The 72,089-nt window shown below is 44.2% G+C and overlaps 1 protein-coding gene across 1 annotated transcript; it reads left to right on the top strand.

Moving 5' to 3' along the window:
• Window positions 1-20,829: 20,829 nt before the first annotated feature.
• RBP2 (retinol binding protein 2) lies at window positions 20,830-44,670 on the top strand. Its single transcript, XM_060240879.1, has 4 exons — window positions 20,830-20,957; window positions 25,404-25,582; window positions 37,912-38,013; window positions 44,555-44,670. The coding sequence occupies exons 1-4, from the start codon at window positions 20,885-20,887 to the stop codon at window positions 44,606-44,608; spliced, it is 408 nt and encodes a 135-aa protein (XP_060096862.1). The 5' UTR covers window positions 20,830-20,884; the 3' UTR covers window positions 44,609-44,670.
• The last annotated feature ends 27,419 nt before the right edge of the window (window positions 44,671-72,089 follow it).

The following is a 72,089-nucleotide window of genomic DNA, read 5'->3' as shown; positions in this document are numbered from 1 at the left end:
GTCTATCCATAACACATTGTCATTAATGGGACTAATTGCATGGATACATCTGTGTACTGGCTCAGGAGGACATGAGGAACAGACTAAAGAAATAAAGGGCTTCAGATGGCTAATCACATGATGCCTATGTTTTTAAAATACAGCTTGGAAATATAGAATGTGGTGACTTCACCTTAAATCACTGCACGGGATAGCCTTCTTTTATGGTATTCTATACTAGTCCTTCTGTCTATGAGAGCTGAGACTTGGTGAAAAGCTGTCACAGAAGACTGAAATAATAGCAGAGCATCTGAAACTTAAGAAATGTCTAAATTGCCACGTAGTAACTTAACCTTTACTCACAAGGCATGGCAAAGGTGAGGCTGGGTTCCAAAGAAGATAGCGCTTTAATCCTACAAAGGCACAGAACACTTTCCAATCTGATTACAGATATAAAAGGCACCCAGGATCATTCAGAGCATTTCTTTGCTGGCCTCTGCACATTTTGCACCTTGATACTGTGAACATTGATTGCAGTATTTATGATGATATTCAAGGTGAAGCCAATGGCCACTTGTGTTGCAGTTTTGACCTTCATTCCAATAAAGCAACTGCATGATGTTCTTTTCAACAGCATGTCCAAAACACTACCTGTGTGTCAGCAGCAGCAGCAAGAGAATAGCATCTCCCTCCAACATTTCACAGGTGAAATGAGATCCTGCTTGTAATAACCCGATTTGCAAAGGATCCTTGTGAGCCTCACCCTCCACAATTACACATTACTAAAATCTGTACTCCCTTCATCAAATGTTGCATTTAGGTATGCTGAAATAGCCTGTCCTGTGCTTGTTTAAAAAGCTGAGGAAGAGTTTGTTCTTTAAGTTAAATATATTCTGGGGGGAAAGACACAATCTCTTACAACATATTATCAATACTGGATAGCTAGCTGCTGCTGCTGGCAGTGTGCCAGATGGGCCTCATGGGTGTGTGCAGAAGGCTTCCTGAGCAGAGATTGAGCTTTCAGAGTCCTTAGAAGGAGAGAAGTGAAGACTGACAAAATGTTCAAAAAAGGCAAAAATTGGGGTAAGATAGAGACAGTAATTTAGCAGGATCAGGAACCAGGAAATAGGGATTGTCCTTGGTAGATCAGGGCAATTATATTGTATGGAATTGTAGAACAAGAGAGAGAGGTTGACAGGCATTTCAGGACTTGGTGATAGGGAGCTAAATTGTGGCAGCTAGTCTGTGCTGAAAGCAGATCCTGGGTACAGATAAGAGAGGACAATGACCAGGAAAGCCAAGCAAATAAATAGAACTGATAAAGAATTCAAGAGAGGTGGCAGGCTCAAGGAAAAGATTCATGTGGAGGGCAGGCCAAGCAAAAATAAAACCAATAAAACTCCAGGCAGGGAGCTGATGATAGAGGGTTCTGTATCATGCAGTCAACATATCTTGGCCAAAATTATTGCCTGAGTTATGGCTAGCAATGAGCTCCTTGCTGTTCTTTTTTCAGGGGCTTCTTGGAATCAACAAAATCAGTCCTAACTGTGCCTTTCTAGGAAAAAGTCAGCCTTATGAATTAACTCCCAATCCAAATGATTGGGCTGCCTGTGCCAACCATCACCTGTAATCTCTAGCATCCTTTTCATTCATGTCTTAATATGAGCTATGAAGTTGGAAAGTCCTTGTGATGGATCTCTTCTCAGCTGGTGTATGAAATTAAGTGTACTCTCTGTGCTATGACAGATTGCCCCTCAGTTTAGTTATATTGAAAAACCCACACATTTTAGCAATCAGAATCAACACGAATTCAGTATGTTTAAATTATTGTCTGCATATAGAAGCTGCCATTGTCGCTCATGATAGCTTCCCACTCAGTTGTCCAGGTGAGCAAACAGCAGCCACTAAAAGAGGCAGCTGCCATTTGTTTCCCTGCTCTTTTCCTGGTGGATAGCAGCAGCTAGCAACTGTCACAGTTAAAGACAGTTAACAGTGAGCAGAGTTATGCAGCTGTTCTTGTCCTCTAACTACATGGCAAAAGAGGAGAGGAAGAGGATGAGACATTGTCATCACATATGGTAACAAAAAAAAAAGGTAAAGGTAGTCCCCTGTGCAAGCACCAGTTGTTTCCGACTCTGGGGTGATGTTGATTTCACAAAGTTTTCTTCATGGCAGACTTTTTACGGGGTGGTTTGCCATTGCCTTCCCCACACCTATGGTAAAGGCCTGCATGTAAGGGATGGGCAGGTCCAATTATTCCAAAGGGGCACTGCCATAAATGTCATGATTGAAAGAGAGCGAGGGAGTGCTGGACCCACAATTTCCACTTGTGTCAGGGCTCTTGCCCAAGGAGAAGCACAAGGAAAAAGCCAAAGTTATTACTTGCACTTTGTCATATTCATCGGATTGCCAGGTCCCTCCTGGGCACCAGTAGAGAGTGAGGGTTGCCAGATCCAGGCTGGGAAGCTCCAGGAGGATGGAGCCTGGGGAGGACAGGGACCTCAGTGGGGTACATAGAGTCCACCCTCCAAAACATCCATTTCCTCCAAGGGAACTGTAGTCTGGAGATGAGCTGTAATTCCAGGGGATCCTCAGGTGTCAAGTACGGCAAGTTCTTCACCAATCAACACACCCTTATTTCCATTAAAGGCATTTATTGAATAAGCAAAGACATGGCAGGTGAGCAGGTCTTGCAGAAACTGAAGTCAATGGCTCCTGCTCACATAGATATACCAAGGGTCCATCTGTTACATAGTTCAAAAGCCAAAGCACCAAAATTTACCAATCACCTCCCCCCACACACACACAATAAGTAATGCAAGCCCCCCTAACCTAGCCGAAACAAAACTTGTGAGAGTCTCTGTGAACCAGATAATGTCTGTGGCCTTGGAGGCGTTTCAAGGCTAGTTCTCAGGATGGAGAGGTACATAATACAGTAAATTGCAGACAAACAGATTACCAGTATGTGAAAGTAAAGAGACAGCAGCTAAATGGCATCCCAAAGGTTAATACAGTTTACATGAAAGCATAACTCTTGTCTCCACAGCTCATGGCAAGAGGCACTGTTGACATCAGGTCCCACTTGGAGGCTGGCATCCCTACATATGCATTTCCACTTCCACAAGATGTTGTGCAACCAATCCCAAATTTCAGAAACTGAACCTAACAGTTTCTTAATTCTCAGAATGGCTCCTCAAGGTGTAATATGGAAGAGGGAAGAGATTGTTGTACAATATCTTGCAAGCACGTGTCATTGGGTATATGAGCAAATCAGGATCTGCCGGCCGCGTTTGATACGGTCGACCACCTGCTACTGACCCGCCGCCTCGCCGATGTCGGGGTTGGGGGGTTGGCCTTACAATGGCTTTCCTCCTTCTTCGAGGATCGGGGACAAAGGGTGGCAATCAAGGGAGAGCTCTCCCAGAGACGCACACTACATTGTGGTGTGCCTCAGGGAGCAGTTCTATCGCCGATGCTATTTAATATCTATATGCGCCCCCTTGCCCAGATTGCCAGAAGGGATGGGCTTGGGTGTCACCAATATGCAGATGACACCCAGCTCTATTTGCTGATGGATGGCCAGCCTGGATGCGTCCCAGAGAATTTGGACCTGGCACTGCAGGCTGTGGCAACTTGGTTAAGACTGAGTGGACTGAAACTGAATCCAGCGAAGACAGAGGTCCTTTGCTTGGGTCGGGGCGCTCTGGGGGGAGAAATATCTCTCCCGGTTTTTGACGGGTCAAGAGCCTGGGAGTTCTACTGGAGCCTTCATTATCAATGGAGGCCCAGATAGCAGCCACTGCCAAGTCAGCCTTTTTTCACCTGAGGCGGGCGAGGCAGCTGGCTCCCTTCCTAGAGCGTCGGGATCTGGCAACAGTGATGCAACGGTCACCTCGAGACTAGATTACTGTAATGCCCTCTACATGGGGCTGCCTCTGTGCCGAACCCGGAAGCTGCAGCTAGTGCAGAACGCGGCTGCTAGATTACTGCTGGGGCTCCCAAAGTGGGAACACATACAGCCGGGACTGCGTGAACTGCACTGGCTACCAGTTACTTACCGGATTCGTTACAAAGTGCTGGTCATTACCTTTAAAGCCCTATATGGCCGAGGACCTGCCTACCTTAGGGACCGTCTCTCCCCATATGAACCCCAGAGAGCACTTTGGTCAGCAGGGAAGAACCTGCTGACTATCCCCGGGCCAAAAGAGATAAAACTTCAGAGTACCCGTACCCGGGCTTTCTCTGTTATGGCCCCACAGTTATGGAACCAACTTCCAGAAGAAATGCAGGCCCTGCGGGACTTTGAGCAATTCCGCAGGGCCTGCAAGACCATCTTGTTCAAAATGGCCTTCACAGACTAGAACTGCTAAGTAAGTTCGCCATCCAGGTAATAGCACAAATGTTAATTTCACTGTTTTAGAATTTTAATAGCTTTTAATTAATTGTGGTTTTAAAACGTTGTTCTGTACTATGTATATTGAATTCTGTTGTTAGCCACCCTGAGCCTGCTTCGGCGGGGAGGGCGGGATATAAATAAAAGGTATTATTATTATTATTATTATTATTATTATTATTATTATTATTATTATTATTATTATTATTATTATTATTATTATTATTATTGGAATGAGAGATGCTACACAAGATCTTACACAGTCCTGCATGCAAGCAGAACTATGATAAGTAGATTTCTATTTTTCATCGGTGTATTGCTGGATCCAGCCCTGCAAGATCAAGCTGTGATCTGCACTGTTGCACAATGTTGTACCCCTCAAGGCCATGGGGGTCTGGGCAGCTTCCCAAGGATGCCACACCATCAAAATAATTTAAACTACCAAGGAGATTGTGGTAAGACACTAAGTTGATAAACTACTTCTAGTAGCACAAAAGCAATTATTGTAAGAAATCTATAATATTTGCAGGGCTGGCCCTGCCACTAGACAAACTAGGTGACTGCCTAGGGTGACAGCCTTCTGGGGGTACCAAACTGGGTGCCCCACATGTGACTGGTGAGGTCACACCACTACCTAGTGATCACCTCTCTGAGTTCCCCCCATGCTGGCATCTTGGAGTCTCTGAGAGGCATGGGAGGTGGGGCTTTCTCCCTGCTTTTGCACCCCTGGGGTGCAGAAGCAAGGAAAGGATCTCCCCCACCCCCCATGCCTCTTGGGAGATGCTGAGAGGTACAGGCAGTGGGGCTTTCTCCCTGCTTTTGTACCCCTGGGGTTCAAAAGCAGGGAAAGGATTTCCCCCCTCCCCCGCACCTCTCAGGAGATTCCAAGAGACAATGGGGCTTCCTTCCTGCTTTTGCATGCCTGAAGTGCAAAATCAGTGAAAGGATCTCCCTACACACACATATACCTCTCAGAGACTCCAAGAGGCACAGGTGGCACAGCAACCCCTTCTCTGAAGTCCCTGAGGCCCAATTCCTCCTTTCTGTCCTATGGGCCCATAGGTTAGAATGGAGGGTTCAGAACTCTGCTGCAGTTTGTCCTATGGGTTTAAAGTTTAAACACCTTCTGTAGCATTGTGCCACAGCAGTGGCCTGATCCCTCTATTCTATCATGTGGACCCATAGGATAGAACGGAGGGTTCAGAACTCTGCTGCAGTGCGATGCTATAGAACGGGTTTAAACTTTAAACCCCTTCTCAGGGGTTGCACCACAGCAGTGGCCGGATCTCTCCATTCTATTCTACGGCTCCATATGATAGAATGGAGAGATCTGGCCACAGCAGCCTCAGGGAGCAGGGAGTTGCAAGTAGTTAATCTTGCCAAGGGTGCCAATGGGTCTAGGGCTGGCCCTGAATATTTGAGTATAAAATACCTACAAATTCCCAAAGTATTACTATACTTTTACAATAATTTCCCAGTGAGATTTTTTTAAAGCCACTTTTCTGTTAAATGTTCAGCAAAATCCTTTCACTAAAAGGTTCTTAGAACAAATGAGAACTGGTAATAAATGACATTATGGCCTTTCTATTGGTCAGGCATGAGAAAGCTTAACAGCATACATCTCCTTTTAGTTAAATTATGCTTGTCATAGGAGTACCATGAGGAGGGAAAAAACCCATATTGCCTTTTACGGAATCTTTCCACTCAAAAGCCATTCCTCAGTCCTGCAGTTCAATTTCTGAATAATGTAACCTTTAGCTGATGAAGACAGAAACTGGCAGCAGCAATTAGGAAACTTTGCTACCGAATAAATACAATTAAAACCATAGATTATAGATACAAAGCCCTGATTTATATAAAGAGCATCAGCAATACTTCAAAACTTGATTAATTTATTTGGGCTTCTAAATGGTGGTACCAGATATTAATCTGGGGGCAGACTAATCAAGGAATTAGAGTAGGAACCTTGAATCTATAGTCTTTTAAAGTTGTACATCACTTTGGAAACTGATTCTGAAAACTAGCAAAGGAATAAATAGAAATAAGAATGAAGGTTTTGCAGTGAGCTCCTTGATCATTTTACTCTACAATATGTAGTTTCAAGGCAACTCACATCATGCCATTAATGCTTTGTTTCCTCCCTCTTATATGTATTTAAAAATCCTAAACTACGGTTCAATAAAGTGATATTTGAAGGAGTCCATGAAAATGCATGATGTATCTTACCTAGGCTCATAAGTAACAACCAGGAAATACCTGTCAGCACCAATGTTTCCATAATGGCAGTAAGGAGAACCAGGCCTCTAGGGATATACATGTGACCTGGCCAAAAAGAAAAGACTTGCAGAAAACCTTAGCACTCAATTAACTCATTTAAGTCAAGTATGGTGTTGTGTCTTGCATTTCAGTCCCAAAATTACAACACAGCGGACGTTACGGAGGTGACCAGTGGAAGTCCACTGGTCCCCAGATGTAGCTCTGCAAATACGTTCCACCAATCAAGATCTGTGGCAGGAAGTTTAACTGGCCAGGATTGGACCTGGCCAGACTGAGGGTTGTTCTGGGGTATGTATATAATCGGGACCTGGCCCGCGTTGCCTTGCCTTGTGATGTACTCACTAATAAATCATGTTGCCTTCAACACGTCTCATCAGTCAGTACATTACAGTGGCAACAAAGGTGGGATTCTAGCCAGGTAACTCCCCAAACGGGACTTCATTGACCTGGCCAGAGACGAGGAAGGCACGCATTCGAGGGAGACGGAAGAGCCCGCCGTCGCCATGGCTAACCCAAGTGGGACGACGGGCCACCTTGCAGAGTTCGACCCCGCCAACCCCGATAGATGGGAGACCTACACGGAGTGGGTCAACTGCTACCTACGAGCGAACATGATTACAGACGACAGCCATAAGAGAGACGTGCTCCTGAGTGTCTGCGGGGAGGCCACATTCGAGATCGCAAAGGGTCTCTCAGCCCTTGCGAAGATCACGGAGAAAACGTACGAGGAGATAGTCAGACTCCTGACCGGGCACTTCTTGCCCCAGCCTTCCATCATCGCCTGCCCGGGATCAAGGGGCAGGAGAAACAGCTGCCGTCTACCTGGCCGCCCTCCGTCAAATTGCAGGGAACTGCAGCTTCGACAAGCTAGATGAAGCCCTGAGGGATCGCTTCCTCTGGGGCCTCCTAGATGAAAGACTGCAGCAAAAGCTCTTTGCAAAGGAAGAGCTCACCCTCCAACTTGCTTTCAACCAAGCCACCATGTTCGAGAGAGCAACCAAAGCTTATAAAACCCGCGAGCGGAAGCCATCCACCAGGAGGAGTTGGCACCGGGCAACCCAGAGGAGGAGGCAAACCAGCTACGTCGCCAACCAAGAATGGGGCCGAAAGCACCCATGCGGCAATGAGTGACAGAGAGACCAGCCAACACCAAGTGCACTAGCTGTGGGGATCCACACGAGCACTGGGACTGCCCCTACCACAATGTGGACTGCAGGAACTGCGAAAGAGTGGGCCACAGCGCGGGCTTGCCGGCCAAGGCCACCCACAGATGCCAGTCCACCAACCACGACTCAACCGATGCCTACTCAACCGCATCAACTAGCCTGCAGGTAATGAACTTGCCCCTCACCACCCCAGATAAGGTCAGGGTGTCGGTCCTAATCAAGGGCGCTCCATGCCTAATAGAGCTGGGCTCAGGCTCCTCCATCTCCATAATTTCGGAGGAGTCTCTAAGAAAACTTTGTCCCCGTGGCTGGCCCCGGCTGTTACTGGCAGACTTCATACTGCGGGACTTCCAAAAAAACCCTGTACAGATTTTGGGTTGGGCCACTGTAAGGGTAGAGTTTAAGAACTTTAAGAGCAAGCTGGACATTCTCGTGGTCAAACGCCAGCTCACCACATTACTGGGGCTGGCCTGGTTTTGACCACTGGGTATTCAAATAGTGGGGTTGCAGCAGATGCGAACGCAAAATTTTGAGCACGAGTGCCGGGAATTCCTGGAAGTGTTTGATGGGTCCCTGGGGTGCTACAAGGGGCCTCCCATCACCTTACCCCTCGATCCCCACGTGAGACCAATAAGGCTGAAGGCCAGGCAAGTTCCATTCGCTCTTAAACCAAAAATAGAAGCGGAGCTGGACTGCCTCACGGCCCAGGGAGTTCTAGAACCGGTATCCTATGCTGCATGGGAAACACCCATAGTCACTCCAGTGAAGCCAAATGAAGATGTGCACATATGCGCTGATTACAAGTGCACAATAAATAAGGCACTTCAGGACAACCCATACCCCGTTCCGGTGGTCAGCCACGTACTGTCAGCCTTCCTATTTGATAACAGAATCACCCCCAACCCCGTCATCGGGTTAAGCCCTGCCAAGTTACTAAAGGGTAGGAAGTTGACCACGAGGCTAGACAGGTTGCATCCTGACTGGGCTACAGACCTCCACCATTCCCCTGAAACCAGGGAAGCCGCTAGGGGATTCTTTCCAGGGGATCCAGTATACGCAAAGAACTTTGCAAGCGGGCTGGAGTGGTTAGCCACCCGAGTGCTGCGGGTCACCAGGTCCCACTCCTACGAGGTCTCGTCGGAGGGGGGCCAGATCCTAAGGAGGCATATTGACCAGCTGCGCCGTCGCACATTGCCGGAAGAACCGACAGCGATCAGGGGAGCGGGAAGCGGGGGAGTAGTAACAGCAACACCTCCGGAAGCTGCCCAGCCTATGCCGGCCTCACCGACTATGCGGGCAGAAGAGCACCACAGCGGAGGGAGCACCCCCCTGGAGAGGAGATTCCAGAACAGCAACAGGCGACGGACAGCCCTTTTCCAGCATCACCCCACCACGAGGAACCAGCCGCCCCACCAGCCATGGCGGCCGCTCCAACTCCCCAAATAACCCCGAGTAGGTCAACCTGGGAATGCAGGGCACCAGCCTACTTGAAAGACTTCGTGTCTTGAACTAGAGGGGGGAGGAGTGTTGTGTCTTGCATTTCAGTCCCGAAATTACAACACAGCGGATGCTACGGAGGTGACCAGTGGAAGTCCACTGGTCCCCGGATGTAGCTCCGCAAATACGCTCCGCCAATCAAGATCTGTGACGGGAAGTTTAACTGGCCAGGATTGGACCTGGCCAGACTGAGGGTTGTTCCGGGGTATGTATATAATCGGGACCCAGCCCACGTTGCCTTGCCAGAACAGCTTCTGGAGAACAAGGTTCAAATCTCCACTCTGCCATGGAAGCTTGCTGGGTGATCTTGGGATAGACACATACTCTCAACATAGCCTCCCTGTTTTGAAGATAAAATGGAGGACAGGAGACCAATGTAAGCCATGGAGAAAAGCTATGTAAGCCACTTTGGGTCCCCATTGTGGGAAAAGGTGGATCATAAATGAAGCAACCAATCTAACATAAAAAAGGGGGGAATTCAAAGTTCTGCTAGGAATGCCTGACAGAATAGAAATCTCCAATTCATATCAATGATCTAGAAATGAGGTGAGCAAAGATTCTTTGGGCTGTGACAGAGTGGAATCAAACTTCTCAACTTCATCTAAGAACAAGCTGGAGTTTCATGGGAGTGATGCCATTTGCCCTGCTGCTCGCCAAACTGAATGGCCATACAGACATGTGATACTGCCAGGCCCATCCTCTTCCTATAACCAAACTTGACTGACAAATCTCATTTTCTGCTTCTCCCTGCCAGCTATCCCTAGAAGCTGCATTCCAATTACTCTTCCTGCTCTCAAATGATGTACCATTTCATTTGAGTTTTGTGTCTGCTTCATCCTAGAAGTAATACATGACAATTATGTTTGAAGTCAGCAAGAGAGGGATTAATGGCAATGGGGAAAAGATGGCAAGAAATTGACTGGAGACATGGAGCCATTGATCAGATGAGTTAGCAACCTCTGGTGGCAGGAAGCCAGTCGTTTTATTTTGAAAAGATTGATTTCAAAATGGATTTTTATGGTTTTTCTCTTAAAGGGAGCTCAAGTGCTCAGGAAAATATGCCAGTCCGGCAGAACTTAAAGCTGAGGTCTGCCCAGGGAGCAGTCACCTTCTTTGTATACTTGGTTTTATCAGCTGGCAGGGTTAGCATTATTTGTTTTCTGCCAGTGTTTTTTCCACAGGTTACCAGGTTCCTTGGAGCCAGTTTACGCATTGTTCCAGCAGGAAAGAACTACCAGGAAAGGTTCCCTGTGGTGATGGAGCATCACTGGGTTGTCACACAGAAAAATAATAGATCGTTCCTTTGAATCACAGAGCATCTCCACACAAGTGCCACTTCTCCTTAAAGTTAATCAGCTGTTGTTATGGAGAGGCATTTGGGAAAAGGTGCTATTTTGAAGACATCACCATGAACAAACACTTTGCAGCTGCTTCTGCACATCTTGGAGTTACACATACACTTGGGTTCAGCATTAATTACCTCCAGCTTCAATTTACAATCCCACATATCCTTTTCTTCCCTGTGAAAAGGTTCAAATTATTAGTGGAATTTCTCCTTGCTTGATCTATTCAAGGTGTTCTTTTAGATCTCTTACAGTACAGCCCTATGCAGAACCAAGGCAATACCCTTAGTCTGGAGTAGCTCTGCATGGGATTTGGCTGTTTGTTATTCAAGTATGATGGCTATTGTGTCATTCTCCAACTTAGGGTTGCCAACCTGCAGGTGGGACCTGGAGATCTCCTGGAATTACAACTTTCTCCAGATGAGATATGTGTCCTCCTGGAGAAAATCATTGCTTTGGAGATGGACTCTATGACATTATATTTGGCTGAGACCCCTTCCCACGCAAACCCTGCACACCCCAAACTCCACCACAAAATTCCAGGTATTTCTCAGTCTGGAGGTGGGACTCCCCCCACTTCCTGTTTGATTCATCACTAGGTAGCTATGTTGGCATTTTCCATGTGCAGGGTCAGGACCCAGCACCGGGCCACAGAAGCCTCTGTGCTGGGTCACGGGGGCCTCCCATTGAGATCCCGCTGCTGGGCAGAGCTTAGCTGGACCTACCACATCCACGCAGTGGCCCTAGGCTTCCCCGATGCCGGGCGGAGCTGAGCGGGGTCTGTCGCTTCTGCACGGTGGCCCCAGGCCTCCCCAACATCAGGCGGAGCTGAGCAGGGCCTGCTGCTACCGCACAGTGGCCCCAGGCCTCCCTGACATCAGGCGAAGCTCAGCGAGGCCTTTCGCTTCTGTCTTTCTCTCTCTCTCTCTCTCTCTTTTTCTGTCAGTCTTTTCCCCTGTCTCCTTCCTTGCTTGCCATTGCTAATTTGAGTAGGGGGGGGGGGGAGAAGCTTAAAATGCCCAGCCATTTCATGTTTTCCCAGGCTGCCATTTCATGTTTTCACAGGCTGAGAGCATTTTGTATTTTTAGTTTTCTGCTGTGTGATCCTTGTGCTTTTTCTTGATGTTTTAGTTAACACACAAATTCAAAACCTTTAATGGCATAAGCATGGGTGTGGCCACACTCACCATTAAATCCATCTGCAACGCGCCTGTATTATAATCCGCACAACCAATTTTCCGATCAGACAACAGCCAGGCTCCCGTTCTATCCCATGTGGGTCCCGTCGCTGGTCGATCAGATTGCTCTACCAGACCTCGTTTCATGAGACATCAATCTGCATTAGCGCAGGTGCAGCGATGCCCGCTATCTGCAGCGCGTCGCTTTTAAATGGGTCAGATCACTAAAGTTTTGCTAGTCCGTTGGCACTACTTTTCCAGCATGAGCACTACGTATGCAGAAAAGAACCCAGGAATTCAAATCAGTTCACATCTGCTTTCAAAAGTGATTTTTGTTTCCGGACATAAGGGCAGGTAAATGATTTATCGAGCCAACATTCGCTCGCTCAATCACTGGCACAGTGATATCACTTGCAGCGGCTTTGGGAGGGAAGTGGTGGTGCGCTTCCGACGAGTCGCCAATGATGGAGCATTCAAACAGAGAAACTCCGCTCAGGAACCGTCAGAAGGATTTTGTTCCTGATTTAAAGCAGTATCAAATTAGTCCGCGCCCCAGTCGTCTCAACGTGGGACTCGAACGAGCTAACCACCATTTGCAGATGCTGACGTTTGGACAACCACTTAAAATCCGACATGCTTCCGGACTCCACTCATGCTCGTAGCGGGATTTTATGAATGTCTGACCTCACCCCATGTTTATTTTTTAAATTGCATTGCAAAATCCCACTATTCTCCTACCTTTCCTAAACAAAACATTGCAAGAGTTTTAAGCATGTTTGTACATCATTTCCTGTCTCCTGGCTCCACCCCCAAATTTTAGTGGGCCACGAAGGAGAAGTGTAAAAATAACCGGGCCACGGAGGGGGAAAGTTTGGGAAACCCTGAGCTATGTTTGCTTCCATTCTATCATTGTCTTCATTTTGTGAGGTTTGGTGTAGTGGTGCATAGACTCTTATCTGGGAGAACTGGGGTTGATTCCCCACTGCTCCACTTGCAGCTGCTGGAATGGCCTTGGGTTAGCCATAGCTCTCGTAGGAGTTGTCCTTGAAAGGACAGCTTCTGTGAAAGCTCTCTCAGTCCCACCTACTTCACAGGGGGGGCTGTTGTGGGGGAAGAAGATAAAGGAGATTGCAAGCTGCTCTGATTCAGAGAGAAGGATCTAGGGATCTTAGTGGGCCATACACTGAACATGAATCAGCAGTGTGATGCTGAGGCTAAAAAGATATATTCAATTTTGGGCTGTATTAACAGAAGTATAGTGTCCAGATCATGCAAAGTGATGGTATTACTTTACTCTGTTAAGGTTAGACCTCACCTATAATATTATGTTCAGTTTTGGGCACCACAATTTGAGAAGAATATAGACAAACTGGAATGTGTCCAGAGGAGGGCAATGAAGATAGTAAGAAGTCTGGAGACCAAGTTCTTTAAGGAAAGGCTGAAGGAGCTGGGTATGTTTAACCTGGAGATGAGAGGTGATATAATCACCATCGTCAAGTACTTGAAGGGCTGTCATATAGAGGATAATGCAGAGTTGTTTTCTGTTGCCCCAGAAGGTTGGACAAGAACTAATAGGTTGAAATCAAAAGAATTTTTTGCTAAACATTAGGAAGAGCTTCCTGACAGTCAGAACAGTTCCTCAGTGGAACAGGCTTCCTCAGGAGGTGGTGGTGTACCTAGACATACCTCATTCTTTGGAGGTTTTTAAGCAGAGGCTAGATGGCCATCTGACATCATTGCTGATTCTTTGAACTTAGGCAGATCATGAAAAGGAGGGCAGGGGGAGATGTGATTTTCCTGCATTGTGCAGGGGGTTGGGCTAGATGACCTTGGAGGTCCCTCTCCAACTCTATGATTTTATGCTGCAAACCTGATTGCCAAGATAAAATTAAAAGAAAAAGAGAACATACATGGCATAAAAAGATTAAAAACAAAAAACTAGTTGTAAAAGATGTATAAAAACAGATTTACTATCTTGCTAGTGTTTTAGTCCAGGCGGTGTACCTAGAAATAGAAATGAGTTTCAGAGAGCCCAGCATTCTCTGAGAACAAAGACCACTACCCCCCTAAGCTTTTGATCTACTTTTAGCAGGCAATCCATGCAGAGTTGAGATCCCACTGGAAAAATACCTTTGAATCCCTTTGAGTGAAGTAAATAGACTCTTTACTCACTACCATAATGAATTAAAGGCTGCACAACTATCCAATTAGATAAGGTATGCAAAGAGTGTTCTGAAACATCTGAATGTAACATTGAACCAAGCACTTGGGAAGTAATGAATCATTGTAGGCTTCTTCATATCCTCTATGGCAGTGATGTACAACATAGTCCCCATGGGTACCATGACACCTGCTGATATGTTTCCTGGTGCCCATTTCCTTCTTCCTTGAAGAAAAATACCAGTCCTTGCTTTCCTCCACCTAATTGGAATAGAAGGTACTTCAGAAGAGCCTAGGAATCATCACTTCTGTGTCCACAGTGAGCCCCTACTCAGAAACAGTTTTTTCTCTAAAGGAGGGGGCCAGGGCAGTCATTTCATGGATGGGCACACTGTCGCTGTAGTCAGTTCACAATGATAGCCATAATGTGACCTCAAAATTCCAAAACTGCTCACAGGTTCAAAAAGGTTAGAATCTCTTGCTCCACGGAATGGCCTTGCGGAGAAAGACATTCCTGTAGGTCATTTCTAGTACTCATATTTAGCATCTTATAGGCTTCCACTGATTTCATATTTAGATGTCAGCAAACAAAGAACTTTAGAATCAGGCCTAGAAATATGAAGTGTTTCCAAAAGGGGACCAGTATTAGAGCATGCATGCACAAGCATTCACATACATATAAGTTCCAGGAACTGGTTTCAGAGAAACCTTTTAGCTTCTGTGCCTCCAGGAAAGAAGAAGAAGGAAACAGATACTTAATCAGATAACAACTAGATTCAAGTCCAGTAGCACCTTAGAGACTAACAAAATTTTGGGAATATAAGCTTTTGAGAGTCAAAGCTTGTCCTGCAAATGAGATGTCATTTTGTGTCTGTGATGGAAGAAGGTCTAGAGATGAAAGCCAATTCAAAACGTAGAGCCTGAGAAGCTGGTTTCCTCTGACTATTTCCAGATGAGGTGCAACAACTGCCAGATGACTGATGCCATTGGCCCAGATCTCTTGTGAGTGCTTGGGATAACTGATGGAAATTATTTTTTACAATCTTCAAACTGTTTTCAGCATATCATTTTAGTTATCAATTCATTGATCTAGTGGACCACCATGACTCCATTGACTGATGACCTGCAAAATAAAATATTTTTAATATTGTTCTAACAGGAGTTTCACTGACAAAGTCTGTGGAGGTAACAGGATCTATACAATTCTGGTGCATTATTGCCCATCCTATTACTGGCCACTAAGCTTGAGTATTTCTTTGCAGAGCTTGACATGCACTATAATCAAATGTAGTAGCTTCCTTAGCTGTCTGTTAAAGTCAATACACTATTTTTGTTGTTGTTGTATATAATTGGAGGAACATGCTGAAATTACACCATTCCTAATTATACCTATGCTTGAGGAGGTACAAAAGAGCCAATGTTAGTAGCTGAGCCAATACACATACAGGGAATTTCTGAAACTGAGCTGGGGGTGGGGGGGGGAACCCTCACCTCCAAGCAAACTAGCTACAAAACTAGCAATTAAGCAAAATTGCATATTTGGTATGAATGAAGAAAATCCCTGCTTGAAGATATGTACTGTACTTTTGAGAGAAATAATCAGAAACACAAAGCAGGAAAAGGACTCTAGGGGAGTGTCTGAGTCCAAACCTTTGTACTAAAAAAGAATGCACCATCCCTAAAGCATCCTTGCCAGAAATTTTTGAACTTCATCCAAACTATTAAAAATTTCTCCATTTCCACTGGAAGCATCCCATTTCCCAGCTGATTGTAACAGTCAGGACACACACACACACACACACACACTAAATAACATGAAATACAATTCCTTGCCTGTTCATACAAAAGTAAATAGCTATGTACCGTATTAATCTTCTTTCCATTAAGTGTATTTGTTTCTTCTATCTTTTTCTTAACATTACTCTTTTAGTGAAGCAAGCTAATATGTACCAAGCAGAAGGGCATTATAACTTTCCATATCCTGATAATGCCACATTTGACAATGCAGTCTCCAATAGTCCCCTGTGCTTGGTTGGGAGCAGAAGGATTTGGGTCCCCTCAGCCACATTCTCCTTTTGATGCTACAATTAGACCTTACATCCTCAAGGTCTTCATCGCTGCCTTTGGCTCCAATACCAGAACTGAAATGAGATAGGAAAAATGTGCCTGAGGTGATAAGTCATGGGAAGGTAAGGAGGGGAAGCCATCCAGCTTTTTGATCTTTACATTATATCTGACGACCTACTTATCTGTTTTATACATTAATATGGCACAGATGTGAGCAAACAAACATGGGTTCCAACATCACTTCTAGCTTAGATCTCAGGCACAAAGTGTTTCTGTGAGGTCAAAGGGCAAGTCTCAACTTTATATTTCCTCTGTACTCAGCAATAATTTTTTTAAAGAATGGCCAAGCTTTTCCCTCAAATTTTGACTGGTGTAAGTAACTGCAATCCAACTTTATGTTGAAGGAGTCATTCTAATATCTCACTTAGTGTAAATGAAGTCGAAAGTTAGCTGGAGGCTTAATAAGTTTTTCTGCCTCTCACCTTATTTCAAAATTCCCTGAATGAAGATACCTATTTTGCTTTTAGTATTTTACAGTTTTTTTCCAGAGACCTTCTGATAAGTGTCTACATCTTATGATAAAGCTTTTTTTTTCCTTCAGTATGTTTTCAGCTGCAGGTGGGAAGAAAATAACATTACATTTGGAGACCTGTGACAGCAAGACATCACTTCTCTAACACAATCAGAAGCTGACCTCAGTATTATCTCTTTCTTCAAGGAAGCAATAAGCCATCGTTACTCACAAGGTAGACCCTTCTAAAATCGTGCTGGACTATAGTAATAAGAAAGTCTGTGTGGCTAGGAAGCACCTGAACATACAATATCATGTCATTTGTCCTGATGCCCTGTGTGAAGAAATGCATTTCTCCTGGGAGGTCTGAGATAAACAAAACCTCCCCTTTGTGTTCTCTCCCCCCACAGTTAGAGAACAGGCTAGGGAAGGGGGGAAGTCTGTGCAATTGTTTTTCAAACAAATCTCAGCTCACTTTAATTTGACTGCTAATAGATTTAACAGGAAAGATAATGGGTAGGTCAAGATCTCCCCCTTTGTCCTAACAGGGAACAGAGATTTGGAGGGATAAAATCCTAGATAGTCTTCATGAAGGAGATTCCTGTAGATTTCCATGAAAAGCCTCTTTGACCTGGTCTGTGGGTGGAGAAACAGATGTGATTTTAAAAAAACCCTCCTTGCAACAGGAAACAGCTCTCTTTTCCTGGGATGCTGAGTCCATGAGAGAATGCAGACCTCTACTCTGGGAACAAAACAATAAAGCAACTGTGTAGCCAAAACAAATCACTTAGTATCTTAAACAAGTTTATTTGAAACACTTCCTATATAAAAGTATCCTATGCAGTCCAAAGTGCCAAAAGGCACCACATAAATAATCTTGAAATCCAAAAACTTAAGAACATAAGAGAAGTCATGTTGGATCAGGCCAATGGCCCATCCAGTCCAACACTCAGTGTCACACAGTGGCCAAAAAAAAAATTATATATATATACACATACACACACACACACACACACTGTGGCTAATAGCCACTGATGGACCTCTGCTCCATATTTTTATCTAAACCCCTCTTGAAGGTGGCCATGCTTGTGGCCGCCACCAACTCCTGTGGCAGTGAATTCCACATGTTAATCACCCTTTGGGTGAAGAAGTACTTCCTTTTATCCATTTTAACCTGTCTGCTCAGCAATTTCATCGAATGCCCATGAGTTCTTGTATTGTGAGAAAGGGAGAAAACTACCTCTTTCTCTACTTTCTCCATCCCATGCATTATCTTGTAAACCTCTATCATGTCACCCCGCAGTCGACGTTTCTCCAAGCTAAAGAGTCCCAAGCGTTTCAACCTTTCTTCATAGGGAAAGTGTTCCAGCCCTTTAATCATTCTAGTTGCCCTTTTCTGGACTTTCTCCAATGCTATAATAAAAAAACACTAAGGTGTGGTCAAACCAAGGCTGTTTCAAACATGAATGGAATGGTGGAAACATATTCAGAGGATGCCTGTGACATTGCGAACCGCAGCACTCCTTCTCCCTCCTCTCCACCTTCTGAAGCACGAAGATAAATGTGTAGAAGCTCTCAACACATTCGTCGACTTGGCTTGCTGCGCGTTTCGAACAACCGCCAGAAGGCAGTTCCAGCTTTTTCAAGAGCCTGAATAAACATAATTTACATCAGCCTCCAATGTTACTGTATTTAAAAAATGCAAAAGAATAATTCCACTACTTACAAATCAATGAAAACATCCTTCTCTGTACTGCATTTAGGAAAACATTTCTACAGTAGCTCACGCTCAAGGCAAATGCTCAAGCAATCCTAGCCAGTGTCAGCAATTTACAGCACCTGCTTGGTGAATCACACCCGATCTTAAAGAAATATTAACACCACATCAAAGCCTATGTCTCAAATTCTTACAAAAGCAAGATAAATCATCTGAGGGTCTGAATCACTTCAGAATGTGTAAACATGACCCAGAGTCTATTAGATTTTTTGTTCTACAGAAGATTGAATTCAGACCCTCTGGTGGGGACATTCACAAAGTTCTCTTACAGAAGGAGGCAGAATGGATTCATAAATTACGGACTCTAGAACCTAATGGTTTAAATGTACAAAATGATTTATCTTGCTTTTTGTAAGAATTTGAGACGTAGGCTTTGATGTGGTGTTAATATTTCTTTAAGCTAGAACTGCCTTCAGGTGGTTGTTCGAAACGCGCAGCAAGCCAAGTCAATGAACATGTTGAGAGCTTCTACACATTTATCTTCGTGCTTCAGAAGGTGAAGAGGAGGGAGAAGGAGTGCTGCGGTACGCTGTGTCACAGACATCTTCTGAATACGTTTCCACCATTCCATTCATGTTTGAAACAGCCTTGGTTTGACCACACCTTGGTGGTTTTTTTACAAGTTTTTGGACTTCAAGACTATTTATGTGGTGCCTTTTGGCACTTCAGACTGCATAGGATACTTTTATATAGAAAGTTTTTCAAGTAACTCAATGCACAGCAGCCAAGAAAGTCTGAGCGCCTGCTCCGGCTGCAACGCCACTGAGGATGTTCTCTGCAGCTGAGAACGAAACGTCTGGAAGGAAAACTTTCTCCAGTAGAACACGGCACTTGATCCCGAAAGATTCTACAAACCCTAATGATGTTACCAGCCGTGAAAACCTGAAATCTTTTTCAAGTAAACTTGTTTAAGATACTAAGTGATTTGTTTTGGCTATGCAGTTGCTTTATTGTTTTGTTTGGAATCTTCTACTATGTTCTGTTTTATTTGTGTCTCTCCTCTGGGAAGGCAGCCATTTTTGACCATGTGCTGGCTTAAATAGCTGGAGGGAGTCTCAAAATAATGGTCACTTTGTAGTTAAAGCAGCCTGTCCTATTTTAACATCTGACAGGGCATGTATAGAGAAAGGAACAGAAGATTTGTGTTTTCCCTATTTATTTTGGTATCTCTTGCCCAGCTTGGTGCTGTGCTAAGTGTATACTTGCAAACATTTCCTTTTTAATAAATACTTTAAAACTTTGGATGCCAGGAGTGGTTCTCTGTACCACAGAGGCCTCTACCATCTCAGACATGTTCGTTTAAAAGGAGCACCAGGGGGAAGGTAGGCAGTTGGCAAGCAGCCATTCTTCCAGGGGCACACAAGGCAGTAAAACTGCCCCTGTGGTAACCAGATACTGGGCACCAGGAGACACAGAAGTAAGGCCTCAGAACTTGGAAGGAAACCTGAGAGTCCTGACGCTCCCAGTGGGCAATTCCTTACAGAGTTCAGGTGGTGGTGGCAAGCTTCATGAGAGCTGAAGAAAAGCCCAACCAGGTGTAGAGAAACACCTAGGAGGGCAGGGTGGAATAAGGCTTGCAAACTTTGGGGGCATCATTATAAGCTGTCTAGCACGCCAATGTCATGTAATGATCCAAACTTTGACCTTAGTCTTTTGCCTGGTTGTGCTCTACAGGTGGACAAGCCCCTCATGACAAAGAAAGTCCACTGCCACCAGCTACTGCACAACTGCAAAGCCGCTTGACAGATGGTAGAGAGGTGAGCCTATAAGAGGTTTAACTCATGGTGACTGTGGCTGTTAAACATGTAATGTTTGCTTGTTGAACTTGTTCACTGAAAGTTCACAGCATTCCTAATCAGAACCTGAAGCATGTTCAAGGTCATGAGCAGAAAAGAAAGCCATTTGCACCAATTGCAGTATCAGAAGCATTGCTCAGAACACCCCCGGCATAAAAGATTTACTCTGATAGTGTGAGTTGATGCCTGAAATAGTCGGACAACGCTTTACCTGCTTCTTCATCATTAAATGTGCAGGACACTTTGCCTCTGAATATCTAATGGTCTGTTTGGGGGACCACATGTAACATACATTAGAAATGGAAAATAAATGTTTCATTCTTCCTGCACTCAGAACTTTCATGGGATTCAAATGGGAGTTTTGCTAATTGAAAGGAATTCTGATTTTAAGCTTTAGGTTTAACTTGTCCTTATGTAGTGCATGTTTCAGAGGTACACTCATTAAACCTTACAAACAGGATACAGGATGATTTTGTTACAAAGGCCACTGCAAAATCACTTTTTTCCTGACTCCTAGCCTCAGAAATCTATTTGCTGTCTGTATTTTCCTCTTGAACCTTGACAATGAATATAAAGTCCTGTTTAGGTTATCTCACTGCTCCTTAGACTTTATTATCTTGGGAGCTATAAACTCTACTCAAAGAAATATAAAAAGGACAGAATTACAACACATTTTTTCTTCAGATCTTCCTTCCAGGCTCCATATCTGATCCGTCCTTGGATTTGGACTCTTAGCTGCAATGCCGGCTGATTACAATGGAACATGGGAAATGGAAAAAAATGAAAACTTTGAAGGCTACATGATTGCATTAGGTAAATATAAATGTGGATTTAATTCAGTAAGTTATGCCTTTAAACTGCTCCAGACTTGTAGTCCAATTTCAAGCAGGTTTCTTCAGAGTTTAGTCCAGCAATGTGACATACTTCCTAAGTTTGTTTTGAATTGCAGGTAGTTTGTTGGCTTCCTCTTTGTTTTTGTATTTGTTGTGTAAGAATTTGTTTATTTTTGCTAAATTATATATTATATCTGCAAAGACTTGAAAATTATTGAACAAGTAAGCAGGCATTCCTCAGCAGGAAGGCAAAGGTGAGTAATATTGGTAGAAACCACAAATGGGTCAGAAAAGCTGACTGAACCTTGCAGATCAAAGTCTGTGAGCCATTCCCTATGCTCTCAGGTTTGTTAGCACTGAGGCATGCAACTGGAAACATTGGAAACAAGCTCTCTTGGAACTGTAGATCTTTCTGCATCATTCTTATTATAATTGCTTCTGCATTGACAGCAGCAAGTTAGCCCTAAGTACTTTAGACAGCTCATATTCCACCATTGCCCTTGCATATTCCATGAGTACATTTGAACCTCCAGATAAGCAATGAGGTGATACACAAGTTATTAAAATATGTTTGTAACAGTGTGATTGAGCAGACACACTTCCGGCATATGTTATTGAAAAGAAAGACTTTCCTGAATAAATGACCCACCTACACACACACATACATACCCAGTCCTAACATATAACTCATGCCAAAATGGCTCAAGCAACATGTTGGCTATAGAATTTTACACATTTATGCTGCTTCCTGCAGTTTTGTCATACTGTCCATGCAACACACCATAAGAGAGCACACCTAGGCTCATTTAGCAAGCTGAAATCAGCAGTCCTAGACAACACATGAGGGTGAAAATCTGTGGCCAGATACCCAATGTGTAAATCCTCTTCTTTCTCTTCTTCTTCTTCTCCTCCTCCTCCTCCTCCTCCTCTTCCTTTAAAAAACCCAGCCCCAGTTAGAGAATGATATCCATTAGATCAACAATACTGGGACAGATTTTTTTTAAAATGTGTGTGTGTGTGTGTGTGTGTGTGTGAATATCTTTAAATGTCAATATGTTTTGAGGTTCATACATGCAGGAATATTTTCTTATTGTATACAATGAATTATATATAACACATTTTTTCTTTGTTGACAAATAACTGCATAAATGCTTAAACCACTTTGGTGGTTTGTTTGCATAAATTTAAAACATTATTATCAGTAGCCAATAGTCATTTTGAATAACAATTTAGGATAGCCATTATTTAGTTAGATTCAGGTGGGTAGCTGTGTTGGTCTGAAGCAACTGAACAACATTTGAGTCCAGTGGCATCTTTAAGACTAACAAAGCTTAATTTTGGGTATAAACATTCATGTGTATGCACTTCTAAGAAGTATACCTGCATACAAAGACTTATGCCCAGAATTAAACTTTGTTGGTCTTAAAAGGTGACACTGGACTCAAACTTTGCTCCGTTATTTGGTTAGTTCATTTTTGTCCCCTTCCTCCAAGGAGCTCAGGGTGTTATATAGTAGTCTCTCCTCCTCCATTTTACCCTCATAAGGTAGATTAGGCTGAAAGAGAGCAACGGCCTAAAGTCACCCATCAAGCTTCATGACACAGTGAAATCTGATCCTTGCCTCATGCTTTAATCAGTACACCAAGCTGTATTTCATTTATTGAAAGAAAATGGGTTCCATTTCACTATGGTTAACTCAAATGATAATCAGGATATATTTATATGGGAAAAGGTAAAAAATGCCTAACAAAGCCAACTATGTTTAGTCTATTGAAGGAATATGTTAGGTATTTCATCAGCATCTAATAGGTTTCTTTGCCATCTGAGCAGAAATGTTAATTGCACTTCATAATATGGCAGTCATGACTGTGTTGTATGTTTCTCACAGGCTGTTTGAATAACACATGTGCTTCTTTTGATATCATCTTTTAGAGCAGTTGGTGATATTTATGTATTTGCATCATGAACAGAATAAAAAAAATTGAGATTTATGGCATGCAAAATTACAAAGGGAGATCATTTTGGTCTGGTTTCCATCAGATTTCATTAGAAGGTATTAGATTTTGTCTAGACAAATTCATCAACAGTTACAGATATTAGACATGATTCTCATGAACATACTGTCAAATTTATGACATCTTAAAATGTCTGTAAACCAGAAACTTGAGAAAGGAGTGCTATATAATATCCAAAAGCCACACAGTCCAGCCCACTTCCTTTCTGGCAGTTGATACTTATCTTGTCTGGGGTCTAGATGCAAAACTAAAGCATGACTTGGGAAAGCTTTCATTGTATGATTTTAAAACACTGACATGTCCTCCAGCAAGGCCCATTCACACATGTCACCTGCTGTGATCTGATGATATCACATCTGAATATTAGGCCTTTGCAATTATATAGAACTTTCCCATTCAGTCACAGTCCTCCCTCCGACTCACCAATGCAACAATCAAGCATATGCTACAACTGTATGAGATCTCAGAAGCTCCCACATCACTGATAATATCTGCAAATGGGGCCGGTGGTCTGGTTCATATTGTGTCAATCAACCATTTTGTATTCACTGTGTTGGTAAGATCAGGTTCTAGTTGCTAGGAAAAATTGAGCACAGGAGACAAACAGGTGTCCAGTTTGTAGCATAGGCAAAGAGCCAAAGCCAAGTTCATAGTCTGTGAGCAAGAGCCCTCCTATTTTTATATGGACATTGTAATCACCAGTTTGGTTGCCAGAGTGCCTGGAGTTTCAACTCACACGCATCTGCTCTAAGAAATGGACTTTGCCCACTATTTTCTGAGAGACTTATATGGATAGTAAAAGCCTCAGCTTTACAGCAACAATCTACACCTCTGGATGTGTGTTAGCCACAAGTACAGATGAGCTTCCAGCCGCTCCGTGTGTGCACAGCCTCGGTCGTTGCAATGGAAGAAGCCGCACCACAATGAGCTGTCCAGTAAAGCACCTTCCAACATGTTTCTGTGAACCAAAGGCTAACACCACCAGGAACCATCTTGTTTTCTGGACTCCATTACAGTAAAGCAAGAGGCACACATACTCAACAGATGTCTCTAGCATAAGGTAATCAAGCTTATCTTAGGTGTGGATCCTGCCAGACTGCCCAAGCTTTTGTCAAACGGAACTCTAGACAAAGAACGGTGCCAGCAGAAGAGGAAGAACAGCTTCAGCCAGAGCTAGAGCTATTGTGTAGATTGGGTGTCACCTTAGGCAGCAATTTGACTCTCTATTGTCACTTTCACATAAGTTTGTATAGCTTGTTTTAATCCCCTCTGCCCATGCACCCACCCACGCCTTGCCCAAACTGTCACTTTGGAGCCTCCCATTTCTCTGAGGTAATGTACCACATGGTACAGCATCATGTACCATCTGACCACTTGTCATAAGCCCCTGGACCTCCTACCCTCTAAGGGTTCACGGTAGTCCTTATAACCTCTGACCCAAGGTCTCCCAGGTGTGCATCTGGCAGTACCCCTATCCTGCTGTTTAGATACACCCCCGATACCTGATCAGTTGAGGGTCCTTCCCCCATCTCCCTCATTCGTCGCCATTGGAGCCTTCCTCAAAGACTACGATCGGTAATTATCACCCTGTTTGTCCATCCTTGTGTTACCTATATATCTATTTCTCTCAGTTTTCTTAGGTCTGTATGTGTGTTGTATGTATCTATTACCTTCTATGTGTGTTCTATAGTTTTCTGTAATAAAAACATAATTATTGTACTTATTTCGTGTCCTTGGTCAATTTTGTAAGACTTTCTGGCAGTAGAATCCTGTATACATAGATTCTAGATCCCTTTTAGCCATAGTTGCCCACCTATTAATTTCCCAACCTCTTTTGAGGGCAATTTGGCTTACAAGTCCATCTGGACACTGAAGCAAAGGCAAGATATAGATACTAGGAACTGGAAGGATTAACTTTCCATGATCACATGGCTTCCAAGTGCAGGACAGCTTTGGCAAATGGCATCTTTTGTATGGTCTAAAGGGCTTGTAGTATATTTCTACTATCAACAGCCCTTTGGAGTTGGGACTAGAGAAAGTGCATAATCTGTGGGGCCCAGGTTTGATCACTACAGCTGCAGTACCATCTCTCTTTAGTCATAGTTTTGACAATGTAAAAACAAGTAGGTTGGGATAAATGAGAGCTGGGTACCTTTTCATAATAAGAGAACAGCCTTTGGCTGAAACTGTACTCTGAAATCCAAATTGGACATCCTTCCACTGGTTCAGAAAATACTTCTAAAGCAAACAATGTATCAAACAGTATAGCAAGGGGTATTGTTGTTCAACCAAAAAAAAGTAGCAGCCCCCACCCTGGGTCTACATATCATTTTGGACTTACTATTGGGAAAATTAAGTTTGAATGTAGTGGGATAAGTTATTAACAGGAATGTTTCTTGGGATGTTTACAGACATTGATTTTGCTACACGTAAGATTGCAAACCACCTGAAACAAACGAAAGAAATTATCCAAGAAGGAGACAATTTCAAGACAAAAACACTGAGTACTTTCAGGAACTATGAAGTGAATTACACCATAGGTGAAGAATTTGAAGAGCACACCAAGGGGCTTGACAACCGAGTGGTGAAGGTAGAAACCTATTATTTGTTTTCCATTTACACAGCAGTCAACACCAGCACCTGACATTAAAAAAAAAGGCTGAAAGCAAATTATAAATGTTAAAGAAATGTTTATTTATAAAGAAGCAGTGATTTGCATTTCAGAAACAGGATGTTCTTCTATTGCAAGTATTTATTTTATATGTAAATGATGACAATTTCTCAGGCTTGTGACAGCAAGACTAAATTGCTTTTTCATGGGCTTTCCATCTTCAGAGGCTCATGCACCCCCTGTTGATAGCCGGAAGCTCTCTCCCACAGGTCCCCAAAGGCTAAACATGTTCCTCTGTGTGGGGGAAGTAGCTGCTGAGTGATTCACCCTTCTGGGCTGCTATTAAAAAACTATTGCATCTGTGACAGCAAGTTTTTCATTTCTGCCTATGGTTTACTCCCTACAGTTCCCTACTTGTGGTGAGCTGGTATTCTGCCTCCTACCACACAGAGGAGACACAGTAAATATCTAACAGGGGTACAACAACTGTGACTGTCCGGCAATTTACAATAAAGAATTACTCTAAATAATGTGCCTATTTAATAACAATTTACAATATAATGTAATCTCAAATGTATTGTAACAAGAAGTCACCACACATATTCACAATCAACTCTAGGTATATAAGAAACACTCCAGGGCTTGTTCAAAAGATTTCCATGTATCACTTCAGAAATCAACTAATATGTTCATTACTACAAAGGGCTTGATAACCGAGTGGTGAAGGTAGAAACCTATTATTTGTTTTCCATTTACACAGCAGTCAAAATGAATCCAAGATGAAGGTTCTGGATTTCTTTTCTCTTTGATTTGGAAATTCATCTTCAGGTTAAGAACTGTTTTTGAAGATTACCTAATTCCAATGGTGTAGTGCCTCTAAAGACCTTAAATCCTTTTATTTTCTTATTTAATGCAAGAAACACTCTTCAGTGGTGTCACAATAAAGTTTATTCACAAGGTGCTTCCACTCTATTTCTTCCTATGGACTCAATCCTTTGCTTATACCTGTTGAAAAATTCTTTGTTGTAAAGTGCCAGACAGTCACAATTGTTGTTTCCTGTTCTGCCTTCTGCACCTGGACCATACCCTTAATTTTGCATATTCAATAAGTCTGATTACCTATGCACAGGCAGAAGTAATTTTGATTTAAGGTTGCTATTAGGACAACTTGTGGGCACTAGCTCTCAATCCTGTTCATTCCCTGGGAGATTAGTCCCTTTACTGCAAGTGGAAAGATTTCACATGATACAAAACAATATGCAAAAATGAGTTTCATTGTAAAAATGTTCTGGTCACTCACATACATAATATTGGACTTTACATCATATGTAGATCACATGCACATCAGTATTATACTTGGGAAGGGGCCATGACTCAGTGATAGAGCCTCTGCTAGGCATGCTGAAGGTCCCAGGTTCACTCCCCAACACCCCCAGTTAAAAGATTTAGTGGTAGGTGATGTGAAAGCCCTCTGTCTGAGGCCCTGGACAGCCAGTTTCAGAAGACAATACTGACTTCTATTCTGATTCAGTATAATAAAGTTTCATGTGAACATAGAATCATAGAGTTGAAAGGGACCTCTAGGGTCATCTAGTCCAGCCCCCTGCACAATGCAGGAAACTCACAAACACTTCCCCCTAAATTATGGCTTCATTACTGAACACCAGTATATGTTGTATTTCAAATCAAATCAAATAAATCAAATCAAATAAATAAATAAATAAATAAATAAATAAATAAATAAATAAATAAAATCATTATCCTTTTAATCATTTTCCCTGTTTTTACAATCTGATGCAAATGGGGCTGCAGTTTGAAGAACATAAGAGAAGTCATGTTGGATCAGGCCAATGGCCCATCCAGTCCAACACTCTATCACACAGTGGTCAAAAAAACCCAGGTGCCATCAGGAGGTCCACTAGTGGGGCCAAGACACTAGAAGCCCTCCCACTGTTGCCCCCACCAAGCATCAAGAATACAGAGCATCACTGCCCCAGACAGATAATTCCATCTATAAGGTAAAGGTGCAAGCACCAGTCGTTTCCAACTCTGGGGTGATGTTGCACCATAACATTTTCACAGCAGACTTTTTTATGGGGTGGTTTGCCATTGCCTTCCCCAGTCATCTACACTTTACCCCCAGCAAGCTGGGTACTCATTTTGCCAACCTCAGAAGGATGAAAGGCTGATTCAACCTTCAGCTGACTACCTGAACCCATCTTCTGCTGGGATCAAACTCAGGTCATGAGCAGAGCTTGGACTGCGGTACTGCAGCTTACCACTTTGCACCATGGTTCCATCTACACTTTAAAGTTCTGCCTTCAGTTGCCCTGTTCATGGCTCCCCAGTGTGGGAATTCATGTTTTACACAGAATAAAATCCCACATCACATATACCCACACATCACATATATCCACAAGTTCCACCTATACCCTTTGGCTAATAGCCACTGATGAACTTCTGCTCCATATGTTTATCCAATCCCCTCTTGAAACCATCTATGCATGTAGCTGCCACCACCTCCTGTGGCTGTGAATTCCATGTTTAATCACCCCTTGGGTGAAGAAATACTTCCTTTTATCTGTTCTAACCTGACTGCTCAGCAATTTCATTGAGTGTCCATGAGTTCCTGTATTGTGAGAAAGTGGGGGGGGGGGGAGTACTTATTTCTCTGCCTTCTCTATCCCATGTATAATCTTCTTGAAAACTTCTATAATGTCACCCCTCAGTCAACATTTCTCCAAGCTAAAGCCTTTCTTCATAGGGAAGATAGAGATTGGTTAGAAGGCCATTTTATTTTTCCCCATTGCCCCATTTTACAACTACATATAAGTCTCCTGCAAATCCCTACTCAAAAATGCCTCCCATGTTGAGAAATATTGTTAACATGTGAAGCAGTCCTTCTGGGGTCAGCTTTCTGTAGTTTCCGGGGGGGAAATTCTAGCTACAGAGTTGCCTTCCTTCATACATTTGGAAACTTTATTTCTTATCTATATTAGCTGGATGCAACTTGGTATAAGCCTTCTGCTCTCCTTCTTATATAAGTCTGAGAGTTAACTGCCGCTTAGGAAGGTTGGGAGAGATAGCTCCCTCTATTTTATATCATCAACTATTTTTCCTGGTTAATATGCCATATTAAAAGGCAGTCACACAAAATTCCTTAAAAAATGTGTGCATTGCAAATTTAATTTCAAACCTCCAAGATAATTCCTGTGGCCCACCATCCCTGAAGCTCACCTTCTCAAGCATATCTGGTGTTCAGCTTGGAGTCTAATGTTCAGTGCCCCACTCCTTTAATGAGCAACAACTTCTGCAACTTATTTTCACTGTCTTGACCTTGGAAAATTGCATTTGCTACATATAATTTCTACCCAGAACAGTTTCAGGGTGATCTTTGTTCTTGTACAGCCCTTGAATAATCACCATTTGACGGTTATACTTGGTCCAGTCAATTTACTGTAAATTGCAGCTGCTGAACCCATTTCTCAAGGATGAGGTGACCTCTGTAAGGAATAATATCCAGAAGGATACATTATGAAAGCACCCAGAGTTAGCTTTCCCCCTGTTCTGTTAGATTCTCATACACACAGACAAGGAAAGATTTAATAGTCTCTATTAAAAGATTATTATTTTGTGTTATTGTAACTGAGAAATATGGATGGAAATAAAAGAGATTATAAAAGAGGCAAAACAACTTCAATAAAGCATAACAATGCTTCAAAATAAGAAGAGTTAAGAGATCAGGAAACGGAAACACTGAATTATGTAACAACATATAAGAAGATAATGCCCCATTGGTGTCCAGTCTTTGAAGTATGATAGTGATTAATCAAGTTAGCAATAGATCATAGCTGGAATCAGGGTATGGCACTGTTATAGAGCTGCTGAGGCCATGGGTGGGTGCACCAATGACCAAGCTGCATCCACCACTTACTCCTGACCTCCCCACCTCCCAGAAGCTGCCTCTCAATCTCTCAACTTCCTCAGGGCAAAACACAAACAGCATCATTACAGTTGACATCCTTGACACCAAAGCTGTATTTAACTGATATGTCCACACCATTCCATGCTGCTTTAAATCAACTCTGAGTTAAGTGGCTTAACGTTTAAATTTTAATCCGTTTTTAATAGTTTTAATCACCCAAGGCTGATAATCCTGGGTGACTTCAACGTCCATGCTGATGACCCGTCCTCCAGTCAGGCGACGGACCTAGTGTCTTCCATGGCGACACTGGGACTCTCTCAACTTGTTGTGACCCCCACTCACCAGGCTGGTCACATGTTGGACTTGATCTTTGTGGCCGGGGTTGTAGTGAGCGATATAACCGCCACGGCGGTGCCATGGTCGGATCACTTCGCCCTCAAGGCCCGTGTAGATATGCCTCCCCAAACCTGTTTAGGCGAGGAGCCTATTATGGCTCGCCCGCGGAGCCAGATGGACCCGGAACGGTTCCAAATGGCTCTGCGGGATCCCTGGCCCTCTGGCATCCCTCTCGATGGCCTGGTTGAGTCCTGGAATAGCCGGCTCTCTAGGGCCATCGAGGAGATTGCACCTCGACGTCCTCTGCGACCTCGGATTAGGCCGGCTCCATGGTATACCCCGGAATTGCGCCGGCTGAAACAAGGCCTTAGACGGCTAGAGAGGCAATGGCGACGTACCCACGACGAAGCAACTAGAACATCTTATAGGAAGTTTATGAAATCCTATGAGATGGCAATCAAGGCCGCAAAGAAAACATACTTTGCGACCAAGATTGCATCTGCAAATTCGCGCCCAGCTCAATTATTTAGAATAATTCAGAATCTTACTTCATTGCCACAGGGCAACCCAAAAGCTAAGGAATTGGAGATAGGCTGTGAGGCTTTTGCGAAATTCTTTGCAGAGAAGGTCCAATCGCTCCGCCACGACTGCCCCGCCAATTTAGATGCAGTAAGTGAACTTGAGGCCCAATGCGTGTCTTCCGATTTAACCTTGGACTGTTTCGACCCACTCAGCTTGGAGGAAGTTGACAGAATTCTTGGCACTGCACGATCCACAACTTGTGACCTGGACCCTTGCCCCTCCTGGCTAATTAAGGCCTGCCAGGAGGAACTGAAATGTCCTATATGGGACATCATAAATCGATCCCTTTCGGAGAGTGTTTTCCCAACATCCCTGAAGGAGGCAGTGGTCCGCCCTCTCTTGAAAAAAGTTACATCAGACCCGTCCGTATTGGCACACTATCGGCCGGTCTCAAACTTGCCCTTTTTGGGCAAAATTATTGAGAGGGCTGTGGCGTTGCAGTTGCAGGGCTTTCTGGAGGACGCTTCCACCTTGGACCCATGCCAGTCTGGCTTTCGCCCGGGCCATGGGACGGAAACAGTCTTGGTCGCCCTCATGGATGACCTCCGAAGGCAACTGGACCGGGGCGGCTCGGCAGTATTGCTGCTGCTCGACCTGTCGACGGCGTTCGACACCGTCGACCATCGGCTGCTGACCCGCCGCCTCGCCGACGCAGGAATTCGGGGGCTAGCCTTACAGTGGCTCTCCTCCTTCCTTGAAAATCGGGGACAAAGGGTGGCAGTTGGGGGGAAGCTGTCTCAGAGACACCCTCTTCATTGTGGGGTGCCTCAGGGGGCAGTTCTCTCCCTGATATTGTTTAATATCTTTATGCGCCCCCTTGCCCAGATTGCGCGGAGGTATGGGCTCGGTTGTCATCAGTACGCTGATGATACCCAGCTCTATCTATTGATGGAAGGCCGGACTGGCGATGTCCCTATAAATTTGGACCGGGCGCTACAAGCCGTGGCTGGCTGGCTCAGGCTGAGTGGGCTGAAATTGAATCCAATGAAGACTGAGGTCCTTTGCGTGGGCCGAGACGGACCGGGAGGGGAGATCATTCTGCCGGCCTTTGACGGTGCGCCACTGATACCAGTGTGCAGGGTCAAGAGCTTGGGGGTGCTACTGGAATCCTCGCTATCAATGGAGGCCCAGATAGCTGCCACCGCAAGATTTGCCTTCTTTCATCTTAAGAGGGCGAGGCAGTTGGCTCCATTCTTGGAACGCGACAACCTAGCAACTGTGATCCACGCAACGGTCACCTCAAGATTAGACTACTGCAATGCCCTCTACATGGGGCTGCCCTTGTGTCGAACACGGAGACTTCAGGTAGTGCAGAATGCGGCGGCCAGGCTGCTGGTGGGGCTACCTAGATGGGAACACGTGCGGCCTGTGCTGCGGGATCTGCATTGGCTGCCGATCGTCTACCGTGTTCGCTATAAGGTGCTGGTTATCACCTTTAAAGCCCTATATGGCCGAGGACCTGCCTACCTAAGGGACCGCCTCCCCCATATATTCCCCAGAGAGCACTAAGATCCAGCTCCCAAAACCTCCTACAAATCCCTGGGCCGAGAGGCCAGACTGAAGATAACCCGGGAGCAAGCCTTTTCACTAACGGCCCCTTGTTGGTGGAACCAACTTCCAGAGATGGTGCGAGCCCTGTGGGACTTGAACCAGTTCCGCAGGGCTTGCAAAACCTCTCTTTTTCAGCTCGCATTTAAAACAGGACCAGACCAAACTGATTAATTATTGTAACTTTAGCCACCTCATGTGTAATTGGAACTGATGTATGATAATGCGTAAATTGTGACCGATAGAAGTATAGCACCTATTTCTATCTATTTTTATATTTTTCTATCTTTATATTTTATATTTTTAAACTTTAATTAATTTATAACTGTACCATTTAAATCATTGTGTATCTCTTTTAACCAAATCATGGCTTGCCATGTCTGTGAGCCGCCCTGAGCCCGCCTTTTGGCGGGGGAGGGCGGGATATAAGAATAAAATTTGCTTTGCTTGCTTTGCTTTGATTCTGTTTTATTGTTGGCTTGATTGTTTTATTATGTTGGAACCCACCCTGAGCCCATTATGGGATAGGGCAGGCTATAAATCGACAGACAGAAATAAATAAATAAATCACCACCCAGCTCCAATGGCATCACACAGCTGTTGCTTCTTCTTCTCTCTGCTCCCAGAGCAGCAGGAGGAAGAGTTATACAATGCTATAACCACAGGAAGTGGCCCCACAGGCACACATTCATATGTCAAGGACCCTCTTCCCAAAAGTGGAGCCAAATGTGGTCAGGAAAGAAGATATTGGATTTATACCTGCCCTCGACTCTGAAACTTAGAGTCTCAGAGTGGCTTACAATCCTCTTTACCTTCCTCCCCATAACAGACAACCCTGTGAGGTAGGTGGGGCTGAGAGTGCTCTCCCAAAGCTGCCTTTCAAGGACAACTTTGCAAGAGCTATAGCTAACCCAAGGCCATCCCAGCAGCTGCAAGTGGAGGAGTGGGGAATCAAACCTGGTTCTCCCAGATAAGAGTCCACACACTTAACCATTACACCAAACTGGCTCTCCATGTGTAGAGACCATCTACAGGGTAGAAAAGCTCTTGTAGACTGAAAGTGCTTACATTTAAGGTACAGTTAAAATGTTATATTTATTATAATTCACTTCTTTGAATTCTATGGCCCAGGTCACAGCTTGTTTTTCTGCTCTCTCACAGTTCTCCTGCCTCACAGTTTGTTTCTCTACTAATAAATAACCATTTGACCCTTTTTTGTGTGTTTTACTAGTTCATATTTTGGCAGCCTTGAACTGCTTATGTTCTGCACTATACGTCTATACCTCTGCAATCAGCTACAAATAGAGGTGTTAGAAAGAGCTTTAATGCATATTGTAAGTGCAATCTGTTATGGAAAAGCTTTTTCCTGTGGTTTTGTCTTTGCCTTCTATAGTTGACACTGGGGATTGGCTATTAAGATTTCTGTCAAGGGCATCAGTGAGTCCCATAAAATATGCTTGTCAAATACAGAGTTAGTTTTTAATTTTTTCATAGAAGTGAAGTTGCTGTTTACCAAGTCTACCTGGGTCAATAGTATGTATTTTGACTAGGGATGAGCATGGTGATGTGCCCAGTTCATGAACTATAAACCACTACAGACGACTTTTAAAGACCAAGCTAACCAGTTCAGTTTGTGAGACTGGTGACATGATAGAACAGCACACACACACACACCCCCCAGTGTGCTAGAGAAATCAAATTCACAAGAGTTCTCCAGCTGACTCTCCTCCACCTGCCCTCCAGGTTTTGGGAGGATTGGATTTACAGGGTCCAAGTTATGCCTTCCCCCCTCAAAAGAAGGTGCTCTCATCCTCCATTGTTTCCAATGGACTAAGATCAAACCAGAGAATTTCTCACCAGAAACTGAAGGTGGGAGGTATTTTTGCATGCCCAGCAGGACCAGTGTCATTGTAGCACTGTAAACCCAACAGGACTAAGGTCAAGCCAGAGAATCTCTGCAGTAGAAACTAAAGGTGGAATGTGTGTGTGTATGTGGGGGGTATTTTTGCAAGCCCAGCAGAACTACTGCAATGTAGTAGTGCCCAGCAGAGGGATGAATTAAAAGGAATGACAAGATTTCCCATTGGAAACAATGGGAGAGGCTTGAAAGCCTATTAGACAAAAAATGCGAGCCAGGAGTGCCAATTGACTTGCATGGGCTCCTCCATTGCAATTCATTACAGTGCAAGATAATATTTCCATTAATGTCTCTGGGACTGGAATAACAAGATGGCCCCCAGAAATAGTGCTCTGGGACTGGATTGAGAGCCCCTCAAGTGGAATAATGGCCCTTCGGAATAGCAGAAATCTTCTGAGAAGAAGAAGAAGATTTTGGATTTATATTCCGCCCTATACTCTGAATCTCAGAGCGGTCACAATCTCCTCTACCTTTCCCCCACCACAACAAACACCCTGTGAGGTAGGTGGGGCTGAGAGTGCTTTCACAGCAGCTGCCCTTTCAAGGACAGCTTCTATGAAAGCTATGGCTGATCCAAAGCCATCTCAGCAGGTGCAAGTGGAGGAGTGGGGAATCAAACCCGGTTCTCCTAGATAAAAGTCTGTGCACTTAACCACTACACCAAACTGGCTGTCAATGGAATAACGTCCCCTGGAAGTAAAAGAATGATAGCACTGGGAAGTAGTTTGGACTGTTCTGGGGCTGTAATGATAACACCCCCCCTCAACTGTAATGACAGCCACTAGGAGTAGCAGAACTGTTTTGGGACAGGAATGACAGGTTCTAAAGTGGAATCACACCCCCTGGTAGTAGCAGAAGTGTTCTGAGAGTGGAATGACAGCCCCACAGGAATGACAACTCCTAGAAGTAGCCATAAGTGTTCTGGGATTGGAATGATGGCCCCCAGAGTGGAGTGATAGCTCTTGGGAAAAGAGTTATTGCTCTGCAACTATAATCGCAAATTGTAGTGTGGATTGAATATGTGTAGTTATTCCCCCATCAGCTCCATCTAAATCCCAATCCTGGCCATCAGCTGCTCTCTTTCCTTGCAGAGTAATGATATTGGTGCCAGCCACCTTCTATGTTGACAAGTATAAATCTTGCCACTGTCTCCCTTCCAGTTCCGGTGTCCAGTTCTGCTTCCTTCCTGTTCTCCAGGTTCCCATTACGTGTCTCAGTTCTCTAATTTCATAGAGTCATAAAATCATAGAGTTGGAAGGGACCTGCAGGGTCATCTAGTCCAACCCCCTGCACAATGCAGGAAACTCACAAACACCTCCCCCCTAAATTCACAGGATATTCATTGCTGTCTGATGGCCATCTAGCCTCTGTTTAAAAACCTCCAAGGAAGGATAGCCCACCACCTCCTGAGGAAGCCTGTTTCACTGAGGAATCAATCTAATGGTCAGGAAGTTCTTCCTAATGTTGAGCCGGAGACTCTTGATTTAATTTCAACCCATTGGTTCTGGTCCTACCTTCTGGGGTGACGGAAAACAATTCCACACCATCCTCTGTATGACAGCCCTTCAAGTACTCGGAGATGATGATCATATCACCTCTCAGCCGTCTCCTCTCCAGGCTAAACATGCCCAGCTCCTTCAACCTTTCCTCATAGGACTTGGTCTCCAGACCCCTCACCATCTTCGTCGCCCTCCTCTGGACCTGTTCTAGCTTGTGTATATCCTTCTTAAAATGTGGTGCCCAAAACTGAACAAAACTGAACACAATACTCCAGGTGAGGTCTTACCAGAGCAGAGTAAAACGATACCATCACATCACATCACATGATCTGGACACTATACTTCTGTTGATACAGTCCAAAATTGCATTTGCTTTTTTAGCCACCACATCACACTGTTGACTCATGTTCAGTGTATGATCCACTAAGACCCCTAGATCCTTTTTGCACATACTACTGCTAAGACAAGTCTCCCCCATCCTACAATTTGACAACCTTTGCCAGCATCTGCAACCTCTTTAACTGGAAATGCCAGGAACTGAACCTAGGACCTCCTGCATGCCGAGTATATACTCCGCTATTGAGCCATAGCCTTTACCCTCATTTCCACCTGTGGAGTAATGTGAAAAGAGATTAGAAGAGGCTCCTATCAATTGTGCAATGTGTAGCCTATTGCCTTTGGCAAATTTTTATTCCTGATGCCAATGAGAGTTAAAAATGATCTAATGTAAACTGTGATTATATCACATCTCTAGAACCAAATGGCAAACATTGCTGTCTCTAATTACTTTTTTTCTCCAACGAGTGCAGAGAGAAATTTGCTACTCATATCCAATATCTTTCTTGTCACTGGTGACCTTTCTATGCCCTGACATCACAGGATGTTCCTTACATTTCTGTCAAAGCCATCCTTTACCGGCCCTATCGAGAAACAGAAGTGCCTTCTCACTGAACTTTCTGCAACCTCAATTTTCTCCTCCTATCTCTCTACTGTTATCAGCCTGAAAGAAGAAAAAGTAGCTCATTTCTCTTATAATCCTATCTGATCTCTTATCAAGCTGATTTCTGCCCAATATGCCTCACCACCACATGTTGTTTTTGCAAAAGAAGCAGGAATTCATTATTTCAAGGAAGCCATTGTGTACCTCTCTGGCTTTTAATCCAGAGATGTAGGATGTTCCCAGACACTCATAAGGGCTGTTAGTGAAGACTGCAGGAGGAAGGAAGGAAGGAAGGAAGGAAGGAAGGAAGGAAGGAAGGAAGGAAGGAAGGAAGGAAGGAAGGAAGGAAGGAAGGAAGGAAGGAAGGAAGGAAGGAAGGAAGGAAGGAAGGAAGGAAGGCAAATAGATGGAGAGGGGGAGGGGAAAGAAAGCAACCTTAAATGCATTCTACAAGCTGCCAACTGTCTTGGCTTGGAGAAGTGACCACCCCTGCTCTATGTCCTCTTATCAGACTCACTTCTCCCAAAATGATATTTGTTCCTGTTGGTAGAAATTACAAGCATGTTGAATGTCTCTGTATTCCCTCTCCATGATAGATTGTGAAGGAAGCAATGACATTCTTGTCGGGGAAATACACTCCCCAGATTTTGATTTTTTGTCCAGTGGCACCTGAGAGACCAACAAGATTTTTTGGGATATAAGCTTTTGAAAGTGAAAACTCCCTTCCCCAGATATGAAAGTATCTAAAAACAGGAGTTTTGACTGTCAAAAGCTTATATTCCAAAAATCTTGTTAGTTTCTAAGTTGCTACTGGATTTGAATCTAGCTATTCTAATGCAGACCAACACAGCGACCCTCTGAAAGAGATCCTGTTTGAATCCAGTGAAAGTTCAACATGTTGAATTTAGCCTTCCCCATCCCCCACCACGAAATGTCAAGTAACAACCATGGATTTTCCAGGATATTCCATAAGGCTGTCCAAGTTTTAGGAGATATACTGGATTGTGTGAGGACCATACACTCCCCAAAATCCTAGCTGCTTACAATCAGAAGTATGTTCACTTCAATGGAGCTTACTCCTTGGAAAACATCTCTAAAGACTTTAGCCTTCATAACATCTACCCTTCTGAAACAGAAGTGTGTGTGTGTGGTATGGCAATATTTAAAATGATGCGTGGCTTCCCTGCTGCTGTGTTTTATAGTGATACTTTTTTAAAAAGTGAACAGAATAATGCAGATTTCAGATCTCAGCTCCTCTTTTTGTTGGCAAATTTCATCATAAATTCACTTTATCTAATTCTCTTATTTTGTATGTACATTATGGATCATTGTGTCAGGCAAAATAGCTGTGAATTGGAAACATAAACCATTTTAACTGGCATGGCTAGTTTCCAACTTGAATTTGAAGGGCTGGGTGAGGGAGGGGGGGGAGAGTGTTATTGTCTGCTATTGCTTTCCCTCCTGGCAATACACTACAGCTGTGTCAACTTGGTTGCAGTTTGTTGGGAGACTTTCACATTTTCTTGAGTCTTGCTGAATGTTATCATTTGATCCTTGCAGACACTAGTGAGCTGGGATGGTGATAAACTAGTCTGTATCCAGAAAGGTGAAAAAAAAAATAGAGGCTGGAAACATTGGATAGAAGGAGACAAACTGCATCTGGTAAGTGCTGGAATCACTGTTGCGAGATATTGCAAAGCCTGCTCTGCAGCAAAGTTCTATAACTTTTTGAAGGATGTTTCATAGGCTTTGCTCATTTGACTGTGATGCCTTTACGTACCTGCTGCTTATTTTGAAACCGCTTCTGCTCTGCAATTCTTTCTGCTTTCCATTCTTGAAACAGATTTGAATCTGCCACATGTCAGCCAATATACTTCTGTAGATAGTTTGGATTTGGGCAGCCCAAGTTCAGATCCCTGTCCAGACATGTCCTAAATTCACAGTTCCCTGGTTTGGTTTGTTTGACTTTGTCTCAGGTCAATTTATCTCACAAAATTGCTGTCTGAATAAAATGACACAGCTCCATGCATGCTGCCCTGCAGTTTTGCAAAGAGAAGAGGATGAAATGCCAAATAAATAAATAATCCAATACAAGAGCATGGAGGCTCCCATTAAGATAATCCTGCAAAAAACAATATTCTCAGCAGAAGATTCCCTAAGGAAGGGATCTCCACTATTTCCATTGCAGCAAAAACGAATGCCACTTGCTCTTTTATTCAGTTGTTAAAGATACAGACTCAGTCTTTCCTAAGAAACAAGTTTTCAAGTCCTCTCACCAGTTCTTCTTTCCTTCCCAGGGTCATTGAAATCTGTTAGAAATGTTTTATTTATTAACTAGTAGCATAAGAGAGTGATTGGTTAGCCTCAGTTCAGTAAACCAGAAAACAACTACCTGTTAAGAAGAAGAAGAACTGCAGATTTATACCCCGCCCTTCTCTCGGTATCAGAGACCCAGAGCGGCTTACAATCTCCTATATCTTCTCCCCCCACAACAGACACCCTTTGAGGTGGGTGGGGCTGAGAGGGCTCTCACAGCAGCTGCCCTTTCAAGGACAACCTCTGGCCAGAGCTATGGCTAACCCAAGGCCATTCCAGCAGGTGCAAGTGGAGGAGTGGGGAATCAAACCCGGTTCTCCCAGATAAGAGTCCATGCACTTAACCACTACACCAAACTGTAATTAGATTTTGTAATTTTTCATTTTAGTGTAATTTCTAATTTTAGAAATTAAAATTACAGGAAGACAAGAAAGGGATCTGCAAGGACTAGCAGATGGCCAGGGATCTGCAAGGCTTTGAAATACTTTGTTTTTATTGCTGGGATATACTTTAGCTGAACTCCATTGACTATTTTCATGCATTTGGGAGGGGGGGGCTTGGGTATATCCAGAGACACACACCTGTTCTTGACTACAGACATACATTCTGATGGAGGAAACGGAAGCTTCAGAACATGGACTCCAGGGCATCACATCACCACTGAGTTCCCTCCCCTTCCCAGACATTGCCCACAAATCCTCAGGATTTCCCAAACTAGAATTGACAAATTTACATGCAACATCAGCAAAGTTTTCTCAATTATGCTGGATCCCCACTTTACTCCAGTCATAAGCACCTCCATGTGGATTCCTAATCACCGATGATATTTCAATTCGTTACATCTCCCACGCATCAGGCCGGGCACACGTTAGACCTGATCTTTGTGGCCGGGGTTATGGTGGACGATATAACCGCAAAAGCGGTGCCATGGTCGGACCACCTCGCCCTTAGGGCTCGTGTGGATGCTCCACGCCAAACCTGTCTAGGCGACGAGCGTATTATGGCTCACCCGCGAAGCCAGATGGACCCGGAACGGTTCCAAATGGCCCTGCAGGATCCCTGGCCCTCTGGCAATTCCCTCAATGACCTGGTTGAAACCTGGCATAGCCGGCTTTCCAGGGCCATTGACGAGATTGCACCCCGACGCCCTCTGCGACCCCAGACTAGGCTGGCGCCGTGGTATACCCTGGAACTACGCCAGCTGAAACAAGGCCTCAGACGGCTAGAGAGGCAATGGCGGCGTACTCACGACGAAGCGGCTAGAGCATCTTATAGAGAGTTTATGAGGTCCTATGAGATGGCAGTCAAAGCCACAAAGAAAATATACTTTGGGGCTAAGATTGCGTCTGCAAACTCACGCCCGGCACAATTATTTAAGATAATTCGGAACCTTACTACATTGCCTCAAGGCAAACCAAATGTTAAGGAATTAGAGATAGGCTGTGAGGCATTCGCGAAATTCTTTGCAGACAAAGTCCAATCGCTCCGCCATGATTGCCCTGCCATATTAGATACAGTATGTGAACTTGAGGCTCCGTGCCTGTCTTCTGGTTTGATCCTGGACCGTTTCGACCCGCTCGACCTAGAGGAGGTTGACAGGATCCTCTCTACTGCACGCCCTACAACTTGCGATCTAGACCCGTGCCCCTCCTGTCTAATTAAAGCTTGCCAGGAGGAGCTGAGATGTCCTATACAAGACATCATAAATAGATCTCTTTCAGAGGGTTCTTTTCCAACCCCTCTGAAGGAGGCAGTGGTCCACCCCCTCCTGAAAAAAGCTACATCAGACCCAGCCGAATTGGCTCATTACCGGCCAGTCTCAAACTTGCCCTTTTTGGGCAAGCTTATAGAGAGGGCTGTGGCGTTGCAGTTACAGAGCTTCCTGGATGACGCTTCCACTTTAGATCCATTCCAGTCCGGCTTCCGCCCGGGCCATGGGACAGAGACAGTTCTGGTCGCCCTCATGGATGATCTCTGGCGACACCTGGACCGAGGCGGTGTGGCAGTATTGCTGTTGTTAGACCTTTCGGCCGCGTTCGATATGGTCGACCACCGGCTGCTGGCCCGCCGCCTCGCCGACGCAGGGATTCAGGGGCTAGCCTTGCAATGGCTTTCCTCTTTCCTGGAGGGTCGGGGACAAAGGGTGGCAATTGGGGGGGAGCTGTCCCAGAGACACTCACTTAACTATGGGGTTCCTCAGGGAGCAGTTCTCTCCCCGATGTTATTTAACATCTATATGCGCCCCCTTGCCCAGATTGCCCGGAGATATGGGCTGGGTTGTCACCAGTATGCGGATGACACCCAGCTCTATCTATTGATGGACGGCCGGGCCGCCGATGTTCCTATAAATTTGGACCGGGCGCTGCAAGCCGTGGCAGACTGGATCAGGTCGAGTGGGCTGAAACTGAATCCAGCGAAGACAGAGGTCCCTTGTCTAGGGCGTGGTGGTCCAGAGGGAGGGATCTCCCTTCCAGCTTTTGACGGTGCATCACTGGTACCAGTGCGCAGGGTCAGGAGCTTGGGAGTGTTACTGGAGTCTTCCTTGACAATGGAGGCCCAGATAGCAGCCACTGCCAAATCCGCCTTTTTCCACCTTAGGCGGGCGAGGCAGCTGGCTCCCTTCCTGGACCGCAATGACCTGGCAACAGTGATCCATGCAACGCTCACCTCGAGGCTAGACTACTGTAATGCCCTCTACATGGGGCTGCCCCTGTGCCGAACCCGGAAGCTGCAGCTAGTGCAGAATGCAGCAGCTAGACTGCTATTGGGCCTACCTCGGTGGGAACATGTGCAGGCTGGGCTGCGGGAGCTGCATTGGCTGCCAGTTATTTACCGAGTTCGTTACAAGGTGCTGGTTATTACCTTTAAAGCCCTATATGGCCGAGGACCTGTTTACCTTAGGGACCGCCTCTCTCCATATGTTCCCCAGAGAGCACTGTGATCCAGCTCACAAAACCTTCTGGAAGTACCTGGGCCAAAAGAGGCCAAACTAAAAATAACTAGAGAACAGGCCTTCTCTATAAAAGCACCCCAATGGTGGAACCAACTGCCGGAAGAGGTGCGGGCCCTACGGGACATTAACCAATTCCGTAGGGCGTGCAAAACCGCCCTCTTCCGGCTAGCCTTCCAAGATGGAACCTGAAATGAACACCATTTATTTATTTATTTATTTATTTGGGATTTATATCCCGCCCTTCCCACGAATGGCTCAGGGCGGCTTCCAACAATTAGTCAAACTTAAAAGTAAACAATTTCAAATATAAAACAGTTAAATAATTTAAGCAGTTAAAACATTAAAACAGAGTAATTCAATTTCCTATAAACAGATGGCTGGCCAGTTTCCTCAAGTTATTATCCTAGCTAAATGTAGGCTAGGTATAGGCTAGCCGGAAGAGGGTCGTCTTACAGGCCCTGCGGAACTGCGCTAGGTCCCACAGGGCCCTCACCTCTTCCGGCAGCTGATTCCACCATATGGGGGCCATAACGGAGAAAGCCCTTTCCCTGGTGGCTTTCAGGCGGGCTTCTTTTGGCCCGGGGATAGTGAGGAGATTTTGTGTTCCTGACCTCAGTGCTCTCTGGGGAACATGTGGGGAGAGACGGTCCTTCAGGTAGGCAGGTCCCAGGCCATATAGGGCTTTAAAGGTAATAACCAGCACCTTGTACCGGACTCGGTATATCACTGGAAGCCAGTGCAGAGTCCGGAGACCCGGCTGGATGTGTTCCCACTTTGGGAGACCCAATAACAGCCGGGCCGCGGCATTCTGCACCAGCTGCAGTTTCCGGGTCCGAGACAAGGGCAGCCCCATGTAGAGGGCGTTGCAGTAGTCCAACCTTGAGGTGACCGTAGCATGGATCACTGTTGCTAGGTCGTCGCGCTCCAGAAAGGGGGCCAGCTGCCTTGCCCGTCTAAGATGAAAAAATGCGGACTTGGCAGCGGCTGCTATCTGAGCCTCCATTTTTAAAGAAGGCTCCAACAGCACCCCCAAGCTCCTGACCCTGTCCGCCGCCATAAGCGGCGCACCATCAAAAGCCGGCAGGGGGATCCCCCTCCCCGGGCCGCGGCGGCCCAAGCAAAGGACCCCCGGACCGCGGCGGCCCACCATGCCATCACTAACATCAGCAATCGAGATAGCAATATGATGAGATTATTTTAGATTGATTTTAGACTTTTATATTATGTAAATTTAATGGTAAAATTTAAATATTATAGAAATGTATAACTGTTTTATTGTTTAACATGGTTCTTGCCACATTTTGTAAGCCGCCCTGAGCCTGCCTCGGCAGGGAGGGCAGGGTATAAATAAATTTTTTTATTATTATTATTATTATTATTATTATTATTATTATTATTATTATTATTATTATTATTATTATTATTATTATTATTATTATTATTATTATTATTATTATTATTATATTTTGGCATGAAAATCCCCATTTTGATTTTATTGCTCCTTTTATGTTCACTACTTGTTCTGCTTCCTTGCACCATTTCCCTGAACAAAGTGTATGCACTTTTATTGCTATTTTTTGTTTTCTTGAACCATTTCCCCCCTCACAATGTCTGCCTTTTCATGTGCATTGTACTACTCTATGAATTATGTAACAATGTGCAGTACATTGATACCAAGTACAAACAAATCTACAAAATGCTGAGAACCAAAACAACTGACATATAAATGCTTTTAAAATGGAATGAAATGGGAATCTTCATTCATCCTAAGTGGACTGGCAAATCTCCTGCACTGTCATATAAATATAGAATTAAGTTATCTACAACTCCTTTCCTCCCTCTTTTTTTTTTTGCACAGCAGTGATTCATGTCTAATACTCTCCAAACTGCAAAAGTGTCATCTTTTTTAAAAAGTCAGTCTCCCTCATAGATATACAGAGATCATTATGTGATTCTCTGGGCTATGTCCATTATCTCTTCTGTGCCCATTTTACAGATCAAGAAATAGGTCAGTGAGTTACCTGACTCACTTATGAAAAGAAGGAATTGGATAATAATGCATAGAGTCTAAAATCCTATATAGTCATATTTAAAGAATGCTCTTCTTAGAACATGCCACTAGTGTTTTGCAATATCTTCTGTTTTCACTGTTGCAAATTGGGACAGAACCATTCAGTTCAAAACAGAATTGACTATTTGCAGTCACAAAGGGACCAACAGATCATGGCAGGGGATTAATTTCAAACCTTCACAACAATAAGATGGAAAGTACTCATCTATACACTAGTCTTAAAGGTTTTCTTGATCGTAAAATTGTGCTTTCAACTGTTAGCAGTCAATAAGATGAATAAAAATACGACTCAGTTGATTTCACTTCAGAAGAAACCAGCATCTTACCTGCTCCAAGGCAAGCTTACTTTCTTTTATTGCAAAACAAATTCAAAATTTGCCAATAATCTCATTGGCCAGATTTGTAATGGCTGGTGGAACATTCTAAGTTAAGATTCACATTGTGCAGATACTGGTGGGGAAACCTATTGACAAAGTGTTACACTTACCTTCTGTTATCTTTAAAGCTTTTCCTTCTCGCCTTTTGCAATTTCCTTGTTGCTTCAGTGAGTTTAATAAATTACAGTATGTTGGTTAATAATAGACTATGCAATGTCCCGCCGTTATAGAGCAATTTCCATGCATTTTTCATTTTTATCCATTTTAAAACTCAATTTGAGTGTCAAAATCTAATTACTGCAACCTGTAGTGCTTCCTGGCTGATTGGCTACGTAAAATACACTGCTCGTTTCCTTTAATAGTCCAGGCCCATTGTTAATGCATTGGCTCAGCTGTTTATCTGTGAGTTTTGGAGTTTCTGAGATGCTGACTGCAAGAAACACAAATGGGAACAATATGAGCTTATCAATTGTTTTATTGTTACAGGAGCTGACGTGCGAAGACCAGGTGTGCCATCAAGTATTTAAGAAGAAGAAATAAATTGATCAGAACCCTGTCCAGCTGCACACTGTGTAATTATGTTGTTTGCTGTGTTAAATTAAAAAAAACATCTGACACTACTGGAGATCTTCTGTTTGTTTCTTAAAATGAGGAGAAAACTTCTTTTCAGAAAATCAAACAAGCACTCAAACTTCCACATTTTAGAAAAAAGCTCTACTGTTTTCCAGATAAGACTTAAATGACATTAACCTTGTTAATCATTCCCATTCTTTCAAACTTTTTTCAAATCCTGCAGCTACAATTAAAAAAATAAACACAATCTTCTTGAAAATAGCACATCACTCCATGATGTTCTAATGCCATAATATGTTTGGATGATGACTGATGTCAAAACCAGCATTCTTTGTACTCTTTCTTGTTAATTTAGGCTTGGGTCACGGAGTCCTTCATTTTAGGCAACAGAATGGCTTGAAATGGTGGTAATAGGACAGCAAACAGTAACACCTAGGCTGGTAATTGAAATTTTGGCCCAGAAACTTAAGCTTGTTGCCATCTGGGAAACGTGTTCATTGAACAAACATCACATGTTTTTAGTTTAGACTTTGCAGACTTGCCAAAAACAGAAAACTCATATTGGGAGACTTAAATCATGCATCTCAAACACATGCAATAGGTCTCCATAGATGTGTGAATGTGGTCTTCTTTACATTTTAAAGGTATGCACCCAAGATATTTTACATATGTCCCTTGAAACTTGAGGTATGATGGCAAGGTATTTGAAAACATGAATCATGCAAGCCATCAGAGAGCCATTACTGACTCAGCTCCCTGTTAAATGTACAATGCTCAGAGGCAATCCTGGATTTGTTGCTAAATAAAACAACCCAGTGAGATCTAGTAACACCAGCCATGGAAGGTGAGAGAGGTCTACCAAATGGAAAGAGTTAAATGCAGCAGGGTGTGCTGATCCATCCTTTCCCCTGGTTCACTGCATAAAGGCATTTGTTGTCCTGTACCTCTGTCAAGCCTAAACCTCAGTTTTAAACATTGTGGTTCCACTTCTCTATTGGTAGAGTATTCCTTTGACACCTGTAACATTCTGCCAGTGTAAAGAGCCTTGCTGTGGTAGAAGAGACATGTTCTTCCAACAGAAGGTTCTCTGCAGCAATGGAAGGTTCCATCATTACTGGATTGGAACGTTTCAATCCAACCCAATATCTGCATGACTTGCCAGAGAGCAGTATGGTTTTCAAAGGATAATTGTGTTCTGAGATGATCCAAAAACTCACTGGTTCAAATTTTATCTCCTTTGGTGTCATGCTTAGGTACGCTACTTTCTCTCAGCCTATGCAATATGGAGATAATAATACTAGGCAACTTCACTGTACATTTATAAGAACTACTATGACTGTCCAGGTAAAGTGTTCTGAACACTAAACATGCTATATGCTAAGTATTATTATTCAGTATGGTCCTGGGCAGCACCTGGGTAGGAAAACAACTTCAAAATCTCAGACTGAAGAGTAATTTCTTTTATCAGTATCACTTTCATGTGTATTCTGTCCTTTGAGTAATGAGACCTCCAGGCTGATCGCACACAGACGTTTTCTTCCTCCTTGGTTTCCAAAGGACTCGAAAAGGTCCTGCTCTTTCAACATTGCACACATTAGTGCCATTTTTCCACCATCAGTACCTCAAGGGTGCCATTTTCCCAGCATGCTTTTGCTGCTGTGTCACAGGAGGGCTTCTTGAAGGCCTCTTTTATAAAAAAATCAGTAACTGCTATAGCACTACAGCAATACAGCACACTATAACCATCTACTGCCACTTATCTATTTCAATTTTTCATAGAATCAATATATTGCTACAGTGCAAGTGCGAAGGGGAGGGAAAGAGGAGACAAGCTGCCACAGCAGCTGTGATGACTAAGCCCCAGCAATCAATGTGCAGCCACTGCAGAGCATGTCTGGAACAGAAAATTTGGAAAAAGATGGAGAAAAGTATGCATAAAACTACCACGCATGGAAGCTCTATTGCCAAGGTGCACGCATCTGCATTCATAGTGGCAATTAAAATCTGCACTGTCTCCTTGAGTTCTCCAGATACTCTTCTATTTCCAGTCAGGCATGATCTCCTCCTCGACATTCTTCTCCAGTTCTTCAAACTTGGAAAGCGTAAAATATTTCCCGCATCAAAGATATTTCTTCAGCATCGGGCCTCCTACCAAAGATCTTTGTGGATCTTAGGTAGGCCATACAGTCTGGGGGGCAGAGCTTCAGACTTTCTGAGCAGGCGTTGATCCTCAATCGGTATTGAAGAGCCTTTGATGAACAGATTTGTTTTCCGAAGTATTCTTGTGGTGGGATCGCAGCCAAGTCTCCTGTATGTATCTGGCTTGAGAAGGTCCTGAATTTTATTATGGTAGTCTTCTGTATTGAGAATAACTGTGGCGTTCCCCTTATCCGCTGCAAGAACCAGTATGTCCTTGTCAGTGTTGAGGGTTTTCAGAGCTGATCTTTCTGCCTACCTAAGATCCACAAACCTACCTAAGATCCACAAACCCAATGTTCCTCTTCGACCGATAGTCAACGCCATCAGCTCACCTACCTACGCCATAGCCAAACACTTGACCGGCCTTCTTCAACCCCTTGTGGGCAACACTATCTCTTACATCAGGGACTCATCACATTTTTTGGGAAAAATCAAACCCCTAAAACTCCAACCCAGCGATCTTTCAGTAAGCTTCGATGTCGTCTCGTTGTTCACCATGGTTCCCGTCAAAAAAACCCTTGTTCAACTACAACACATCTTTCCTGATGACATCACTGCCCTATTCCACCACGTGCTCACCACTACCTACTTCCAATGGAACAATAACTTTTATGAACAGATCGATGGAGTTGCCATGGGAAGCCCGCTTAGCCCTGTCATCGCTAACTTTTACATGGAAATCTTTGAAGATACAGCACTAAGATCTGCCCTCCTAAAACCACGTTGCTGGCTCCGATATGTGGATGATGTTTTTGCCATCTGGAGTCATGGAGAGGCTGCTTTGAATAACTTTCTCCTTCATCTGAATTCAGTCCATCCTCGTATCCAGTTCACCGTGTAGAAAGAAAACAATGGTCAACTTGCCTTTCTTGACGTCCTCATTACCAGGAAAGATGACGGAAAACTCGGCCACACTGTATTCAGGAAACCCACACACACCGATCGCTATCTAAATAAGAATTCCAATCATCATCCTCGCCAAAAACATACAGTTGTAAAAACCCTCATCCACTGTGCATCACGCATCTGTGAACCAAGCCAACTCCAACAGGAACTACACCACCTCAAACAGTCACTGCAGGCCAATGGATACTCCCAACAAGAAATTAGAAGAGCCCTCCATCCCAGGAGACCATCCACACCAAATCCCGAGCCACACACAAATGTGGGTACAGCCTTCCTGCCCTACATAAAATCTGTCACTGACCGCATTGGCAAAATTCTCAAACGCCACAATGTTGACACAGTCTTCAAGCCCACACAACAGATCAGCCACATGCTGCGCTCGGCCAAAGATATGAGAGATCCACTTTCAACCCCTGGAGTCAACAAATACCCTGCTCCTGTGGTGCAGTCTACATTGGCACTACCCAACGCAGTATCAACACCCGTCTCACCAAACATAAGAGACACTGTCGCTTGTTTCAGCCAGAAAAATCAGCTGTAGCTGAACATGCACTTCAAGAAGGAGACCACGTCATCCACTTTGAAAGAACTGAAGTCCTTTCTACGGTCTCACATTATCATACCCGCCTGAACAGAGAAGCTATTGAGATTTACAAACACCAACACAATTTTAACAGAAAGGAAGAAGGCATTTTCATCCACCAATCTTGGTACCCAGCTCTGCAAAACACCCTACAGACTATAAATTGCAGAAAGTCTCAGAACAACCAGCACATTCCACAGAACAATCAGCACAGTCAACAACCATCTTCCTTATCGTCACACCCCTTCCAACCCTCCCAGCAATTAACACAGAACAATGGTCACATTCAACAGCCAGTTTCCTTATCACTACCCCTCCAGGAAGCCCCACCAAACAATGGGCACATCCACAAACCAATTGCCCTTTCATCACAGCCTCTCCAGCCTAGAAATAGCAGCTCTCCAGCAGCCCTGGCCCCACTCAATGCACAGCAGCCAAGAAGGTCAGAGCGCCTGCTCCGGCTGCAACGCCACTGAGGATGTTCTCTGCAGCTGGGAACGAAACGTCTGGAAGGAAAACTTTCTCCAGTAGAACACGGCACTTGAGCCCGAAAGATTATACAAACCCTAAAAATATTTCCTTTTAAAACCATTTTTAATGAAGTTTATTCAGAATCATAGAGTTGGAAGGGGCCATCCAGGCCATCTAGGGTTGCCAAGTCCAATTCAAGAAATATCTGGGGACTTTGGGGGTGGAGCCAGGAGACTTCAGGGGTGGAGCCAGGAGACATTGGGGCGGAGCCAGGAGCAAGGGTGTGACAAGCATAATTGAACTCCAAGGGAGTTCTGGCCATCACATTTAAAGGGACTGCATATCTTTTTAAATGCCTTCCTTTCATAGGAAATAATGAAGGATAGGGGCACCTTCTTTTGGGGCTCATAGAATTGGACCCCCTGGTCCAATCTTTTTGAAACTTGGGAGGTATTTTGGGGAGAGGCACTAGATGCTATACTGAAAATTTGGTGCATCTATCTCAAAAAACAGCCCCCCCCAGAGCCCCCGATACCAGCAGCTCAATTCCCCATCATTCCCTATGGGAATCGTTCATGGTGGTGCATGATGGCTGTGGGGGTGGGGCTTCCCCTGCTGGCCAGCTGGCTGGGGGAGGGGGGAAGCCTGTGAAACCAGGGGATCCCCCGCTGGGACCTGGGGATTGGGAAGCCTAAGGCCATCCAGTCCAACCCCCTGCTCAATACAGGAAATTTGGCAAGTTGTCAAACTCTATGTTCCAAACAGGAGGCATGGGCCAGGTGATATATAAGAGTCAACACCCTTACTTGCAGAACTCCTGTCTGATTTCTACAATGCTCATTAAGGCTGATTTGCTCCTAAACTAACACAAAGTCACTTATCTTCTCAGCAGGTAAACTATTAGCCTTCAAGATGGGAAAAACGGGCTGGCCAGTATATTGGACAGCCAGTGTTCAGGGCCTGCCTCTTAGTATGTTTGTGATGTGATGTTGTATGTCAGTCTCACATGTATAAAATATGGCAACAGTACAATCTGTAAGACACGACAATAGATGTGGGAAATAGTCTGTGAAGCACTATTTCCTTCCTGAGTCTCTTTGGCTGGCATTCAGCAAACAGTACTTTGGCCAGATGGCTCATGCTTCCAACCATCTCCTTTTCTTGCCCAGGTCCCTAAATCTGAGTTTGATTACACTATTTTTCTTATTAATTGTTTTGGGAATCTAGCTTAGAAGGATTCAAGAAATCCTAGAAACAAATGAATGAACGAGTTGTGCTTAGAAATAGGGCCAGTAATGTCTAGAACAGGGGTCCCCAAAGTGGTGGGTACCATGGCACATACTTTTGTGGCACCCACCAAGTATTTTGAAGAAGATGATGATGATGATATTGGATTTATATCCCGCCCTCCTCTCAGAGTCTCAGAGTGGCTCACAATCTCCTTCATCTTCCTCACAACAGACACCCTGTGAGGTGGGTGCAGCTGAGAAGACTCTCACAGCAGCTGCCCTTTCAAGGACAACCTCTGCGATAGCTATGGCTGACCCAAGGCCATTCCAGCAGGTGCAAGTGGAGGAGTGGGGAATCAAACCCAGTTCTCCTGGATAAGAGTCCGCACACTTAACCACTACACCAAACTGGCTCTCCATATAGGGCTTTAAAGGAAGGGGAGACAGGTAGAGCATTTGCCCAGCAAGGTTCTGATTGCCTATTGGAGATCTATTGGCTATGCAAATAGTTTTAAATGTTGCTTTGGTGGCAGCTGCCACCACAGCACAAGGATATGCACTGTGTGACTGAAATTAAGTTGTGGCGAATCATTTTGTGACTGGCTCCACCTTCTGCAGCAGCCATTTTGTGACAGCTATTTTATTGCTGCACCTACCAAGTTGGATCAGAATTCCAAATGTTCCTGCACTCTCAAAAAGACTGGTGACCCCTGGTCTAGGCTAAACAAACTTTCATCCTAGAATTCACTGTAACATGCAGGAGTTCCAAGACCAGGCATAAAGGAGGACAAGGACCCAACATCATTTTTGACCAGTTTATCTGCCATTGCTTTCCTCAACTAAACCTTAAAACTGTAGTTGTGTGATTTATTTATTTAAAACATTTCTATGCCACCTTTCCACCCAAACAGGATCCCCAAGGCAGCAAATATCATAACATTAAATTTCAACATTAAAACATTATATATAAAATAATTCAATGAAAACACATAAACACACAGAATAACAAACCTGGGAAGAAGGTCAATAATAATTATTGGGGTATGCCAAACAAAATAAAAATGTCTTCACCGACTTGCAAAGATAACAATAGAGGAAGATAGAGAAATCTCCCCAGGAACGAAGTTTCAAAGTTTTGGTGCCATGACCAAGAAGGCCATTTCTCTGACTGCCACCCATCTAACTTCACATGGCAGGGTAGGCTTCCCAACCCCCCCCCAACCCCGCCCTGCCAGGGGACCCCTGAATTAGCAGCCTAATCCCCCGCTATCTAAAAATCTGATAGGGGGGGGGGGGTGGAACGGCATCGTGTCTCTTTTCCTGCCTGGCTTCAGGCTTCTCCCTTCCTCCGGCTCACAAAGACCCGCCCACCACCGGCCTGCTATTTGCTCCAGTCCAGCCTCCCTTCGCGAGGTGCATGCTGGGACTTGTAGTCCTTGCATCCTCTCATGTCTGCTGAGTATTATTCTCTATGTGGAGATTGATTCTCATAGGGTATAATGGGGAATTGATCTGGAGGTTTCGGGGGCTCTGGGGGAGCTTTTTTTTGAGGTAGAGGCACCAAATTTTCAGTATAGTATCTAGTGACTCTCCCCAAAGTATCTCCCAAGTTTCAAAACGATTGGACCAGGGGGTCCCATTCTATGAGCCCCAAAAGAAGGTGCCCCTATCCTTCATTATTTCCTATGGAAGGAAGACATTTAAAAAGGTGTGCAGTTCCTTTATATGTGATGGCTAGAACTCCCTTGGAGTTCAATTATGCTTGTCACACCCTTGTTCCTGGCTCCGCCCCGATGTCTCCTGGCTCCACCCCCAAAGTCTCCTGGCTCCACCCCCAAAGTCCCCAGATAATTCTTGAATTGGACTTGGCAATCCTATGGCAGGGGCACCCATAGCTGACCTCCAAAGATGACCAGAGTGGACAGTCAGGTTCATATGGTAGAAGGCAATCCTTAAGGTATGCTGGTTCCAGGCCATATAGGGCTTTAAAGGTCAATAGTAAAACCTTGAATTGGGCCCAAAAATAAAATTGGGAGCTAGTGTAAATGGAACAAACTGGTGGTTGCTATGACTCACTTCAGTCAACATTATGGCTGCAGCTTTCTGAACCAACAATAGTTACCAAACAGTCTTCTTGTAGAGTGCATTGAACTAATCAATGCTAGTGCTTTGTTCTTATGATAATTCCCTGCACATGAATTAAGATGAGTTAAGCAGCCCTTTTTTTTATGCCTGTTTTGGGATTAGTTCCACAGTCCATAGATACAACATGTAGTAATAGGATGTATGCAAAAAGCTGCAGTCAAGAATCTCTGTATGCTTACCTGTGAAATGCATGGTCAGTGCTAGGTTAGGAAGAAGTAAAGGAAGTTAGCTGAAGGGTTAGCTGTTACTTTTCTACCGGGAATGGATCAGAGTTGTCCACTGAGATGGTGACAAACAGTATGGACTGCCTGTCAAAGCCTCGAGGCAGCAGGAGGAAGGTTGTGAGCCTAACTTGCCTGGGAAATTATAGATGTTTGTATACAAATGCTAGAAGTGTTCAAAGTAAAATTGGTGAGTTGGGATGTTCAGTGTTGGGGGAAAACATAGACATTGTGGTAATTTCAGAAACTTGGTGGAATGAGGAGAATCAGTGGGACACGGTGAATCCTGGATATAAGTTATATTGGAAGGATAGGGAGGGAAGGGTTGGAGATGGGATGGCTCTGTATGTCAGAGAGGGTAGGACTGAGGTCAGAGAATTAGATTCCCTTCTAGAAATGCTTTGGGTCAAAATAGAGGGCCCAAAAGGAAATTTAACTATGGGAGTTTGTTATCACCCACCAAATCAAAAGATAGAGGACGATTATAATATGATGGAAGGATTAAAGATAGTGGCTAAATGTAAAAACTGTGTCGTAATACGGTAAGGTGATTTTAACTACCTGCAGATTGATTGCATCAATATGTGTTCAGGTCAAGAGAAAGAGACTGAGTTTCTAGATGTCCTCAATGACTGTGCTATGGAGCAGATGGTCACAGAACCTACCAAGGGTGGGGTGATCCTGGATTTGGTCTTAAGTAATGCCCAAGACTTGGTGAGAGATGTAAAAGTGATTGCACCACTTGGGAGCAGTGACCATAACGTTATTGACTTCACCATTTGTATAAATAGAAAAGGGAAAGGAAAGGTCCCCTGTGCAAGCACCAGTCGTTTCCAACTCTGGGGTGACGTTGCTTTCACAACGTTTTCACTGGAGACTTTTTACGGGGTGGTTTGCCATTGCCTTCCCCAGTCTTTTACACTCCCCCCCCCCCCCGAAAGCTGGGTACTCATTTTACCAACCTCGGAAGGATGGAAGGCTGAGTCATCCTTGGGCGGGCTACCTGAATCCAGCTTCTGCTGCAATCGAACTCAGGCCATGAGCAGAGAGTTCAGACCACATTACTGCAGTACTGCTGCTTTAGGAGTGACCCCCAAAGACCAGCACAACCACATTTAACTTTAAAAGGGGTAAATTCTCTGAGATGAGGAGGCATGTGAAGAGGAAACTGAAAGGAAAGGTAAATACAGTCAAAACCCTTGGGAAAGCTTGGAGGCTATTTAAAATCCTAGAAGCTCAGATAAAATATATACTACAAGTTAGGAAAGGCACAATCAGGTATAAGAAAAGGCCTGCATGGTTAACAAACAATGTAATGGAAGCTGTAAAAGGTAAGAAGGACTCCTTTAAGTGGTGGAAAGCTAGACCAAGTGAGATTAATAAAAGGGAACACAGGCTGTGGCAAATCAAATGCAAGACAGGCAAAAAGGGACTATCAGGCAGGCAAAAGGGGACTATGAGAAGCATATTGCAAAAAACATAAAGACCAACAATAAAAATTTCTTCAAATATATTAGAAGCAGGAAACCAGCCAGGGAGGCAGTGGGGCCCTTGGATGACCAAGGGGTAAAAGGATTACTGAAGGAGGATAGGGAAACGACTGAGAAGCTGAATGCATTTTTTGCCTCCGTCTTCACTATGGAAGATGAGAAGTGTTTGCCCGTTCCAGAACCGCTAATTTTGGAAGGGGTGTTGAAAGACCTGAGTCAGATTGAGGTGACAAGAGAGGAGGTCCTACAACTGATTGACAAATTAAAAACTAATAAGTCACCAGGTCCGGATGGCATACATCCAAGAGTTCTGAAAGAACTCAAAGTTGAACTTGTGGATCTCCTGACAAAAATCTGTAATCTTTCATTGAAATCTGCCTCCGTTCCTGAGGACCGGAAGGTAGCAAATGTTACCCCCATCTTTAAAAAGGGTTCCAGAGGAGATCCGGGAAATTACAGGCCAGTCACTCTGACTTCAATACCAGGAAAGTTGGTAGAAACCATTATCAAGGACAGAATGAGTAGGCACATTAATGAACATGAGTTATTGAGGAAGACTCAACATGGGTTCTGTAAGGGAAGATCTTGCCTCATTAATAGGGTGGCCATAATGTCTGAAGGTCAGCCAGGGACACCTTTGGGGGGGGAAGGTAGGGGTGCGCTTCCAGGGAAGGTAGGGGAGGGCCTCCAGCGACCAGCGGAGGCCGCGGAGAGGCCTCCGCTGGTCGGCGCTGGTCGCTGGAGGCCCTCCAGAGTCTCTGGAGGGCCTCCAGGGACCAGCACCGGCCTCTCCGCAGCCTCCGCTGGTCACTGGAGGCCCTCCAGAGTCTCTGGAGGGCCTCCAGCGACCAGCGGAGGCCGCGGAGAGGCCTCCGCCACCGCCGCCTGGCCCCGCGCGCGGGCGGGGAAGACGGCGAGGGAGGGAGGCAGCGTCCCTGCGCGTGCGCAGGGGCCCAGCGCACGCGCAGGGACACTCCCTCCCTCCCTCACCGCCTTCCCCGCTGGCGCCCGTGGCCCACCGCCTCTGGGGCTGGCTAAACCGGGACCTCTAATGGTCCCGGTATAGCCAGCCCGGGAGGCGGGAATAGGGGGCCAGAACCGGGACATTCCCGGGTGCCCGGGACGGTCTGGCCACCCTAAACCTGTTACAGTTCTTTGAGGGGGTGAACAAACATGTGGACAAAGGGGACCCAATAGATGTTGTTTACCTTGACTTCCAGAAAGCTTCTGATAAAGTTCCTCATCAAAGGCTTCTTAGTAAGCTCGAGAGTCATGGAGTAAAAGGACAAGTCCTCTTGTGGATCAAAAACTGGCTAATTAATAGGAAACAGAGAGTGAGTATAAATGGGCAGTCTTCGTAGTGGAGGACGGTAAGCAATGGAGTGCCGCAGGACTCAGTACTGGGTCCCATGCTCTTTAACTTGTTCATTAATGATTTGGAATTGGGAATAAGCAGTGAAGTGACCAAGTTCTCAGATGACACTTAATTGTTCAAGGTGGTGAGAACCAAAGAGGATTGTGAGGCACTCCAAAGTAATGCACATTGGGGCCAAAAATCCCAGCTACAAATACAAGTTGATGGGTTGTGAACTGGCAGAGACTGACCAAGAGGGTCATGGTAGATAACTAACTGAAAATGTCAAGACAGTGTTCAATTGCAATAAAAAAGGCCAACGCAATGCTGGGAATTATTAGGAAGGGAATTGAAAACAAATCAGCCAGTATCATAATGTCCCTGTATAAACCAATGGTGCAGTCTCATTTGGAATACTGTGTACAATTCTGGTCACTGCACCTCAAATAGGATATTATAGCATTGGAAAAAGTCCAGAAAAGGGCAACTAGAATGATTAAAGGTTTAGAACACTTTCCCTATGAAGAAAGGTTAAAACGTTTGGGGCTCTTTAGCTTGGAGAAACATTGACTGCGGGGTGACATGAAAGAGGTTTAGAAGATTATGCATGGGATGGAGAAAGTAGAAAAAGAAGTATTTTTCTCTCTTTCGCACAATACAAGAACTCGTGGGCATTCAATGAAATCGCTGAGCAGTCAGGTTAAAATGGATAAAAGGAAGTACTTCTTCACCCAAAGGGTGCTTAACATGTGGAATTTGCTGCCACAGGAGGTGGTGGTAGCTACAAGCATAGCCAGCTTCAAGAGGGGATTGGATGAAAATATGGAGCAGAGGTCCATCAGTGGCTATTAGCCACAGTGTGTGTGTGTGTGTGTGTGTGTGTGTGTGTGTGTGTGTGTATTTGGCCACTGTATGACACAGAGTGTTGGACTGGATGGGCCATTGGCCTGATCCAACATGGCTTCTCTTACGTTCTTATGTTCTTAAATTTAAAAGGAGCTCTTAGTTCAAAAACTTTGTTATATTCTGCTTGAGATTATTCCTCTAATGCTGACAAAGTTGACCATTTAATCACAGTATTTGTTTCTGCTCTAATTGGCAGGTTCACATTTAGCTGTAAGACTGGGAGACTAATAGTTTGGACAGATGCACTTAAGTTTCTAATGGAGGGGTTGGGCCCATTTCTCTCTCTCACACACACACATACACATATACAAAGAGGCTCTTTTCAGTTCTAATTTATGAATGATTGAAAGAGTAGCAGTGGGGATGTTTTAATTTTGGTCTTCTTGATTACACTTGTTATGCAGATGTAAAGATTAGAAAATGAGGTGGAATCATTTTGTGAAAATGAGATTAAAAGGAAATTAACCAGACATGCATTTGAGAGCTGCAAAGATTTTGTCAATTATTCCCCCAACTTCCTACTTACTTTAATTAGATCTTGTGCTGAACAGTGACTGATTACACTAGATGAACACATGACAGTGAGAATGGTGGGGTAATCAGAAAAGCAGTAGAGCCCTGAGACAACATAACTATTGTTGTCCATTTTCCAGCATTGTTATTCCAACCTATGGGAATTCAGATTAGACTGGCAAAGGGATGGGATTGTGCCATGCATTAGGGAATCACCCTGTGGCTTCACTCCCTTTTGAAATATGTTATGCCTTTTATTATTATGTTAAGAAGTATTGTAGTAATAACACACTCTGTTTTGTTAAGGCCATAGAACTGAGACAGCCCCACATGCAATGGGTGTGTATAAAATAAAGTGATGGTAGTGGAAGGATGAGGTGAGCCTGGGAGCAAATAAACAGAACACAACATATGAAAGTAAGCACTTGGAAGTTCAGAAAAAGTCAGTACCAAAGAAGAGATTGAAAGTACAGTCCCAAACACAGTTTGGTGTAGTGGTTAAGTGTATGGACTCTTATCTGGGAGAACTGGGTTTGATTCCCAGCTCCTCCACTTGCAGCTGCTGGAAAGGTCTTGGGTCAGCCATAGCTCTTGCAGGAGTTGTCCTTGAAAGGGTAGCTTCTGGAAGAGCTCTCTCGGCCCCACCCACCTCACAGGGTGTCTGTTGTTGGGGAGGAAGAAGGAGATTATGAGCCGCTCTGAAACTCTCAAATTCAGAGTGGAGGGCGAGATATAAATCCAATATCTTCTTCTTCTCAGTCCATTGAAGTAAGTGGGTTTAAAAGGGTGAAACTCTGTCTGGGATTCCGCTGTTAAAGAAGAGAAGTATTAACTTTATGGGTAGAAGATGGGGAGGTTTTTGAGGCCTGGAGAGCAACAAAGCAGAATATAGAACTGGTAGCAGAAGTTACAATGTATCAAGCAAGGAACAGGAAATGCAAAGAACAGAAATAAAGAAATACAGCATATAGAGTCAAGAACTGGAAGCTGAGATAGAAGCAATAGGAAGCAGCACAAAAATCCACACCCAATGTGCTGTCCATAGGTGCCATGGTATCCACTGGTACATTCCTTGGCACCCACTTTTTCAGAAAATGGGCAGGACCATTGTAAGGCAGAGTTTGTTACTGGCTGCCCTCACTTAAATGAACGGGGAAGGGGGTTATAGCCACACCACTGGAGGATCAGGAGGACAAGTAAACACCCATGCTCATGATTTCATTCCTCCTACAGGGTTTTCTTCTTTTCTCCCTTCTCTATCCCTTTCTCCCCCCTCACACACACACACTTTCCTTCTTTTTATTCCCCAGTCTCTTCTTCTCTGCCTTGCCAAAAGTTTTCCATAACTTCTTTTTATTTCCCTTCTGCAATTCTTTTGGGTTACCAGTCCCCAGGTGTGAGCAGAAGATCCCCTGATTTCATGGGTTCCTGCCCACCATTGACCACCTGGCCTTCAGGGGGAAGCCCCACCCCAACAGCCACAACCTCGCATGATGCCCCTCAATACCAAAGAAGAGATTGAAAGTACAGTCCCAAGCACAATTATACTCTTTTCAGTCCATTGAAGTCACATGGAAGTAGCATCATCACACCAGGGATATCACATGCTAATGCTCTGCTTTTGGGGCAAACTCTATGGTTTGAGCCCAATTTTACCATTTCGTTTGTCCAAAAAACAGAGCATCACTGGCATGATGATGTCACTTCCATGTGATGTAATCATGTTGGGGACACTGCATGTGCTGACATCGCTCTGCCTTCCCACTCCTGGAAAGCTCCCTCCTACCCCCTGCGGTAACCCTAGAAGGGATGTATTGGATTTGGCTTCAACTCTTGAGGCAGCCATTTTGAGGTGGCACTCACCACTCCTCTTAAAATTCTAAAGGTACTCAGAGGCTCAAAAAAATTGGGGACCCCAATCTATGCTTTGAAAAAATAATTGTTACTGTCAGGGCTTCTTGAGCTGAGAATTTTCTGAGGCAGTTTTTAAGTCTCTGTTTTTTCTTCATTACATGCATCTTACATGCATTACAAGTGGACTCTAATCTAGGAAAGTTTATAATACCATAAGAGATGGTTAGCATTTGAGCTTGGTCATTGTTTCAGCAGATTAATATGGCTATTCTTCTGTAAGAAATCACATGTGATACGTAGTTGTGTACTTGAGGAACAGAGAAGGACAAATGAAGGATTCTGCTGGCATTCCATTTGAGATAGAAGTGGGGATGTGGTGTATTTTGCCATCAACATACTTGACCATCAAATTTACCACGTTTGACTGTGATAGTAATGAGGAGGAGGAGGTTTGGATTTATACTCCACCCTTCACTTGAAATCTCAGAGTGGTTTACAATCTCATTCCCTTCCTCTCCCCACAACAGACCCGCTGCAAGGAAGGTGAGGCTGAGAGAGCTCTGAGAGCACTGTTCTTGAAGTAATAGCTCTGAGAGAACTGTGACTGACTCAGCTGGCTGCATGTGGAGGCGTGGGAAATAAAACCTGGTTCTCTAGATCACAGTCAGTTGCTCTTAACAACCACCCCAAACCTGCTCTCTGACCTGAGCCAGTCACCTGGTCAGTTCAATTTGTCACCAAACAATTTAAACATCTGATAAAAAGGTTTCACAGGGCATGCACATATGCATGTTGAATTTTTTTAAAAAAATCAGCAATGTTAGGGTTGCTAAGGACTTATTAGATAATTAAGTTATAGGATTTTTTAAAACCTAGCATTTGTTTATAATGAGTTTGTGACTGATATTAGTTGTCTATTTAAACAATTGCCTTTTAAGCAGAGCAGCAGCACAGCAAGGATAGGAAATGGAGGAGAATGATTCAGCTGGGGTTGTGTGAGAATGCGCTTGCATGAAAAGCTGATTGCGCTGTTAGGAAGAAATGCTGGTAACTTGCCAAAGAACCACAATTTTATTTATTATTTTTTTAAAAAAAATATTTATTAGCCACCTTTTTTCTTTATGGAGCTCAAGGCAGTCTACAACATGGATAAAACGCATAAAATAAAATACATTACAAACATTTTTTAAAAACCACAAGATTTAAAAATCACAATTCAGGACTGCTAATAAACTTACCCAAATGCAGTCCTAAATAAAATTGTCTTCAACTTCCTCCTAAAGACTGAAAGTAAGAGGAATAGGCGCACCTCTGTGGAGAGTTTTTTTCTGTAATTGTAGGGCTACCAATGAAAAGGATCTCTCTCATGTGCCCACCATTTGGTTGATGAGACAGATGTAACTTTAATTCACAGGCAGGAACATAATAGAAATTACAATCCTTCAGATACCCCAGCCTCAAGCTATGTAGGGCTTTACAGATCAAAACCAACATGTTGAACTGGGCTAAAGAGTGGATCAGTAGCCAATGTAATTGTTGTAATATTGGATGTCACATGCTCCTGATAGCGGACCCCAATCAACAGTCTAGCCACAGCATTCTGTAGTGGCTGCAACCTCTGGATACTCTCCAAAGGTAGCCCCAAATATTTATTTACGTATTTTTCGCTCCATAAGACGCACCTGAGCATAAGACGCACCTAGTTTTTAGAGCCGTTTGTGTGAATTTAGAGGCATTTGTGTGAATTTTTTGCAGTATTCGCTCCTTAAGACGCACACACTTTTCCCTCCACTTTTTTAGGGGGGGAAAGTGAGTCTTATGGTGCAAAAAATACTGTATTTTATTTAATAGAATGCATTGCAATAGGCAGGTCTAAATTGCTTGGCTCTGTCTGGATGGGGGTGGGGATGGGGGAGAAGGTGCTTAGGGGTGATTATGTCAGCAGTCAGGGCCTTAACAGAATCAGCAGCAGCAAAGGTGGGAAAATTCTATAAGATATTTTCCTATAGGAATTTCCCACCTTTGCTGCTGCTGGTTCTGTTATCAAAATTCTGATTCTGTTATCGATATTCATCAGGTGCTTGGGGCAAGCCATCTAAATGGATCCATCACCCCTGCAGAGGAAGGAGGAAGCAGTAAGTCTAAACTCCATCAGGCTATGATCTTTCCATGGCATGCCTTTAACTCTCCCTCTAATCTCCCTTTAACTCCCACCTCTAACTCACCCTCCTCATCAGTATAATAGACTAGATCTAGTGTGCATCCTGTAAGACTCATGGTCATTATGGAGGCCAAGAAATCAGGAAGCACTAATGACAGATTGGCCTCCCTATGAATGTTAAAGTCACCCAGGACCACCAGTCTCAGAGTCTCCATCAGCACACCCGAGATCAACTCAGTTAGCTCAGGAAGAGAGACAGTTGGGCAGTACACCAGCAGAAATCCCAACCCTGTCTCAGTCACCCACCTTCATGATCACACACTCAAAGCTAACAGACTGTTGGATGAGTCTCCTTGTCAGATAGATGGAATCACAACAGATCGCTGCAGCCCCACCTCCCCATCCCCCTAGCCTAGCCTGTTACAGTACAGAAACACCTGGAGAGTACAGCTGGGTTATAATATAGTGGGTTCTCTACATTAATGAGGTGAGGTGGTAGTGAACATAGCTCTTTTATTGAATACAGCATGGTATAGCGCTGCCTACAAAGACTGGAAACTAGGGTCGCAGGGCCCCCTATATATGCACACCCAAAGTTCCTGCACTGCCTGTGATGGACCATTCAAACCAGTCAGGGGCTCTTGATTGGAGCAGGGCAGCAGGATTTGGATCCTGCTGCCTATTTGTTTCCAAGTCCCCCAAGCTCTGTCCTTCAGGCCCCAGTGAGCCAGGCAAGTACTCCAGCTTATAGATACAATTCTAAGCACATATACAACATGGGTCAAATTTCCAACCATACATGCCAGATCATCCTATGATTTAAACATGAATGGCCACAGTTTTTCCATTTACTGATATGGCATTCAGGATTTCAATACCAAGAGGCCGAGCCTCAGTGCAACCAATTGGGTGAGAGGCAGACTTGAAGGGAGAGTGACCAGCCAGGGGCCATACCTCCTTCTCCTGGAACAGCCACTTTGCATTTCACCATCATATCTCCTGCTGCCAAGGACCAGGGGAATGGTAGTTCCCTGCTCCCAGAACACATAAGTCATTGTCTATTCCCCCATCTCCCCAAAAGGAAACAGCTGAACACTAGCAGTCCCACTTCCTCAATCACCTGACAAGCCCCCTTGGTCCTCCCACCAACAATTTCTACTAACAGATTATCATGCATTTGTGTCTCCTCAAAGTGGTAACCCACTTTAGGGTTGCCCCTTCAGTGACAACTCTGCCAGCGGAGGTCCTGCTTCCATAAAAGTTGAGGCTTTATCCCAGAAGGCCCTGAAGAGATAATGATGCAAGTCTGGACAGGAATTGAGGTTCAGGGGCTTGCTCCAGCCAAGACATCAAGCAGGAGTTCCACTGGTGAAGTCCTAGGCAGAACAGCAGATAGTTGGATAGATAGATGATCTCTTCACCCTTCTTTCACCCAGCCGGCAAGTAGCTTCTAAATTCCCTCACTTCACTGGGGTGTTAAGTAGACTGTGGAGTCCCTGCAAATAAATCATTGAAAAAATAGTCCTTCCAAAAAAACCTGGCTGGCTGTTAATGACTAGAGAACAAAATGGGAGCCAAATCAGGAAAGCTGAACAGCCTTCAACAGTAGTAATTAATTGAGGAAATACAGACATCAGAATCAGAGAGAATTTCAGAAGTAGAAATGAAAAGGCTGGGCATTGGTATTTAATTTTGTATTTCTAGTTCTATTTCATTGTCCATTGTATATCTATACCAGGGACCTCAATGTAGTATTCACTGACACCTTTCTTGGTACCTACCAGATGTTTTTAGAAAGTAGATGGGCCAGGTATGGCTTTTAGCAGAAGGGCTTCTTGTAGGCGTTTTTGACATCTCAGTGGCTGGGTAGATTTCTAAGTTGCTTTGGCTGCAGCTGCCACCACAGCACAAAGAACTTCACTGCATGACTGAAGGTGTATGCATGAAAATATTTTTAAATAACATCTTTATTTTAAAAGACAGCTTCTGCCTGGAATATGAAGAGTTACTGCCAGAGTTATGCATAACCTCCCTGACATTTTATGCTTGTGGACACCATTTTGTAGCTATACCCACCAACCTGTGTCAGAATTCTGAAGGAACCCACAGGCTCTGAAAGATTGGGGACCTCTAACTTATATGGTCATATTGTTGCTCACATTATTTAATTTGTACTCCTGGTCCTGCTGAATTGTTAATTTGATGTCTATGCTGTACAATTATATTTTTTTCTCTCTTTCTGTACTCTGTAATTCACCAGGCATCTCTGTAAGAAAAGGGTTGTGATACTTTATATACTTTTAAAAGGATATTTATAAGAAATTGCATGTGTATATCTAAAAAGGTATATGAATTAGCATGTTTCAACTGTTCATAGCACAGTTTCCAGAAAGCTGGGATTAATCGTTAATTGTTGTTGTTGTTTTAATCCTGGAATTTGCTGTCATGTAATGTGTGAAAAGCCCTGATCTGGATGGCCCAGGCTAGCCTGATCTCATCAGATCACAGAACCTAATAAGAATCGGCCCTGGGAAACTTGAATGGGTAACCACAAAAGGAGTCCATGGTTGCTATGCACAGGCAGGCAATGGTAAACCTGCTCTGAAAGCCACTTGCCTTGAAAGCCCAACAAGTTGCTATAAGTCAGCTGCAACTTGGTGGCACTTTCCATCAACACCAATGTGTGAAAAGTCCATATCTAAGTATAGATTAGATTGGTGGCACAACTGGATGGAACCTCCCTGTTTCTGTGATGTTGTGACATCATCCTTTCCCCCCACCATTGGTAAACAGCCAACTAAGCCTCTCTACTGATTGGAGAAAAGGGGTAAAGGTGAAGCGAGAACCCAAGTGGTCACTAACAGGATAGTTAGAAATTTCAATTTCATAGTCCTATTCATTGTAAACTAGGCTTTATGGGCAATATAAGCATTTGGATAAAGCAATCTTCCATTACGTCTTTAGAAACCCTAATTTTGATATCTGAAAATAAAACTGAGGAATGAACATCAAACAAGATGTTTACCAGCTCATCCAATAATATAGCCATAGGGAAAGTTATTTGAACCTGCTGTAGCAGTTCAGTGTAAAATGCCATCAGTTGCTTCCATTTTTTGTGACCAGGGCTTGGTACTTTTCCTTTTTTATTTCTTAATTGCCCTTCTGTAACCCATTTCCAATTTCACAATTTAAATCTTTAATTTTGTCTATATAGCTTAGTTCAGCATTATTGTGGAGTGTGCTGTTTTTCCTCAAGACTCTTCCATCTGTTTTACTAAGTGACTGTAATGTTCAGAGAAGGGCATTGTAATAACTAAGGAAGTTCTCTCCACAGGTATGTATTTTTCCTGAAGGAGTAATGCAGATAAAGATTATTTGGCATTAAAATGTTACTAAAAGGTCGCTCTAATACAGGTTTCTTCGTCCCAGGCTTTTAATACAAAATTTGTTATGCTTATCTGGATAATGTATTAAGCATACCTCTACAATGCATTTCCTCAGAAGGAAAAGTACTTGGCATCTCGAATTTCTGAATCTGGAAATAGACTTTCCTTGGCGTGTCCTAAAACAGGGGCTGAGAGCATGAGAAAAACTCTCCCTCCCCATGGTTGAACTGTTAGCATGACAACAACACAGCCAGCTTTGCAAAAATGTGTCATTTCTTCATGGCTTCTGCTTAATTGCAGCTTAATCTCAACATTAAGAACTCTCTATATATTCAAATTAGGATATTCTGTTTCCTCCAACTTTTTGTCACACAAGTTTTCCTTCTTACAGTGATTCGAAATACTCTATACAAACTTTTTAAAAGACAGCAAACTGGATATTTTTAAGAGTCATATTAACACAGATCTGATCCTGTACTACAAAGCTCATGTAGTATATTGGTAGTCATGTCAGACTAGGAGTGAGGAAACCTGGAGTCAGATCAGGATAACATCGGATCTGATAGCTGTTGATACAGTTCCATGGTCAGATCATTGTGCCCTGAAAGCCCGACTGGACCTGCAGCCCTCCTCCTGTTTAGGCATCAAGTGGATTCATGCTTGCCCATAGAGACAACTGGATCCTGAGTGGCTTCGGGAAGCTCTGCGGGATCTGATGCCCCCTGGCAGGTCATTAGATGAGCAAGTGGAGGACTGGCTCTCTACAGCCATTGATGACATTGCTTCCTGGCACCCTCTTCACTGCTGCACCAAAGTGGCCCCATGGTATTCCCTGGAGCTGCAGAGGATGAAGCGGCAACTTAGATGACTAGAGCGAGTGTGGCAGCGTTCCTATTATGAGGAGTCAAGAACTTCTTATAGAATGTTTATGAAGATCTATGAGAAGGCAGTCAAGTCCGCAAAGAAGAAATTCTGTACAGCCTCCATTGCGTCTGCAAAATCATGCCCAGCCCAATTATTTAGGACAATTCGATCATTAACAACAGTGCTGACAGGCAACCAAAAGGTTAGGGAATTGGATATTGGCTGTGAGGTCTTTGCAACTAATTTCACAGAAAAAGGCTTGACTCTGTGCCTGGATCTCCCATTCACAGTTGATGCAGGACAAGAACTGGAAGCCTGTTGTCCGTCTTCTGGCCCTTTTTTGGACCATTTCAGTTGACTTTCACTGAAAGATGTGGACAGGATCCTGGCTGCAGTGAAGCTTACCACTTGTCCTCTGGACCCATGCTCATCCTGGCTTGTTAAAGCAGATGGTGCCAATGTCTGGAGCCCTCTGGTTGACATTGTTAATCTGTCCCTGTCATCAGGGATGTTCCCAGCTAGGCTCAAAGAGGCAGTGATATATTCGCTTTTTAAAAAGCCATCTTTGGACCCTATGGCCCTGGCCAATTACCGCCCAGTTTCAAGTCTTCCATTTCTGAGTAAGGTAATTGAGAAAGCAGTGGTAGAGCAGTTTCAAGCTTTCCTGGAGGATACTTCTATCCTGGACCCTTTCCAGTTTGGTTTTGCCCTGGTCATGGGATGGAGACTGCTTTGGTTGCCCTCACAGATGACCTCAGAAGGCATCTGGATCAAGGTGGGTCAGTGCTGCTGTTACTGTTAGATCTTTCAGTGGCATTTGACACAGTCAATTATGATCAAATGACCCACCGCCTTGCTGACAATGGAGTTCAAGGGGTTGCCTTACATTGGTTTTCCTCCTTTCTCTGTGGTCGGGGACAAAGGTTGGCTCTTGGCAAGCAGATCTCTGTTGTCATCCACTTGAATGTGGTGTGCCACAGGAAGCTGTTCTCTCGCCAATAATGTTCAACATCTATATGCGCCCCCTTGCCCAGATTGCTCGAGGTTTTGGGCTGGGTTGTCACCAATATGCGGATGACACCCAGCTCTATCTGCAGATGGATGGCAAATCAGACTCTGCCCCAGATCATCTGACTAAGGCTCTAGAAACTGTGGCTGGATGGTTGCAACAAAGCTGACTGAAGCTTAATCCAGCTAAGACGGAGTCCTGTACCTGAACCAAGGGGGATTTGAGCTGGGCCCCTGACTCCCAACCCTGGACAGTGCACTTCTTGTACTGGCTCAGAAGGTGAAGAGTCTGGGAATGAAACTGGATGCCTCACTTACCATGGAGGCCCAGGTCAAAGCAGTTGCTTGATCTGCCTTCTATCATCTTCGGCAGGTCAGACTGCTGGCACCCTATCCATCCCCCAAGGATTTAGCTACAGTGATCCATGCAACAGTCACTTCCAGGTGTCAGAACTTGTAATTGTTGAACCTTATGACTGTTGTGCCTGCTTAGCCTAGCTGAGTCCATATTGTAACTGCTAAGAAATAGCTAGCTCTGTATCTAGCATCGTGCCCAAATGCTTTGCATTCCAAGCAAACTGTGATCACCGGAGGGTGACGGGGAGTCCTTGGGAAACATCTGCCAGTACCCTTTGAAGCTCTGCCTCCCCCTCTCCTCTCCCAACGATAAGGAGCCTTGGAAACCGAACAGGGCCTCCTGAAGGGTGGGAACCAGTTTGTTATTGTAACTAGAATAGCTTAAAGAATCTAACCACTGCTGAACTCGTTATCAGAATCAACTCGTCTTCTACCTGAACACAGTTCTCAATAAATGCTTAGACTTTAACCAGAGTTATGAGCCTCGTTTGAAGTTCTTCAAGTTCTGACACCAGGCTGGATTACTGTAACTCAGTCTATGCAGGCTTGCCCTTGGGGTGGATCCAGAAACTCCAGCTGGTGCAAAATGCAGCAGCATGGCTGCTAACTACATTGTCTTTATGGGCAAGCATTCAGTCAGTGCTGCGCCAATTGCACTGGCTACCAACTGAGTACCAGATCCGCTTCAAGGTTTTGGTAGTGACATTCAAAGCCTTACATGGTCTGGGACTGACATACTTGAGGGACTGCCTTTCCCCATGTATGCCCTGGAGGTCTTTGCGGTCTGCTACGCAGTACTTCCTGACCACCCCTTGCCCAAAGGATATCCATCTTACCTCAACCAGGGCCAGGGCTTTTTCGGCTCTGGCCCCTGCCTGATGGAATCAGCTCCCTATGGAGATCTGGGCCCTACCTAAGCTACTACTGTATGAGCATTGGTGTGGTTTACATCCACAGGATGGGCTCTGATTGTCCTGTGAAAGCTGTGGTTGTAACTTTTAATAAGCAGTGGCAGCACGTCAATATATCTGAAGGTGTTGTTGGCAGTAAAATACCGCCACATTTTTGTTTTTAATGTTCGATTGAAGCGCTCCACAATAGCTACTTTGACTTCATTATGGGTGTAAAAGTGGTGGACTCCATGTTGCTTTAACACGCTGCTTACAGACTGGTTTAGAAACTCTTTACCTGCATCAGTCTGAAGCTTGGCAGGTATTCTTTCTACCTTGTTTAAAAATTTCCTTAAGGGCTTTCGACACTCTCCCCCCGTCTTGTCTTTTAAGGCCAAAGCCCAGGCATATTTAGACAATATGTCAACCACCACTAAAATGTACTTGTAGCCATCATTATTTTTGGGAAATTTTTGCATATCAACTAAATCCCCCTGCCACTGAGCATCGAGACTGGAAACCATGGTCTTGTTTCTCTTAAAGCGGACGCGGGGTTGCTTATGCAATGTGTAAGCATCTTGCTCTGAAAGCCAGTTAGTAACATGATTTTGAGTGAGAGCTTTACACTGATTTTTGGCTGCCTGGAAGAGAGGCCTCACCCCGCCAAAGCTCCCTGCTTCTCCGGGTGTATAATACATGTGCCTTAAGACCTCCTCTTCATCAACTGCCCCCATCATTGCCCGCTTAACTCAGAAATGATCACACAAGGTTATAAAACAAATGTCTTTATTGTAACAGAACTACCTCTTCCTCTTATTATTCATTTTATTCTTCTTTTTCTTGTCGCACTGGGTAACTTTGGTACACGACACACACAATAGATTCACATCAACAGGGTTACCGATGTGAAGATTACTGAAAGCCTGGATAAAATTCTCATCAAGCTGTCAAAATAAAATAAAAAGAACAGCTCAGTGAAAAAGTCCATCACCCACCTTCATTATACACCCATTCATAAACACTGCTTTACCTGATTACCTGTGAGTTTGACACCGTGTTCTCTTGTTCCATGGATTCGTCTAAAACCTCCTCATTTTCACCCCCCTCTGGAGTTTCTTCATCATCTTCAAACTGCTCAGCAGGATCCCGGTAAATACACCACAGCGGGTTGGGCATTCCCAAGTCTATCTCATCTTCAGGGCGGCTGGAAAGCGCCGTCCACACATCATGCTGGCTTCTCCATGCAGGCATCATCGTGTTTTCTGTTCTGACATTTACCTCTGGAGTTGCGGAGTGCTCGGGCATCTCTGCAGCCTTATTGGAGACCAGGTAAGTAGAGCGCATAGGGACAACTCCTCCAAAGTACATAGTAGATGCAGAAGGGATGTCAAATACCACCTACCTTGCAGGAGCGCCAATGTTGTTGAAGCTAGGCCTCTCCATATGTGATTTGCGGCCTGCTCAATTAATATGCAGGGTTGCTACGTCACAGCGGGGTGGACGTAGATGCTGATTGGCCTGGCTATGCCACGTGGTGTGAGTCAGTAAGGTCATTTCCTGGAGGAGGTGCTTAATTAATTAAATATGTGGGGTAGCTATGTCATGGTGGAGCATAGATGGTGATTGGCGGGGTTAGGTCATGTGGGGGTGGGGCTAGACAGGACACCTACTGGTGCGAGGTGCTTAATTAAATATGCGGGGTAGCTACGTCATGGTGGGGCATAGATGGTGATTGGCGGGGCTAGGTCATATGACTCTGGGGTCATGACCTGGGTGACGTCATTGGGGTCATGACCCTGATGGTGCAGTTTCTGTTGACGTCACCGGATGTGATGTCACCTGCCACGCCCCCTTCATTAATTATCCATGGGGTTGACACAGTTTTTGTGGCGTCACCGGCCACGCCCCCTTCATTAATAATGCATGGGGGTCTATTTACTACTAATCTCAACAAAATCTAAATGATAACTGTTTAAACACTTTAAAAAAAAAGTGTACAAGATTCCTAGTCTCTAACCACTTAGAAATAAATGCCAGTGAAATATATATTTTTAAAAACACACCTGGAAAATGAGTTTCCATGGATAAAATATAAAAGTAACACAGACACCCCCTGCTCTCAGAAATAGCAGCCTTCATTCTCTAACAACACAAATTGCTGCTTGCCGCTAATGGGTGCCCTGAGAGTGTTAGTAAATTGCTTTCCTTGATGGTTGAACTGAATGTAAGAGAAACATGAACATTTAGCTAAAATATTAGCAAATCAGAACCCACTAAATAAAGTAACAGTCTTGCATAGACATTTCAGCTTTGAAGTATAGGACTCTACTGCTATGCACACAAGGGAGATATTACTCATAAACCCTAAAGTGCTTCCAAGATTCCTGTTTGTGCTGAGAACAGCATCTACATATCAAACTTCTGGGCCTGTCATTTAGACTATGGGGTTACAGAACCTCACAGCCAAGGTTTAACTCTGAAACTTTGACCAATTTCCCACTCAACTTGTGCCGCTCTCACGTTCCTCTTCTCAGCAGGGCTTCCTTCCAATTTCACACTATCTGCCCTGGGGCTGCAGTTAGCGTTGGCTTTTTTGTGCAGCAAACAAAAACTAGTTTTTAGAGGTTTCTGTTTGCTGTGTGAAAAAGCTGATGCCAGCTGCAGCCCCAGGGCAGATAATGTGAAGCCCCACTGAGAAGAGGAACGTAAGGTGAGTGGGAAATCGGCCTCAGTTTGAGCAATAGCATTCTGTATTGGAATGTGTAATATAATATAAAGAAGAGGATATCTTTAAGAATGAGCAGCAGCTTGTTTCACATATCTGGGATTAGAAAGTAAGACTTCTTGGGTGACAGTGTATTGTACAGCCTCTGCTATGAAACTCCTCTTTTGAGGGACCTAAAATGGATACATGAAGCCTAGGAAGGACCTGCACCACAGTTAATCCCTTCACAGGCAGCAGTCCTAAGCAGGTCTACTATAATATAGTGGGTTCCATGCAATGAAGAGGCAAGGTGGTAGTGATATTCAGTTCTTTTTTAGATACAGTATAGTATAGGGCTGTACTATAAGACTGACTACTGGGCCAACAGGGCCAACCATATATACATTCCAGGTTCCCGTGCTAGCATCTTATTGGACCGTTCAAACCAGCAGGGAACCTATGATTGGAGCAGGGCAGCAGGGATTTGGATCCTACTGTCCATTGTTCCCGAGTCCCCAAGCTCAGTCTTCCAGGCTCCAATGAGCCAGGCAAGAACTCCATATATCGAACTCAATTCAGATCACATATATAACATCTAATGAGAAGTGGAACTTACTCCCAGGGAAATGTTTAAAGAACTGCAGCCACATTGTCTTCAAGTTGTTCTTGCAGTGAGCAGAAAATGCTGCAAATGTTTTAAACACTTTGAAAAGTGGCAGCTGTGCAAAAAAACCTGATCCCAATAGAAAGGCTTCTAACATAATGTGGGTTAGAAACAAGCATAAAATGTAGGAGAAAGTGCACTGCCCTGTTTACAGATGATAGGCAGCGGTCTTCCTGAGGTCAGCAGGCAGGCAAGATTCAGAGTAGGCAGGCAGTAGGAGTCAAGGTGAGCCAGAGTCAGGGCCATGTGGAGTCGAGCAGGCAGAAGCCAAGGCAATAAGAACAAGACATTTGGGAACTGTAGAACCAGCAAAGCTTTCAACCTTCTATAGGGTTTGACAAGAAGCTGGGATCCCCCATTGCTTTCTGATGACCTGGTTAAAGTCCCAGCTTGTTTTAAGAACTACTTCACCTCATCTCCTTCCTGAGAAAGACTGGAGAGATGCAGCAGACCCTGGAATGTTTGTTGTGTGTTTGAGTCCCTGTCTTTGCCTGGTTCTCCTTCATCTCTGGCCCGAGGTTTTGGGGAGACCTCTGTGAGTGTAGGACCTTGACAGGGCTCCTGCAGTGGATCCAAGTTATCAGAAGGTGCTGATGGCATACTGGTTTTTCCAATTGGTTCCCGGTGTTGACTCATTGGGGTTGGTGTGCACAACTGATTGCTGTGGCAGTGCTTACAGAACCCTGCTCTTGGAGTTCTCAGGGTCTGCAAAGGATTCCTCATCATCTGAAGACTCTTCCCCAGCAGAACTTTGGCAAACCATGGTAGGCACAAAGCTGACAAAAGTAAGCTATCATTTCCAAATGTGAATTACAAAAATACTGAAATACATACACGCACGCACACACAGAGAGAGAAGGGAGCTACTTAGAGTGAGAGAATGCCAAACAAAACAAAAAAGTTTTTACCCACTGACCAGAAAGCAATAGAAGACAGACAAAAGACTAGAGGCAGTTTCAAAGTTTCAGTGCCACGGCCAAGAAGGCCCCTTTTGGGGTTGTCACCCACTTAGCCTCAGAGGGCAGGAGCATCTGAAGCAGGGCCTTTGAAGATGACCAGAAAGGTCAGCTGCTCCTTATGATATGCTGGCCCCAAGCTGTAAATACTTGGAAGCAAATTGGAAGCCAGTGTAGAAGGAATTAGACTAATATGGTCCCTATGAACCACTTCAATTAACAGTGTAGCCATAGAATTCTGTACCAGCTGAAGCTTCCTGGCAGTCTTTAAGGGCAGCCGCACATAGATCGCATTGCAGTAATCTAATCTAGATGTTACCAGGACATTTATTTATTTATTTATTTATTTTATCATATTTATATCCTGCCCTCCCCTAGTGGGCTCAGCAACAATTAAAAACAACATGAGGTTAAAGGACAAAATATACATAAAAACCAAGACTCTGGGAAGATACCCTTAGCAACACCTCCAAGCTACAAATCTTTAGGGGGAGTACAACTCCATCCAGTTCCTGTGCCAAACCTTCTTCCCAACAAGTAGCACCTCTGTTTTGTCAGCATTAAGTTTCAAATTGTTAGCACTCATC

Source organism: Heteronotia binoei, chromosome 6 (genome assembly GCF_032191835.1).
Source record: "Heteronotia binoei isolate CCM8104 ecotype False Entrance Well chromosome 6, APGP_CSIRO_Hbin_v1, whole genome shotgun sequence".
Classification (NCBI taxonomy): Eukaryota; Metazoa; Chordata; class Lepidosauria; order Squamata; family Gekkonidae; genus Heteronotia; species Heteronotia binoei.
The sequence above is the reverse complement of the archived record's forward strand: the minus strand, read 5'-3'. Positions and strand labels throughout refer to the sequence as shown.

Bases quoted from the DNA above. Each gene is read 5' to 3' on its own strand.
- RBP2 (XM_060240879.1), top strand. From the start codon at position 20,885: ATGCCGGCTGATTACAATGGAACATGGGAAATGGAAAAAAATGAAAAC. The intron at 20,958-25,403 runs GTAAATATAAAT...GGATGTTTACAG, and splicing joins AGGCTACATGATTGCATTAG to ACATTGATTTTGCTACACGT. The intron at 38,014-44,554 runs GTAAGTGCTGGA...TTATTGTTACAG, and splicing joins AAGGAGACAAACTGCATCTG to GAGCTGACGTGCGAAGACCA.